Here is a 72,089-nt window from a genome sequence, read left to right on the forward strand (position 1 = left end):
TCTGGAGCTCTTGTTGGAGCCCTTTTTTGTTAAATGTCTACAACAGTCAAGAGGATGTGCAAGCGACAGTACAAATAAACATACGTATAGATCAACTGTGAAGAACCATTTATTCTAGTTGCCCATAGTAAAATTATAAAATTTGATGAACCATTTGTTCTAGTTGTCTATACCCTAAAACCAGGGAAAGAAATCGGAATATTTGAGAATAATCAATGCATCTCCCATCTCTTGGTTGATGTGCAGCTGCCTTTAAAATCTTCTTAGACCATGATGCATCATAGGGGCGAGGTCATCTACCTGAACAGAAAGTGATGGATTCGGGTTCAGGACCCTTCCAGGAGCTTGTTACCTACCTTTACCTTCACGTAGGGCATGCATAGTGGGGCTAGTGTGACATATATCACACTATGTGTGCTCAACAACTTTTGCTTTTCTGTAGCTCGTGATAATGCTCCCACACTATTCCCTCGTTATCATGTTTCTGTGCTGCAAAATCCTCTCTTCCAGATGTGCTTCTGCCTATAACTAATTTTTTAACCTCCCTTTAAACTCCAACAACTTTTGCTGCAATAACCTGAGTGCAGTCCACTCGTGTTTCCAGGGATGATTTCTATTGCCATTATTTGCCTGCTATACACGACCGTGAGAATATATTCTGTAACAACTTCATGGATGGAAAGATGATTAACTGGTAATCCATTGGAGTCCTAAGGGACCTTCTGACCACTCTCAATTTTTTTTAACTGGACTGTTATGCCTTAATCAACTTCTCCAAATTCAATATACCACCCAATTGTAAAATGAGAGATTGTGCCCTCGAGCCCTTGCCCCTTTGTGCGCTGTGAAGGCACCTGCACATACCCTTTGTGTGTACAGACTTGTATGTCTGTTTCAAAAGTACAGGTAATATCAGCTTCCACACAGCAAGGTACCAGCCTCCAGCTGACGGAGAGACGAGGCGACACAACAGAGGCAATCACTTACAGAGGCAACATTCTACTTACAATTCTTCCATTGTAAAGTATTCCTAAACAGAGACCCTGCACAAAAATGATGCATGATGAGCACACCTGATAAAACAGTAGTTTGGATAAACATGCAACAAAGTATCCTTAGCATTCTGCATCTAATGTATGCTGATCTATAGTGGTGGTGCTTGGCTCACTGAAACATACCCAGCCACCCAAATCAATGATACAGCCAAACTAAAAAACCCATACCGGTTTCCATCATGGTCTATCCTCGCACATTAGATAATATAACCTCACTTTAGTTATGCACTTCCTCACAGGGTCTTCCATGGATAAATGTGTCAGGTACTGTTTTTTCACCCAAACAGCCGTTTCCTAATCAGAATCCTTCAACCTCTTCTTTTAGCTGTTGTATACCTTTTGTATTCCCAGCTCAACCTTATTTCCTTCTCTTTCAAAATGACCAAGTGCTTGCCTTACTTTTTGACCCCATACATTATCCCTTGGGGCTTGTACCTGCACAATGACTCCTGTGAGTGTATTACTGTACTGTGCACCATTCCAAGTGGGTCTCAGTCACTGCATGTCTGCAGTCCAAACTACAGACCTTGCCTACTACACAGTCCTCTTAAGAATACACAAATGCTTTGCCACTAATTCATTAGCTTTCATGATACAAAGAGTAGTGCATTAAAGTTTTATAGCAAATAATCAAAGACACCATTCGCCTATAGAGACAACATGCACCGCAATGTCAGTTAGGATTTCCCTGGGTATCCTTCTCAAAATAAAGGTTTTCAAAAATCATAGTGCAGTCCTCCTATGTACAGACCTATTAAATGCACACTGAGTACATGTACTAAATTCGTCTGTGACCCCCAATTGCATAGACAGATCCATGTCTAAGATTCTCAACCTGGGCTATACATTTCGAATCAATCTTCTCTCTTGCTTTTTTGGCATCTCTGCCAGTTGTAAACACAGTACATTAGTTTTGCATACCTTGTCACTGACCAATCATATTTGTATACCTAAATAATAGTATGAATTGTCACATGCATTTGGTTGCTTGTACCACTCTTTCTCACTCTGTGTTCCTTTAAGATTCTTCTGAAATAATCTCGATGTGATATACTTGTTGTTCTACCACTGAGTTTCAATTGAGGATTGAATTTTTCAATCACAAATTCTCTGTCAATGTTATTAAACTTCACTAGTCTAAACTTTGAAACAAATGGTTTTCGGATACCTTAAGGAATCATCAGTTGGCTCTTAAACAGCAAAGGCCTGATTCACAAAGACAAAAGTACACTTTATGTAAATTTACGACTTTTCGCAACTCACAAGCAAATTTTATGACTAGTAAATTTACCATTGTGGAAGCTCTGCACTTGCGGCAGATACTCCACACATTAACAGAAAGGCAGTTGTCAAGATACTACTTACATATGTAAATGTCAAAACATTGTAAACTTACACAAAAGTGTAACTTTACCTTTTTGAATTAAGCCCCAAGAGTATAAGCTGAGAAATTTGCATGATGAGGTAGATCTCACTGCTTACAAGTAAAAGCTAAGATTGCATAAAAAAGTATGTATAGCTTAGTCCGAATTTCTATGTAATAAAATTCTTCAGTCCAACCATACTACTAAGTGGAGATGTGAGACATTACATTAATTTTGCAACCCATCTTGTGATGTCATCTCCAGTATTTGGTGAAGAACTTGCCCAGTTTTTGCACTACAAAAATCTAAAATATTTATTCAACTATTAAAAACTCGCAAACTGAGACAACCATTAGTTACGCCACTCTTTCTTCCATTGCTATATGCTTCTCCTGGGATAATTTTGTTCCCACAAATCTGGAGGAAATTACAACACTGCTCAATTTATTCAAAACCAGCTCTCTTCATAGATTTCCAGTTTCCTTTTTCCAGTCCTGTGTATAGGAACTAGCCCCCTTGATTACTTCAATTACTAATCTTTTGTTTTCATCAGGAGTGGTTCCTGCTGAATTTAAGGCTCCTTTACTAAGCAACTTGGAAAGGATAAGAACAAATCTATAGGTCTATCATGCTGCTGCTGTTTTGGAAAACTTACAGAGTACATTGTAGTAAAACAAATTTGAATATAATAACTAGTTTCACTCTTGGCAGGTAGCATTTTGTCTGGCTTGTCATACTGGAACAGCACTTGATCTTGATGAACTAAAGTGCATTTTCAGCCAGGGTGAGTCGGATGCCCTTTGTCAGCTCAATCTACCAGCATCATTGATATGGTTGATCATTCAATACTAGTAAATATATTAAATAGACTATCGGATATTGGTATCAACGGCTCAGTGACTGCATGGTTTTCTTCTTCCCTTACTGATGATACTCAATCTGTGATTCTTCATCCATTGTCTTCTAACACTTATCCCATCAGATGGGTATCTCAATGATCTTCACTCTTTCCAGGCTCTTTAACATTTACACCTACTCTTTGATCCATTTTATTTGTTTTATGGCAATATCCTATGCTGATTGTACTGTATTGCTTAGACCATTCTGCTCCCTACTAAGCAGCCAGTCTCACAACTTTCTTACAAAATGTCCTTGCTTGGATTTCTAACAATTGTTTGAAGCTTTAGATTAACAAAATTGACACGCTACCCTGTCAAATAGACCACTGGCACAATTGCTTGTGGACTCAATAATAGAATCTCCCTCCTCTACTGCAAAAACGAAATTTGTAGGAATGTTACTTGATCATAATTGTCCTCTTTCAGTCCAGATTAATGCTGTGTCATCATTTCAATTTTATTTATTAAAACTGCCAAGAAAGGGCCTTTATTTTGACCTACAACTTACATGTCATAATGGTTTCTGCCTGTATTCTTTCCAGACTGGGTTATAGTAACTGTAGAAAAGTGTTTAATTAGTAGTTGTAGATAGGTACCTACCACTAGTAACGAGGCCACAATCACAAAATAAGGTCCAGTCAAGGTCTCAATAAATTATTTCCTTGCACAGCCCTTGTTAGCTGAATGTGAGCAGGCAGGCCTAACTTTGTAGACTGGTGTGCAAAGCATTTCAAACACCAATACATTAAATAAGTAAGACACAACAATACAAATCCAACACAAATTTATAAAAATAGGAAATATGTTTATGATTAAAATTATACCAAAACAACAAGATTTCTAGTGTTTAAAAGCCAACAGCGCCAACCTGGAACATCTGATCGTGCTTAACCGAGACAAGGTCAAATTTTCTAGCCAACCGCGATTGAGCGTGGATCAGACACAGTGAGTGGTAGGGCCCGGTCAAGTTTTTACCTTCTGACTTAATTACTGTTTTTGGAGCTTTTTCTTTTGACATCGAGGGTGTCTCCTCGCCAAGCTGGGTTTGCCTTCAACAACGGTGGCTTGCTTCAGCGGGATGCCTCAGTCGATTCCTGCAAGTCTCATCAATGACGAAGAGCTCTGGTGCTTCAGCGGGGGCAAATCTGAATTTCACGACGGGTCGCTGTTTGATATCATCGGCTTGACTCTTGACGACATGGTCAATTTATGGTGCTGTTTGGTCAAAGTGCTCCAAATGCTCTCAAACTTCTGGAGATGCCTCCAGAAGGTCTGTTTTAGTTCATGATGGCACCACACCACCATCCAAGGTTTAGCCAAGGTTTCAAAAGCTCTGAGTTGTTCCTTGGAGGGTTAGGACTACATTTACCATAATGCACCTGGCTGAATCCTTTAAAGTCCAGCTGAAGGTGGTCAGCTGGTTTCTTCTTGATGGAGATGATGCAGGTGCAGCTCTTTTAACCTGTTGTTTTCAGGGAATCCCGTCCATAAATGTTTAGTGCAAGGCAAAGTCCTTCTTTTGCTATAGTTCCAAAGTGTGAAGTAGGTGCAGTCATTCAGAGCGCAGTCATCTTGGTGCAGGCCAAGGGCTCCAGCAGGACAGTCCTTCTTCCTGTTTCTTCAGGCAGGGAATCTGAGTTGCTGGGTAGATCTCCCATATTTTCCAGGCTTCTAGGCTGACAAGCAGGGGGCACCCCTGACCAATGGGCTGCTGGGTGCCACCCTCATTGAAGACCAATTTTCCTGAATTGTGGCAAATTCTATTCCCAGAAAGCACTGTTCTTTAAAAGCAAAATGGAGAAAATCTCTCCTTGAACTTAAGGTCTGGATAACCCAAACTACAGGTGTGGCTAACCTTCCCTTACACTCCCCTTCCAGACCCTCTGTTAATTTAATTATAGGGGTTCCCATCTGGCTGTGGTTGCGGTAAGTGGGAGTGGGCCTGGGTCCTGTCCTAAGTGTCTTTCCCTCTTTGAAGACCAGTTTGGCTACACAGTCACCTTCCTGCCTCTTGCTCAGCAGCTTGCAGATCTCCTCCAACCAGATGTCTCTGATTCCTTTCAGGCCACTAGACACCTCATCAGAGCAGCTTGGCTCAGCCTGTCAAAGGCTGACCAATCAGAAGAGGCTAGTCCAAAGCTGGATTTAGACACATCAGACAAACAATACTATAGCTTCTTTTCTGTCATAGTTATAAGAAATCTAACCTTGGTAAGTTGTTGCATTTATTCTATTTATTATTTAGACACTTTGAAAAACTATTTTAGCTTGCTCCTGTGAGCAGTTAGATTTTATTAAAGTTTAACAACGCCTCCCATGTTAGCCTACGGAGCTAATGCACTAAGATGAAGAACATTGTAATTGGCAGTTTTTCCCTCACCAGGGCAAATCAAAAACATCTTTTATATTTTGCCTGAGTATAGTTACAAGGCACCTTATCGCCCGGTCACCTAGGGGAGACCTTAGCGGTGACGTACATGTAAAAATAAGGTGGTTTAAGACTTTGAAAGTACCTTTAATTCCAAAATCGAATTTGGACATAGTTTTATTTTTAAAGCAGATTGAAAAGCAGGGCTGGCTATTAAAATGACAACAGTCATAGCAATGCACACCTTAGCCCATTAAATCTACAGGGCCTCAAAACCTACATGCACTCCCATATGCTAGGGGCTTACATGTAGGTTGTCATACCAATTGCAATTACATATACATTTTGAACAGAGCACCGGCCCTGAGTCTGGATAGCAGAGCCCAGGACATAATAAGAGTCAGTAACTGTTAGAACCGTCATCATTAGGGTGGCCTTCCTCCAACATTTTGCCTGCTTCCCTCCACTTTTTGCTATATCTTTTTGTTGGCCATAGGACTCTGAGCACTTTCCCATTGCTGACAGGTGCTAAAGTGCATCTGCTTCTCCCCTAAACATGTTGAAATTAGTATATACTTGATTGGCATATTTAGTTTACCTGTAAAGCCCTTGTAAAGTGGCAAACCATGTACCTAGGGCCTGCAATCAAAATGTTACTAGTGGACCTGCAGCACTGGTTGTGCCACCCACACAAGTAGCCTTTCAAACCTGTCCTGACCTGTCCAAACTTCAACTCGGCATTTAAAACCACATGCCTAGTCTTGAACTCCCCTTTGATACAAATTAGTCACTCTTAAGGTAGGCCCTTAGTAACTCTAAGGACTGGGTGCTGAGTAACTAAAAGGCAGGACATGTATTTTTAGGTTTTACATATCCTGGCAGTGACAAACCACTAAATTAGTTTTTCACTACTTGGAGGCCTACTCCTTCCGTAGGCTAACACTGGGAATTCCTGAAAACACTCTTAAGCTATAATTCCCGATTGGAAAGGAGTACCTACTAAGGGTGGGCAAAGAATTCCGCTATACTGGCGGAGTTCGCAGAATTTTTTCTCTTGCGCGGCTCACTACTGCAAAGATGGCTAGCCCGAGCGATAAAAAATTGCACGCTGGACCTCTTCCTGATGAGAGTTCTCAATGAGGGCTGTCGCGGCAGGTCGTGACTGCTCACGTTTAGAAATCTGTTGTTTGCATTGAGGAAGCTGCAGCTTGAGTAAAATATCTTCGAGCAGCAGACAGCAGCTGGGCCCTCTGGAGCGACAAGTAGTGCAGTTAGCAGTGACTTTAGAGCGCCAACCAAAATCCTGGTGCTTAACATTAGTGCAAGCAGAGAGACTTACTACACTCTGCTGCTCACGGAAATCTGCGGAACATGGCAGAGGTTTCTTGTCACTTTGCGGAGTTACACGGAGCAGAACACCACCCATACCACCCAGGCCTAGTAGCTACTTCATGTTTAATATCTTTGGAATGGTGGGGATAAATCCTCTTTAATGGTAAAGTTGGATTTGAGATGACCATTTTAGAAATGCCACTTTTAGAAAGTGGACATTTCTCTGCTCTTAACTTTGCTCTGAGTGCCTGGGCTGGGTGACAGCTACACTTTGTGCATTCCTTCTAGACAGCCACAAACAAAGGAAGGACTGGGAGTGACAGAGGACTCATGTGCATTCTGATAGCCTTCCTGAGCAGGAAGGGAAAGAGGTGGTTTACACTTACATCTGAATAGGTTGTGTCCTGACCTCATACAAGGCTGATTACCTCCTGTCATGTATTCCTATAGGTTCTGAATCGATCCCCCTATTCCTGACCCTATTCTAGTTAAACTAACTATCAAGTTAACTAACAGTCAGCCCATGAGGCAAGAAAAGCCCCCATGATGCAGATACCGTTATCTGACGCAGTCACACTACGGCACAGGAACGTGTTATCTGATTAGGTCATAACGCTTGAGATCTAATTAGACAAGCTACATTCCTCCAGCCCCTGATAAGGCATACGACGTTCTCATAACAAATCAAACCTATGACAACCTGGAAAATCCGTGCGGCCATTGTTTTGATTTCACAGAGAACTTCAGTAAAAGAATGTGCTAACGAGCAAGTCGTATGACATCTTTATTGACGTATCTATGTCCATCCTTACGTCAATCTCGGCACCTTAAAGGTATAAATATTGCCGATCTTGCCCTATGCAAACACACGCGTGGTGACGAGACGGAGCAGCCATACTTGCCGAAGCCCAGAAGCAGAGCAGCCCCCGCTGGCAGCAGCCCCGCCTTCCTGACGCGCTGAGAGACGCGCTGCTATCTCCTGCCGAGAGACCCAGCACCGGCGCTTTCGGGCAGCCCTCGCAGGCAGCCTGGAATATCGAGAGCAGAGAAAGAGATACCATTCCTCATTCATCCTAACTTCCAGGTACAGAACTGAATAACCCCTCACAGAGAATTCTTTAGTTATTCACTTGGCAAAAACAAACTTAACTTAAACTGTAACTTTCTATTCCCGCCCACGCATTAGACTTAGGTCAGGTACACGGGGTAGGAGTATTTAGAAACACCAGTTGAGTACGTTAGTCAAATGTATATGTGTATGTAAATATATTTTAATCATTTTAAACATCATATGGCTCAGAAACCATATCAATGTTTTTACAGTATTATTTTATACTATTGCTTTCAATGTATGCACTTTACTTAACTATAAGTATTGCAATAATATCGATCCATTTCTCTTGTACGAGAAAAGAGACTGATCAATAAATAACACCTTTTTATTGAACACGCCCGTCTCTTCCTTTTCTCTACAATCTGATGAGACTAAGAATGCACGTACTGACTGAGTAAAATAATTGCCTGTGCTCACACGACTCTGGAGATACACTCTTGATTAGGGGAGAGCAAAGTTGTCATGTTCTATGGTTGTCAGAAACTAAATCCCTTCTTGTCTAATCAGGGAAGTTAATTCTTTCCTGAACATTCGAGAAAGTTTCTAGCGAACTCTGAGCTACGCTGGCAAACCCAAAACTTAAGTCTAGTATCGACAGTAGTAGACCTAGTTAACGTCTGGCCTAGGCCTTTACTGCTGTAGGTATTATTCCAATGCGCAGAGCCTATTGGGAAGATAGGAACTACACTACATGGCGCCCAACGTGTTTGGAAAGGGCGATAAAACTAACGTAAGACATTTAGAGTAACTCACTCGTGCTTTCTCACTCAGACCCCTTTTCCCAAATACTCCAAAGACGTCTGGAGTGGGTGAAAGGTAATATCCTCCAAAACCTCGCAGGAGGGAACTCCTATGTAAGGTTCTTGGTTTAGTCAACGTTGAAGGATACACTGTTCCAAAATATTGTGCATCTAATCTTTGTTCCATAAGAAACCTGATCTGCAAACAAACAAAATAACCTTATTGACAGTAAAATGTCTGACAATGAGGATGAAAGAGAGGCAGTTAGATTAGCAGCTGAAATAGCAGCAGCTGATACTGCAGCACTAGATGCGGACGGGGATATAATACTCATCCCGGTCGCCAAAAGGAAATCTATAACCTTAAAACTTATAGAAAATGGACTGACACCTAGAGGTGGCACAGTCATATTCGTAATTGAGGCACACGAATATCGGCAGACAGAGGTATACTATACATGGATACATTTTCCAGCAGCAAATGCTGTAACAAAGTACTTCCACTATTACAAAATAGAGGTTCCACCCGACATTTACACTCCTTTCGAGGAGGTGGAAGTACCACTCAAATTCCAAGAGCATTTGCTCTTATTTGATGGCGCCCTAATACATAATAATCACATCACCAGGCTCGGTCCTTTAGGTAGACCAGGAGCAACGTGGCCGGTCTTAGCCGGATACACACCACACCCAGACATCGAAGGAATGTCTACAGGAGAGCTGTTAATACAGCTAAAACAATTACTAAAAATTCATAGACAATTAGTCCAATATGTAATGCGGACTTCAACAATTCAGCCAGCGATTAAACTTCCACAGCTGACCCCTCACCAGGGGAACACAAATAAAATCACACCACAGAACATCCAATCCTGCCTAGGTAAAGTTCCGGCTAAACGGGAACAAATACCATTCTGGTTGGCACAGAAAATCACCCAAATAGAGGCGGTGTTTCCTGACACCACCCCGCTAGAAAAACACAGGATTCTGACTATATGTCTCCCAATGGGAATCGCACCACACATAGAGGACTGTGACACTTGGGGTACAGTCTTTGCTTCAATCTACACAAAAACGCACGGTGTTCCATCCATTTCGGTAATACCAGATGTGCTAAAACAAATTCAAGATGAATACGGTCCAGAACCAGCTTTAACTCTTGGTATGAAATTACTGAAAGACATCAAGCAGGTCTCGGCTATATTATTAGCCAATATAAAAGGTGAAGCAGCAAACATGGCGATCCGCCAGAGGTTAAAAGAGACAGATATAGCAGACCAACCAGCTGAAATTGCCAGAATCATAGAAAAATCCTATGAAGAACTAGGTAGAGATAGTTTAGGTGGAATACCAGTAAAACCGCAACTGACTGAAAGTCCAGAAAAAATATTTTTTAATAATAATTCACCAAAAAAGAACTGGGATGGAAACAAACAATCCAATCCAAAAGAAAAGAAATTCCAGTCCCGAGGAAGGTCTCCTAGGCGAAGGGAGAAATCTCCGAACCAGAGACACAGGTCACCCCAGAGTGACCCCTCTGGGAAAAGATATAACCTTAGAAATAGGGATAATATTAAAAAACCTGATAGATATCAAGACATTGATACACGTCCCTCTCAATCTTTTCAGACTTCCTCGCAGAAATCGGAAAGAAGAGGACGATCAGAACAAAGAGAAGAGCACGCCAAGTCCAAAGACAAGGAACCTGCTCAACAAAAAAAGAAATTACAATTTCCAAAAAAGAAGGTAGCCAGTATCAAGGTAGTTAACAATGCCGAGAATACTGAGGACACAACTGAAAAACGGAGAGTGGGCTCAGACAATGCTAGACAGCGCAGCAGAAGTGAGCATAGCTCGCAAAGTCCTTATGAATCATCTGGAGACAGTGGACACGAATGAATATCTTCAAGTGGAAACTGCAGACACCAGAGTTAGCAAACCCCACAAGATATACGAGATAACATTACGTATAGAGGGAGATAAGACTAGGAAAATAAGGGGACTATTTTGGGATAACCTCTCCAAGGGTTATGACATCCTTCTAGCTGAAAAAGACTGGCCACCAGAGTTTGTCAGGGAGTGCCCTCATGGCGAAGAAGTAATTATGCCTGCCTTCTCGAATCAAATCCCGATTCATAAAAAATACACACTTGCTAGAAAGTGGGCAGTGGCCTTAGCACCTGCTTTATATAAAAATCATGTAGGATGGGATGAGGATTCTCCTCCTCACAAAATCCAGTTAAAATCACAACCTACTGCACAAAGGCAGTACCCAATTAAGCAAGAAGCTAAAAAACAGGTAAATGAAATACTAGATCAGCTAGAATACCAGGGGGTGATCGAAACTTGCACCTCACAAATGAACAATCCTTTGTTTCCGGTCTCCAAACCAGACAATTCATATCGTCTAGTTTTGGATTACCGACACCTTAACACATGTTGCAAAACCTTTGCAGTGCAAAACTCACACAGTGCTGCACTAATGAATAACATAGTGCGCAAAAAATACAAAACTACCTTGGACATCTCCAATGGATTCTTTTGTCAAAACATAGCACCAGAGAGCAGATATTTAACTGCATTCTCAGTAAATGGCACTCAAAAACAATTCTGTCGGTTAGCCCAGGGGTACAAGAACAGCCCGGGGGTATTCTCAGCGAGAGTAACAGAATTACTACATCTATATGATGATGAAGCATTATCTTATGTCGATGACATTTACTTAACAGATGATGACTTGGATACTCACTTGAAAAGAGTGAACACCATAATACTTGGGTTCGCAGCAGAGGGTTACAAATTCAACTTTAAAAAATCCAGAATTGCCCATCTAACGGTCCTATTCTTAGGATATGAGTAATCAAGTGAAGGTAAAAGCCTGGCAGACAATTTCCTAGAGAAATGTGCCGTAATCCAAGCTCCTAAAACACTAAAAAACCTACAGTCAATTCTAGGCTTCCTAAATTTCGGAAGAACATACATTGCAAATTACGCAGAAAGGGTCAAACCCCTTTATGATCTAATTAAACCAGACTTTAAAAGATCCAATTGGACTCAAACACACACAGAAATTTTGAGATCCTTACAAACAGACATGCTAATTAAAACAAAATTAGAAACACGTGATAACACACGCAATCTTGTGATTCGAGTCATCCCAGGGAGATGCGGATTCACACACCTGACCTCTAATGAGGGAGAAAAGGTACCAATTGCATTCAAATCACACTTGTACACAGAAGCTGAACATAAATTCAGTAATACAGAAAAAATCATTCGTGCAGTTCAAACCGCAATAGCTAGAGAAAAAGACATAGCTGACGGTAGACATATCACAGTCAGAACAGCAGAATCAGCCTTTGAGGCACTAACAACACCGTGTAATTTACCAACAACAACATTGAATCCAGAATGGTTACAATGGGTAAATTCAATAACAACGGACAAAGTATACTACTTCTTTGATCCAGAACTAGAAGAATTAAAAAATCTAAAGTATGAAAAGACGTATCCTCTGCCAATCGACATTCTGCCTCTACGACATTACGCCTGTGTAATCTATACAGACGGACATGCTCAACCCTCCGTTTGGGGAGAACAAGCATACAACCCCACATGTGAGATTACAAAAGAAGTGTGGCGCGGAGGTAAACTAAGACCTCTATTAACAAAAACACACTCAGTTGAAACTAATTCAGAACAACAAACTGAAATAATAGCATTGAAAATGGCGCTAGATAATGCGGATCGCGAATTCCCGACACTTATAGTGTCAGATTCATATTACTGCGTCAAATCATACAACAAGGATTTGCAGACATGGATTCAAAACGGTTACAAAGATGACACAGATGCACCAATAAAGCAGAAACTGCTCTGGGACCAAATAGCTCTTTTGCAAAAAGAACTACCAAAGACTCACGTGACTCACTCACTGAGTCATCAGCGTGATGGCGTTCACGTTGTAGGGAATTCATTGGCTGAAACAGCCGCAGCGGCAGCCACTAAATCGGCTCCCGTAGTTCGAAAAAAGCGTACATTAAAATACATTGACGGTGAAACAGTGCTGGCGGTGAAAACGTCATCAAAAGGCGACTGCTCAGCGTTACCGATCAACTATCCACTCAATTATACATACATAATCGATGCAAACTCCGTCCCTTTTGCTCGAATCCCTGGAGTGGGGGATAGAGTGATTCCAAACATGGACAGGAGAAACTTGTTAATCGCAGACGCACACATGGGCGAGGGTCTCAGACACCTTAAACTGAAAGATTCTCTGGAAGAATTACAATCACGGTACTGGTGGCCAGGCATGAGCCTGCATCACACCATGTTTGTAAAAAACTGCCCAAACTGCAACAGAGATCGCAGTGGGGAGAGAAACAGTTTAATACCCCGTCGTATCAAGGCAGATAATATCACCAGTAAAAAGCAGGGCTTGCGATTAACATATACAGGCTAGTTTCCACTTATAATGTAGATCCTCAGCACTCGGCTGACGTCCGGACTGGTATACAAAGATTTGCGAGTCTAAATGGCATATACGCTAAGAGCATGCTACGTTCGACCATTGTTTTCACTCAAGCCCACCAGCCTGGGGGGAAACATGGCCGAATGAGCACAGTCCAGCGGGAATCTTCTCACTTCCTTCCTGAGGGTACGGGATGGTGTAAAGAAAAAACCAAGGCATAAAGCAATCTATAGCGGAAAGGAAATTAGGTTCGGGAGCTGGGTGGGTCAAACATCTAATAAGTGTCCAACGTAGTCTAAATAACTTGCCAAGAAATTCTCTGAAGGGATTCAGTCCGTACGAATTATTATTTGGAACTAGAATGATTATCTCTGACCTCGACAGTCAGACTTCAGTGGTTAAAGAAAAAAGCTTTGATGTCAAAGACCGTTTGGCTATTTTGCAGGACTTAAACAAAACAAGAAAAGACCTGAGCAACATACAGTTGAAACAACAGCCAACAACCACTGAAGAATCACCACCTGTCCCAGCAAGACCTGTCTGGATTCCAAGAGTCGGGGATCTAGTCAGGGAGAAGATCGCGGTAAAGAAGGAATTTGGGCCTTCTTACAGAAAAGCAGTTCCTGTCTTGTCTGTCAACGGGACAAGATCAGTTGTACTACCGCCACTTGCTGGTAAAAAGGAGAACCGAGTTGTATCCATCGACCTGGTAAAACCACAACATGTGGCCGATAACAAACAGTAGGCCAAGTGGACTCCCAATAAGTAGCAGAACACCAAGGTTTGCTACCAGTACAGAGGTCCTAACGAAGAGGCTCATCACATTTGAAACGCCTACAGAAGAACAACAAGGACTATGCAACAATGCAATAGAACTCAGACCTCTGAAAACCCAAATAAAAACATTTAGCAGAGACACACCAATCTATAATGAAGTACCAAGTGACAATTCAAGAAACAAAAATCCTGAAGCAATTGGAACAATTGACAGAACTGCATCCGGCTACTTCATCAACTTCGATGATTCCTCTGAAAGCCTCAGTGAATCAAAGACACAGCCATCATCAAAATCCTTTAAAGACAAAGCTAAGGAACTTTTGAACCAACTGAAAGAAACATATCTGATTTCTCCATGGATTGAATTTTGGGTGGGTTTTGGTGCATTTATCCTCATACTTTGGCTCATCATGGTATTAACTTTGGGACGCTTCATTGAGGGAAAATATGCTAAAATGGACACAGCAAGTCAGAACATCAACTTGATCCTCAAACCACACACATCTTCACACGTCGAGAAAAGAGAACTTTCTTCAGCCAACTTCACAGCCAATCCGATACCTGGTGGGGTAGCATGGGACAACACTGACTATGAAATTTATGGTCCGGTCGAGATCCTGAAATATCCACACCAAATCAAGATCTCCTTGAGTGACTTTGCAAAACCAAACTCTTTTGCTGATGATTGGGACTTCGAAAGCATTAATAACATGATGTCTGATTTAGTAATGTCTGCTAAATTTACAAAACATGACTATTTGCAAGGTTCTACAAATTATGATAGTATGTATTGCTATAACCACTATGGTATCCATTTTTTACATAAATCTGCACAACCTAGAAATGTTTTAAATTATAATCAATGGGAACATTGTGCAACACCTCCAAAAGGGAGCTCAAGAACCGTTTACGACAAATATTCATATTTTTCAGGTTTTAACACAAGTAATGCTGAAACATTTTATTTTAAATTGTCGAACAAGACAGGGATGAAAACCATGATAACCAACACAAAATTGATATATTCAGATTCATTCTTCGAAGAAATGAATACTTTTGGATTTGATTATTGGGACAAAAATGTTGATTTGAAAAGTGTTTGGGGTACAAAAGAATGGCAAGTACAAGGTTTAGAAGCTTTGTTTAGAGCTTGCATGATCCCAGAACAAATGATATTTTTAAATGACACTGTTCAACAAACCACCTGTCTTGGCTTAGCCAAAATCAAAGATTTAAATAAACCGTCTATTCCAAAGCCAATAATGTTTAGCAATAGCTCTGATACAGATGAAGAGATAGACGTAAACCATATATTAAACCAAAATAGAACACATCCTGATTGGAAACAATGGTTGATCTGGCCCACAGATACAAATAACTGTCAAGACAGATTCCTGAATAAAACACAGGGGTTCAAAATGACCAGGCCAGACCCTAGATATCCCCAAAGACATCACCCAGGGATAATAACAACCTACAGTGTGGGCAAATTATGCCTTCAGTGGCTACAAACTTCCACACTGCCTGAAATTAAGCAACACCTAACTTTACTTACTGATGGTGCTGACTTGCGTGATTTCATAATGGGACCACGCAAACAGCGTCAAAAGCGTTTCATAGCAGCCTCTGTATATGCAGCATACAATGAGGCCTGGAAGGTTAATCAAATTGAAACAGCAGAGAGAATACGGGAAATTGACCGTATTAATTTGGAAAAATCACTTTCTGTAGTGGACAATGGGTTAATGACTCTGTCCTCCAGAATTTTTTCATTGGACAGCATTGTGTCTTCAGCAATCGATATATTATCGCAAGACTTACTGTTATTACAACATGGTCAGTCACAATTGCGTTCTATTGTACAGCTTGGCTGGACGTTACAAAATCTGCGTTCAGGCTATGTGCCTTGGCGTTTAATCAACACAACGTCACTATTCCAAATCTTTAACCTTACTGATAGACAAATCGGTATGGCGCAAAAGGGTGCTGATTATACAATCTTGAGCATTGAAAAACTAGAAAGATTACCAATGACAATGTCAGAACGACCTGTCAGTGAATGGATAATCCACGGAATCATAAATATTCCAATCTCAACCTTCAGGTTTCAATACTGCCAAAAATATATACAGGCTGGCATGTACGAGAAATTGGGGAAGGGGTACCTTAAAACAACTTGGAACCTGCCCTATTCACATGCATGTGTCAGTAATAAAGGACAGAAAGTGTTTCTTAGTGGCAACAATTGTGCTATGTCACTAAGCGGCACGCTTCTGTGTAACAGAATTAGTTTGCATGAAGCCTGTGAAGGGAATTCATACAACCTTTCATGTCACCAGCAAGGCGCACCTGCAACTGAAATAGAACCATTCTTTCAAAGACTCTATAATGGGAGTTACATTCTTATTGTAGACCGCAGATGTTGTAGTCTTTCGCCCGGGACTCCTTATCTAGTCACTACGACTGCGACGGTCAAGTGCTGTGGACGTTCTTTGTTCCCCAGCTCCTTTCCAGACAGGGAGGCAAGGGCATGGCCCAATTTGAAAATTACTTCTATTCGAATAGATACTTTAAGCAGAATGAAAACAGTGCTTCTTCAGACGCCTACAAGGCTCACGTCATCAAAAGAAACGTATGATCTACAAGTCGCAAGGACGACTGCAGAGATACATACATTATTATCAACTAATTCATCCGTACATTTCGCGGAAATCCTGAGCGAAATCTTAAATATTTCTGATACCACTGGGGTCTCAAAGGTATTTAAGACAGTATTTTCGATGGCATTAACACCATTCAAAGCCATACTGTTTTTTTTTCCAGATTTCGTCCATTCGATTTTTGGCGGACTTCCCCTGATCCTGGGACTAATTGCAGGAATCCTATTCTTAGTCCTTATTTTTCGTTATGGCAACCCATGTCACAGATCAAACTCTCGCGACAATGGAAGATACAATCCTAGCCATTGGATACCGGGACCGGATATCAAAAATCCTGGGACTCTCCCGGCTTAGAGACCTGAACATGACTTGGTTTCTATCATTTCGACCAAGGTGGCAAAGGTGTGTTTTACCTGTATTAAGGTGTCTGCTATGCGGAGAAGAATGCGTGTTAGACACCTGTCTGACGCTACAATCCGATGCGCCAGTGGATGCAGATACATTGTTGGTTCCTACCAAGGTTCACGCTTTGTGCTGCCCTCAAAGGCTGCCAATCCTGATGACGGCATTCGTGGAATCTTCACCACTACGATCGAAGAGTAGTGAAGTTCAAGATGAAAGCAGCATCGATCAGGTACGACCTTCTGTCAGCAATGCGAATCAGAATGTCAATGGAGACAATCATGCGCACGAATGCATGGTTACACCTATTTCCGACTTAGTGGAACTTTCCCATGAAGCTGTTGACAGTTTTTTCGAAAGCCTTAATGATATGATGTTCTCTCCAGAACAGAAATAGAGACTTTTGAGCAAGCTCGCACACGGCGTTCCCTGAATTCGGCCTTCAACTTTAAAAATAAAGTCACATGAACAATTTTTCCCACCAGTTCACGGACAGCAATTTTTTAGCAGCCCCAAATTATTTTTTACAAAATTTTCGGGACACTTATCTTCTGCTTAAAGTAAGAAACTATTCCTAGAGAACTAAGATTTCTATTTTTAGATACTTTATAAACTTTAGTTGCCCGCTGGTATGTTCACAAATATTTCATTATGTGATGAAATGGTCTCGAACTTTCTTTCTGTATAGCCATATTAAGAGCCATTTCATGTGTATTTCTCATATACCAAATAAGCAATAATGTATACAAATGCGTGTTTACTTTAGCGTTTAATTCATAGCTTAAGTGCATACAATATATATGACTGCAAATTTTTCAGTATATTTGAAAATTTCAAAATGCATTTATGTATTTTGGGGTGGTGAGGTATACACTATACTCTATAGTATGTTGTACTATGTTATACTATGCATAGATTAGTAAATATGACCATAGTTAGCGTGGAGTGGGTGTCATGTATTCCTATAGGTTCTGAATCGATCCCCCTATTCCTGACCCTATTCTAGTTAAACTAACTATCAAGTTAACTAACAGTCAGCCCATGAGGCAAGAAAAGCCCCCATGATGCAGATACCGTTATCTGACGCAGTCACACTACGGCACAGGAACGTGTTATCTGATTAGGTCATAACGCTTGAGATCTAATTAGACAAGCGACATTCCTCCAGCCCCTGATAAGGCATACGACGTTCTCATAACAAATCAAACCTATGACAACCTGGAAAATCCGTGCGGCCATTGTTTTGATTTCACAGAGAACTTCAGTAAAAGAATGTGCTAACGAGCAAGTCGTATGACATCTTTATTGACGTATCTATGTCCATCCTTACGTCAATCTCGGCACCTTAAAGGTATAAATATTGCCGATCTTGCCCTATGCAAACACACGCGTGGTGACGAGACGGAGCAGCCATACTTGCCGAAGCCCAGAAGCAGAGCAGACCCCGCTGGCAGCAGCCCCGCCTTCCTGACGCGCTGAGAGACGCGCTGCTATCTCCTGCCGAGAGACCCAGCACCGGCGCTTTCGGGCAGCCCTCGCAGGCAGCCTGGAATATCGAGAGCAGCGAAAGAGATACCAGTCCTCATTCATCCTAACTTCCAGGTACAGAACTGAATAACCCCTCACAGAGAATTCTTTAGTTATTCACTTGGCAAAAACAAACTTAACTTAAACTGTAACTTTCTATTCCCGCCCACGCATTAGACTTAGGTCAGGTACACGGGGTAGGCGTATTTAGAAACACCAGTTGAGTACGTTAGTCAAATGTATATGTGTATGTAAATATATTTTAATCATTTTAAACATCATATGGCTCAGAAACCATATCAATGTTTCTACAGTATTATTTTATACTATTGCTTTTAATGTATGCACTTTACTTAACTATAAGTATTGCAATAATATCGATCCATTTCTCTTGTTCGAGAAAAGAGACTGATCAATAAATAACACCTTTTTATTGAACACGCCCGTCTCTTCCTTTTCTCTACAATCTGATGAGACTAAGAATGCACGTACTGACTGAGTAAAATAATTGCCTTGTGCTCACACGACTCTGGAGATACACTCTTGATTAGGGGAGAGCAAAGTTGTCATGTTCTATGGTTGTCAGAAACTAAATCCCTTCTTGTCTAATCAGGGAAGTTAATTCTTTCCTGAACATTCGAGAAAGTTTCTAGCGAACTCTGAGCTACGCTGGCAAACCCAAAACTTAAGTCTAGTATCGACAGTAGTAGACCTAGTTAACGTCTGGCCTAGGCCTTTACTGCTGTAGGTATTATTCCAATGCGCAGAGCCTATTGGGAAGATAGGAACTACACTACACTCCCACAGATAGCCTGCAAGACAGAACTAGGTTGAAAGGGATCTTTTTGCAATTCAGAGCGTTCCTTTGAAGTCACCCTCTACGTCAAAGTGGTACAAAAGGGGGTGGTGATGGACGGAGCATTTGAACCAATCAAACACTCACACCCAGTCTACAGATCTGGGTTTAATACATAACCGTTCTTTAGCCCACTCTGCCACCCCAGTTCAAACATGGCCATATGCAAATCAGTCTGACCCTGTGCCTCATGGGAACAGTCTAGCCTGAACTGCCAAGCCATGCCTTCCCTGGACCGGAAACAAGCTTCCTAGGACCGGTTTCTGGCATTTCAGCCGTCTTCAGCCAGGCTTGCTTGAATCCAGTGGCAAAGTGAGCAAGGGACTCAGATCTGAGCATACCCTGCCAACTTATGGCGAACAAAGCGGTACAAAAGGGGGTGGTGATGGACGGAGCATCTGAACCAATCGAACACTCACACCCAGTCAACAGATCTGGGTTTAATCCATCACCGTTCTTTGGACCACTCTGCAGCCCCAGTTCAGACATGGCCATATGCAAATCAGTCTGACCCTGTGCCTCATGGGAACAGTCCAGCCCAAACTGCCAAGCCATGCCTTCCCTGGACCAGAAACAAGCTTCCTAGGACCGGTTTCTGGCATTTCAGCCATCTTCAGGCAGGCTTGCTTGAATCCAGTGGCTAAGTGAGCAAGGGACTCACGTCTGAGCATACCCTGCCAACTTATGGCAAACAAAGCAGTACAAAAGGGGGTGGTGATGGACGAAGCATCTGAACCAATCAAACACTCACACCCAGTCAACAGATCTGGGTTTAATCCATCACCTTTCTTTAGCCCACTCTGCCACCCCAGTTCAGACATGGCCATATGCAAATCAGTCTGACCCTGTGCCTCATGGGAACAGTCCAGCCCGAACTGCCAAGCCATGCATTCCCTGCACTGGAAACAAGCTTCCTAGGACCGGTTTCTGGCATTTCAGCCGTCTTCAGCCAGGCTTGCTTGAATCCAGTGGCAAAGTGTACCGCTTTGTTCGCCATAAGTTAGCAGGGTATGCTCAGATGTGAGTCCCTTGCTCACCACCCTCTACGTCAAAGGAACTTTTGGGCATAAGTACCAAGGCTCTGAGCCTACCAAATCAGTACACCACTGGACCTGGGAAGAACTCTGCTGGGGTAAAGACTGCTGCGCTGGAAGAATTGCCACTTTGCTGTGACTGACTGTTCTGAGGAGCTGCTTCTCTGCTTTGCTGAGTTGTCCTGTTTTCTGAAGACTCAGGGACAAAAATACTTCCTACAATCCTGCTGGTGCTGCTGGACTCTACCATCTGTGAGTCCTATCCTTGCCTGAGGTGCCACTTCCAATACTGGGCCGCAGAAGGGGGTTCTGCAGCTCATGTCTGTAAAAACCGCTGCATTGCCTTGACTGCGTGAGAATTTCCACTGCATCGACCTTCGACGCCGATGCAGAGGCTGTTCAACAACAAATAATCTAGTGCCTGCACAGCTCGATGGCGACGCAGAGGCTGCTCAATATTGAAGCCTTGCTTTGACTTCAACGGAGCTCGACAGCGGCCCAGGTCCCTTTTTGTGCTGCAAGACGATGACACAGTAGACTCTCCCCGTTGCCCAAAGCTCCATCCAAGGTATTTCTTCAGCGGGACCTATCTGGGTCTTGTAGCCGGCCTGCAATTGATCTCATTCCGCCTGAACTCTGGCTTTGCATTGATCCCTTGAGACCTCAAGTATCCTTTTACCCACTAGTGACTTCTAAGCACTGTTTTCCCATTTAATCTTCAAAAATCCATACCTCGACTTCTCCTCATTGGATGTTTGTTGTTTCACTCTTGTTGTATACAGATAAATATTCTCTATGTTCCTAAAGCTCCATGGAGTCTTTTTGTGGTGTTTTCATTAAGGTCTGTAATTTAAGTGTTACACAAATGCTTTACACATTGCCTCTTAAGTTAAGCAATTCTGGCTGGTGTAAGGCGACCAGAGTGTGAGCACAGGTCAATTTAGGGTGTATATCTGACACCCAGAATAGAATGGTGATCCCACGTTGGATAGTGTGCAAACCTCTGCCAATTGGAGACCCCAATTGTAACAGTAACCACTGGTATCAGTCAAAAAATAGGGGTGATTACGGCCAAAAGAATGACTTTCTCACAGTAACATACTTTAATTGGGCCTACCTGACTCCTCTGGGGCCGTCTTCAACGGATCTTAAATTTGGTGGTGTGTATAGCTTGCAAATTGAGAAAACGTGATCATGTTAGGTAAGCTCAAATTAGGCTCAATTGTCTTCCAATAAAAATATATTTTTAAACCCCTTTGCTTTATTTATATAATTTATTTTATCAATCAGAAAAACTCAGTAATGTTTTGGGCATTACTTTCCTGCTAAGACTTAGCAATCCAAGTCACGATCATCATTTACTCTACCTCATGTGAAATACTTTCGCTTGGGTTAAAAATAACTTACCTTTAAGTAGTTTTTCCTACCTTTCTACTTCAAGTTCAATCCTAAACGGTCTTCAAAATGTAATGGAAAAATAAACAGATATTCATCACATTTTAAAATGCGCAATAATGCCTTTACACTTATTGAAATGGCTCAGCAGAGACACATCTTCAACTTTTCTATGACTCACGCTCAATCCTATTTATTATTAAATTCTAATTAAATGTTATTTAATTTAGAGGGGATTGACAGGGATGCTGCAAAACCCGAATGTGCCCTGGGCATAGTCCACTGTTAGAAAAAAACGTCCAAGCGTAGGAAGAACATGCTGGAATAAAAACTGCTACATTCAATTGTAATACCTATGGTAAATTAATTTGCAAAATTATTAGAAGGGTTTTCCAACTCATAGTACATTTTTTGTATTCAAATTTGTAAGTGAATTCTGAAAACTGCAAGTCGTCTTAGAGAAGAAAAAGTCCTTGCTGCTACAATTACACCTTGAGAATGTCCGTAAACTTAGAGCATCATTTATGGGAATTGGTTAAGGCAGCACTGCAAGTCTTCTTGCTGTGCTGACAAACTTCAATGTGAAAGGGCAGGAATGCACCGTATTTATGAAATACAGTGCATTCCTGTCATTTACCCCTGCACTGGCGCCAAATTTGCTGCTTGTGCCAAGGTAGGAACGCTTGCAAAATCGAGCAAGGGTGCCTCCGTTGCATACAGGATTTTGTTTGTGCTGGAAGGGGCATAGTCCTGCACAAAAACAATCCAGAGAGGCACTTTCCTCTTTATATTTGTGCAGCGCACATAGAAAGAGGAAACAACAAGGAGAAATACAGATATTTCTAATCTTTATGCCTGCTGTTTGGAGGTGTTATTTTTTGGTGCAGCTCCAGGTTTACGTGATCAAGTAAGGTGAAGGGCAGCATCAAAATTCATGTGGGTTGCCTGAGAACAACGATTGCAATGCCCATAGAACACCTCCTTGACGCAGAGTGAGGCAACGCAACAGAGTGCTTGAAACTCCTATGCACTATGCATGTAGTAGTCTAACCACCTTCACACTTGTGTTTCAGGCCTACAATTCCCCAGTTCGTATCCATAAACTCAAACAAACACCCTGTGAGTGCTCTTGCAATCCCATACTGACTCTTTCAGTAGCATGTAGTAATCCTTTCAGTAAAATGCAAGGGATACTGTTATTTGTCTAGATCACACTGTGAGTCAGTGTGCATTTGGGAAAATTGAGAGAGAATCATTTGGTTGCTTGATGCGTTTTCAGACACATGAGTAGATGTACTCATGTAGAGAGCCAGGCTTTAGGGCACACAGTGCTTCAAACTCCTATGTACCATGCATGTAGTGGTCTAACCACCTTCACACTTGTGTTTCAGGCATACAATTCCCCAGTCACGATCCATGCACTCCAGCAAACACCCTGTGACTGCTGTTGCAATCCCTTAGTGACTCATCCAGTACCATGCACTAATCCATTCACTAAAGTAAAACTCGCCCAATTATGAATTCACCCAATGATTCTTCTTATAGTACTGTAATCATTCAGTCAGTATGTATACAGTTATGCAGTGTGCGAGGCTTTAGGCTATGGAATGCTTTAAACTCCTATGCAATATGCATGTAGTGCTCTAACCACATTCACACTTGTATTTAAAATCTACAATTTCTTAGTCACTATTTATATAAAATGTGTTTGTATAGTAATAGAAAAGTATAATTTATTAAGTTATTAATATACATTTATTTATGAATATTTTTTACAGATACTGTTTATCATCATGAAAATAAACTTATCATGCCGGACCAAGTAAGAAAAAGAAAAGGATAGAAAAAGTACAGTTACTTGAAGACAAACATTTCTGGTAAGACCACAAAGGAGTTTATTAAAAATATTACTAGAGTCAGAAAGAATATTGAAAATGTTGAAAGCACTGAACATATTCCAAGCACGAAAAAAAGTAAAATAAGGAAAAAAAGGCACTGTACATTCCAAGGATACAATTTATGGCAAAAGAAGAGAAAATCAATATAAAGAAATAGGTAAAAAAAAAAAAATCATAATAGAGTAGTACATAATTTACTGAAAGATATGACGAAATATAAAAAGAGGGCACTATTTTATAAAAAGAAGAAGCATATTAAATCTATTGTTGAAAAGGCTTTTGAAGTAAAGAGGAAATTATTTATTTTAGTTTTAAACAGAATTTGATCACTAGATACACCAATCCATTTCATGAAGGTCAAAAATAAGAGGAAAAGAGGAATTAATAGAACTAATTTTTGTGATTTTTTGTGGGGAATGGAAACACAGTTCAAGTACAGAGCCTTTCTTTAATGAAGAGAGTTATTTTCAGACCAATGATTTGTTGGATGCAGTTGACACCAGTGGTGGAGCTTATGAGGTTAGAAATGGTTCTCCAATTGAGAAAGAGTAAATGGTTCCCAGAAATGCAGAAGAAGTGATAGCTGATGAAGTTCTAGGCAGACGTCCTACAGCCCCTGTGTACTCTTGGGATTGCAGTAGTATTTGTAGTGTACGACAAGAATCTATTGATTTTTTATGCAATTTCCCACGAGAATATACTGAAAAAAGTGTTAGACAAAAGATTAAGATGTTGCAAGGACTAGACCCCTGCAGAGTAAGAAAAAATACTGGTTTGCAAGGTCCTTCTCTGGCTTGTCTTTCTAGGAAAGTATGTCAAAGTGTTTTTCACCATTTCAGGATGTTGGTAGTACATCATACTCAAATGCGGAAGTTAGTCAGAAGATTATATTATGCAAAAAGTCCAGCACTAAAGTTAAATTAATTGAACAGTGCTCTTTTGCGTGGGTCAGTATCAGATGTGAAGAAGGTTTGTGATGAAATTGAGTTTTGTTACTTTGGTCCTGAACAAGAGAGTGCAGAAACTGAGACATTAATAGTAGAAAATGTTGAAGAGAATGTTGAACATCATTGTACAAAAAATGTTGAAGATGAAATTACAACATTTAAGGTGATTTCAGGTGAAAGGCCAAGCTATTCTTGTATTTGTTGCCGGCGAACTCACTATATAAATCAGACTAGGAGTGTTGATCTGTATTTAAAAAGTGAAAAAGAAAATAATGATAAGTGAGAGGAATTTGCAACTTATTTGTTGATAGAAAATTGTTTTGGTTTGGGTTCTGATCAGCGTATTTGTAAATATTGTTATAACAAATTAGATGAGAACAAAATGCCCGCTAGAGCTGTGCATACATATTTAGAATTAGTTGCTATTCCTCCAGAACTGATAGATTTAAATACCTATGAGCCTATTCTCATTTAATGTGTGCACCCGTTTCGGGCTATTGTTCGTATGGAGCCTAAAACAGGTAAATTGCCTCCTTCAGATTTACAAAAAGGATTAAAAGGAAACGCTGTGTATTTACCGTTAGATTTAAAGAAAAATATTGAAACTATTGGTGTAGACAGTGTAGAAAGTGAACCACTTGTTCTTCTTGTTAATGGTGTGCCGACTAAGAATAAGAAAATCTGGCAGGAGTTAGTGGATGTTTGGAAAGTACAGAAGGCCCACTTTGTTCCTTTCTATCTCAGGGCAGAGTGCATTGTTATAGAATAAAAAGAGAGTTGCTGTAAAAAAAAAAAGACTGGTACAGGATCTGAAACCTGTTGCCATAGCAACTGTGCAATGGTACAGTGTGATACGCTCGGGACCGTATGGACCTAGGGGGCTGGGGTGCTGTGTCAGGTGGGCAGTCTGGGCAGCCTGGCCCAGTGACCCCGTCCGCTTCCCTCAGGAGGGGGACTGGGGTAGTGTGGTGGGAGCGTGGCGTCTCCTGCTGAAGGGCTGCCAGGCGTCCGGCTCAAGCCCCGGCTGGGACTGTGTAAAAGGCAGCAGCTGCTGAGGGGGAGCCGAGTGCTGTAGAGGCGGCTAGTGAGAGGAACAGGTAAGGAGAGAATCGAGCAGAGGGAGGCATAGAGGGAGTGGGGAGAGCATAGAGGAGGGGAGACACGGGGCAAGGAGAGGCTTGTAACAAAGGGAGTCTAGTCCAGGAGGAGGCGTGGTGCAAAGGGAGCACAGAGGAGGTAAGGCATGGTGCTAAGGGGCAAGCACGGAAATGGCATCTTTGGATTAGCGGTTTCTTTTTGCACCCCCTGCAGAGCAGATGGGTCCGCTCAACTCCGCAAGTGTGCTGTGCATTGAAGCCTAAATCACATGTGTGGGACACCTTGGAGGCTCTGTACTCAAGTCCAACACCACTCTGCATGTGTACCGAGCACTCAGGCCTAAGTCACGCAGGCACATGGGAAACCAAGCACAACCCTGTACACGTGCCAGGCACTCAGGCCTAACTCACGTATGCCACTTTGTCGGACAACTAAGGTGCTATGCACTTAGGACGAGCACACCTCAGCATGTGTTGCGGACTCGGACCTTACCTTTCCACCTGTGCGGAACACCGTGAATGCTGCGCACTCGGCCTAACCTGGGTTATGCACTCAGAGCTAGCAAACACATGTGCCATGCACGCATGCCTGGTGATCTGTATAAAAGGGGGTGGTGATGGACAGAGCATCCGAACCAATCAAACACTCACACCCAGTCAAAAGATCTGGGTTTGATCCATCACCAGTCTTTAGCCACCCCAGTTCAGACATGGCTATATGCAAATCAGTCTGACCCTGTGCCTCATGGGAACAGTCCAGCCCGAACTGCCAAGCCATACCTTCCCTGGACCGGAAACAAGCTTCCGAGGACCGGTTTCTGGCATTCCAGCCGTCGTCAGCCCGGCTTGCTTGAATCCAGTGGCAAAGTGAGCAAGGGACTCACGTCTGAGCATACCCTGCCACACTTATGGTGGCCAAAAGCGGTACAAAAGGGGGTGGTGATGGACAGAGCATCTGAACCAATCAAACACTCACACCCAGTCAAAAGATCTGGGTTTGATCCATCACCGTTCTTTAGCCCACTCTGCCACGCCAGTTCAGACATGGCTATATGCAAATCAGTCTGACCCTGTGCCTCATGGGAACAGTCCAGCCCGAACTGCCAAGCCATGCCTTCCCTGGACCGGAAACAAGCTTCCGAGGACCGGTTTCTGGCATTCCCGCCGTCGTCAGCCCGGTTTGCTTGAATCCAGTGGCAAAGTGAGCAAGGGACTCACGTCTGAGCATACCCTGCCACACTTATGGTGGCCAAAAGCGGTACAAAAGGGGGTGGTGATGGACAGAGCATCTGAACCAATCAAACACTTACACCCAGTCAGCCTGGCTGATGAGGATTATGAATCCGAAACCGGTCCCAGGATGCTTGTTTCCGGTCCAGGGAAGACATGGCTTGGCAGTTCGGGCTGGACTGTTCCCATAAGGCACAGGGTCAGACTGATTTGCATATAGCCATGTCTGAATTGGGGTGGCTGAGTGAACTAAAGAATGGTGATGGATTAAACCCAGATCAGTTGACTGGGGGTGAGTGTTTGATTTGTTCAAACGCTCCGTCCATCATCCCCTTTTGTATTGCTTTGTTCGCCCTAAGTGTGGCAGGGTATGCTCAGACGTGAGTCCCTTGTTCACTTGGCCACTGGATTCAAGATAGCCTGGCTGATGAGGATTATGAATCCGAAACCAGTCCCAGGATGCTTGTTTCCGGTCCAGGGAAGACATGGCTTGGCAGTTCGGGCTGGACTGTTCCCATAAGGCACAGGGTCAGACTGATTTGCATATAGCCATGTCTGAACTGGGGTGGCTGAGTGAACTAAAGAATGGTGATGGATTAAACCCAGATCAGTTGACTGGGGGTGAGTGTTTGATTTGATCAAACGCTCCGTCCATCATTCCCTTTTGTATCGCTTTGTTCGCCCTAAGTGTGGCAGGGTATGCTCAGACGTGAGTCCCTTGTTCACTTGGCCACTGGATTCAAGATTGCCTGGCTGATGAGGATTATGAATCCGAAACCGGTCCCAGGATGCTTGTTTCCGGTCCAGGGAAGACATGGCTTAGCAGTTCGGGCTGGACTGTTCCCATAAGGCACAGGGTCAGACTGATTTGCATATAACCATGTCTGAACTGGGGTGGCTGAGTGAACTAAAGAATGGTGATGGATTAAACCCAGATCAGTTGACTGGGGGTGAGTGTTTGATTTGTTCAAACGCTCCGTCCATCATCCCCTTTTGTATCGGTTTGTTCGCCCTAAGTGTGGCAGGGTATACTCAGACGTGAGTCCCTTGTTCACTTGGCCACTGGATTCAAGATAGCCTGGCTGATGAGGATTATGAATCCGAAACCGGTCCCAGGATGCTTGTTTCCGGTCCAGGGAAGACATGGCTTGGCAGTTCGGGCTGGACTGTTCCCATAAGGCACAGGGTCAGACTGATTTGCATATAGCCATGTCTGAACTGGGGTGGCTGAGTGAACTAAAGAATGGTGATGGATTAAAACCAGATCAGTTGACTGGGGGTGAGTGTTTGATTTGTTCAAACGCTCCGTCCATCATCCCCTTTTGTATCGCTAGGTGATCTGTATGGTAAAACCCAGAAGCGGTTTCTTCATTAGGGTAGAGTGTCACACCCTCACCCACTGCGAGACACGATTAGCAAATGAGAAAAATAAAATGGCAATGAAACGATTTCACTGGTATTTTATTTTTTAGCCATATGCAGCTGCTGCTTGCCCGAGCAGTGTGAAGCGGGGCAACCCTCTGCAGCTGATAGGCAACATGGAGGACTCAGAGCGGTAGCCAGACACTCCAAATTTCTCGTGCCGCAAATAAATCTGACATTAATTCACATTTCCAGCTGTTATCAGTAAGCAGAGCATGTTATGTCGACTTTAATTACAGGATTTTACACAAATAAATATCAACAAAGTGCCTTACCCACAATAGCAGTGGGGGCCCCACCGGGTAGGGAAGCCAAAAGAGAGGAAAGATTATGGCGAGGGATTTGGTTCGCAACTGAATGGATAAACACAATACGAATCTCCGACCCCCCTCCCCATCCCCCTTTAAACAAGCCTGCTCCCTTTTGGTGCCTGTCTTGGATTTCTGCACTCGCCTCTCTAATTCACAATTTCACCCCCACCCTCGATGTCACCTCTGTTTATCTGAGCCTGTCCCCGGTCCCCCATGCAGCCATAACCCTTCCCATTGGCATGTTCCAAGCTCTGCCGGGTGCGGTTTGTGGGGGGATACCCCCATAGAGCGGGCATGGTTCGAGATCAGCACTGAAACAGATCCATCTGATTCTGCGGTCCCAGACAGCATCTAGACGCGATCCAATTCTAAATAAAAGTCATCCTTTGTTCGTGCATTCATTGTTTCTTGGCTACAAATGGATTTTGTTACCAAAAAAAGCACAGCTGAAACACACTGAGATGACTTTGCACCACAGAAAATGAGGGGTTCTGCCGCAGAAAGGGTCCCTTGCAAAGGGCTGGTTCTTTTCCCCACAGAGCACCGGGGCTTGGCGCCAGAGCGGAGCCGCTATGAGGTGTGAGCCGGACGAGGGCTTGGCCCCATCGGGAGGAGATGAAGCATTATATCCCGCCAAGCCAAGGATGGAAGTCTGAGTGCGGTCCCTGCCAGTGAGCCCCTGGCACGGCTCTCGGGTTAGACGGGGAGGATGGTGACTTCTGATGCAACGCAGTCTGACGGGCCAGCAGCAATGTGAACTCTGACAACATCCAGGATGTCCGGCGGCAGGTACGGTCCTCTGTCATGTCGACGCTGTGTGTTTCTGTGAGGGGCGGGGCAGCCGCAGGTGAGGACATCTGTGCGGGAGAGAGGTGGGGGTGAGATATGAAGGGGCTGGGAAAAAGGAAACAAGCAGCACTGAAAGCGATCTTTTTTGCGCTCGCTATTGTGTAAAAAAAAAAAATCCCGCGTGTGGTGCAGCGTGTGCGCCACTGCAGGCATATTTCTTCAATTATGGCGGCGTGTCTGGCCGCGATAATTGAGACACATGGGCTTTGGTGCGTGTAACAGACATCAATAGGCATTAGGCGGAGCTACACGACCGCCTTTGGCCTATTGCGAGTTCTGTTAAAAAACAGCATGCACCCAAAGCCCAATCAAAATGGACCTAGGAAATCACACACATGAACTGTGTGGAATTTCCAGGTCCATTTTCGATACCCTAGTAAAAGGGCTTTTTCGCTACGCTTCTCTTGCGAGCCCTAAAAAGGACACTGTTGAAGAGATTGTTGGTTATCAGTTGGAAAATAGTTCAGGTGTCAACTACTATGCTAGTGGTCAATGTTGTTTTCTTTCTTGAAGGTTTGCAACAGCAAATTATGGAGAATCTGGAAAAAAGATTTTGTTCCTTGTTGCATTCCATTTATGAAAAATTGAGAACTGATACAAGTGAAATACAAAGTGTTTGTGATGTTCGTAATCTTTTGGATGTATGCTCTGGTTCTACACAATTTACTTAAAATATCCAACAAGAAGCTCAGGAATTTCTAATGTGTATTCTTACCATATTGGAAAATGAAGGTGTAGAAATAGAAAATATTTTTGGCCTTTGTTATAAATGGGAACATCATTGTGAAAATTGTATGTATACATGTAGCACTAATGTAGACACTGAAAGATTTCTATGTTTGACATTACCGGACTGTAAATCAGTGTCTTTCAATAAATTAGTTAAAGCTGCAAATCAAAACATGGAGTGTAGCCAATGCAAATCAGCAATGTTATCAACATTATTTATACAATGATATGGACAATATATAATTTTAATGATGCAACGTTGTACAACTGATGGGAGTAAAGTGGACACTTTAATAAAACATTTTGCAGCAACTCAGCTATCAATATCAGGAGGGACTTTTGTAGCAGTAGCAATAATTTTCCATGATGGTCCTTCCACATCTGGACATTACACTGCCTATCTAAAATATGACAAAGGCTATACACTTTGTAATGATGCTCAGTTGGTTTTCAAACAACGTTTGCCTAGCGAATTACCAAATTCCTACCTAATATTTTTAAAGCCAAAGTTTTAGGAAGATAATTCAGCCTCTGAGGAATTTATTATTATGATTTTATAGGATTACCATTTGACGATTTACATAAAATGTAGTGCAAAAATACCATTTGGCCTCATGGAAAGGTATATGTTTGAATTATGGACTTTTTCTTGCACATTGTCTCGGTGTATACTTTTAAGCGACAACATTTACAGTGTTTATAAATTTAAGTTATAAAATTTTCTTAGCAGTAAGCATTTTATATATGTGTGATTTGTATTATACAGTATTTTATTGAGGATGGATTCTTGTTTTTTTTTAAACAGTCTTATTGATTGTTTTTTTTTGCCCGCTGTTATGTGACGAGTACGATTGAAATCACTGTTTCTAGTGAAATTGAATATATTCTGAGAACAGCAAAAAAGGCAACCAAATTACTTTGTAAAATGTTAAAATTATGCTGTGTGGTTAAAAATATATTATTACAAGTTACTAGCAGCCCGTCCCGACGTTGTCTGGGAGCAATCAGGCTTCTGGGCCCCCGCCCGCCCCGACGTTGTCTCAGGCTTCAGGGCCCCCGCCCGCCCCGACGTTGTCCGTGGGTCCCCCGGAGCGCACCCGCCACTTTCAAGGCCCCCAATGAGCCGCACACGGGCCTCTTCACCTACCTCAGCTGCCGCTCCTCCCTGCCTGTCCACCGCTCCTCCCCGCTCTCATGTCCGCCGCTCCTCCCCGCGCTCATGTACGCCGCTCCTCCCCGCGCTCCTGATGTCAGCACGCACGTCGCGGCCGGCGCTACTACCAAGGGACTACTTTTTTTTTAATCGTAAATATTTTAAAGAACGTATATTTTATTTTTTTATATAGCCTATGTCCATCTGCAGACCCTGACAATTACAACGATGTATCGGGTGTTTGGATTGGTGCTGTGGTTCCTGAGTTTACCCGCCTCAAAGGTTCAAAGTTCTCTCTTTATAATAGTAGTATAGATATATGTCCGTTCGTTGTTTCTGGCACCTCAGGACTGTGGATTCCTATATATATATATATTCACTGAAAAAACGATAGGTTATAGACCATATATAGTTAGGAATTAGCATTTAAAAAACCTTATTTTACTCACACAAAACCATTGAAATTCCATATATAGTTAGTTGCACTAACTATATATCGCGCACCCGCAATCCACTGCTGATGATGTCACATATTACATCATTCATGACATGGTCAGTGACATCACTGATGACATCACTGATGACATCTCAAATGACATCACTGATGACATCACTGATGACATCTCATTTGACATCATTCTTGTGCTAATACGATAAACCTCTTCAGACTCTAATATAACCTTAGATACACTCAGTGCATACAGACACTCACACACTGACATCTCAAATGACATCACTGATGACATCACTGATGACATCACTGATGACATCTCAAATGACATCACTGATAACATCTCAAATGACATCACTGATGACATCTCAAATGACATCACTGATGACATCATCCAGTGACTGTGTGTTTCTGTAAAGTTTAAATATGTTTGATTTATTGAAGAATGAGTGGATGTATAAGTGTCTGGATGAAGGATTTAGTAGGTGCGTGACTGACTGTATGAGTGAGTGAATAAATGTGTCGTACTAAATGCATGGGTTAGTGACTAAACTGTCTGAATATGTGCATCAGTATGTCTGTTGTGATGTAAACTGCTGCATGTGTTGATCATTAGCTATACGAGAGGTTATATGTGTTATTGATTGGTTGCCCAAGTATTTGTATGGGAGATTGAGTTTGTGTGGGGGTGGCTGGGAGGTGTGTGACTCTGTGCATAGATGTGTGAGCAGTTGATTCACTAGGTGTATGAGTTCAAGAGTGCATGTGGAAACAGCTACATGGGCGGTTGACTGTGTGCATGAGTGTATTGATGAGTGAATGGATATCTCAATGCTACATGTCATAGTAAGTACATATGTAAAACACAGTACATGTGAGAGTTGGCATATATAAATAACTGTGCATGAGAGCCACTGAATGTGTGAGTGGCTGTATGGATCATTGTGAACTTGTATCAGGGATTGTATAAGAGAGTAAATATGTGTTAGTATATGTTTGAATAAGTAAGGTGTGTATAACTGTATAGTTGAGGAAATGGAGGTGAGATTGTTTCTTTGCATGACTGACTAGGTGTGTGAGTAACTCCATGGATGAGTGACAGTGTGTGAGTGTCTGTATACACTGAGTGTATCTAAGGTTATATTAGAGTCTGAAGAGGTTTATCGTATTAGCACAAGAATGATGTCAAATGAGATGTCATCAGTGATGTCATCAGTGATGTCATTTGAGATGTCATCAGTGATGTCATCAGTGATGTCACTGACCATGTCATGAATGATGTAATATGTGACATCATCAGCAGTGGATTGCGGGTGCGCGATATATAGTTAGTGCAACTAACTATATATGGAATTTCAATGGTTTTGTGTGAGTAAAATAAGGTTTTTTAAATGCTAATTCCTAACTATATATGGTCTATAACCTATGGTTTTTTCAGTGAATTTTCAAGGTTTTTTAAATGCTAATTCCTAACTATATATGGTCTCTAACCTATGGTTTTTTCAGTGAATTTCAATGGTTTTTTAATAGCAAATATCATAAGCTGTCGAATGTCAAGTACATGGTAAGTAAAAACATTTTCGTGTTTATGCACACTGATCTGCTTTGAATGCTGCCCCCCCCCCTCCCCCTCATTTCTATTAGGAGTACTCTCTCTTTGCAGATAGTGAAGGGTAGTTAACGCAGGCCTTTGCCCCCGTTGTAATCCGTCGTGCCTGCTTCTCTCTCCATTTGATTGATTGTTATCCAAGCATTTACTGTTTTAGAATTGGTTCTCTTTGGTTCATTCTCTATTTACAAACAAGCACAGAGTCGCAATACTCTGTTTAGTCTTTGCAGATAGTGAAAAATCGTGTAAAAAAACAAAAGGAATCAAGCAAAATCAGTAGGCCACTAATGGGATCTCTTTTTGACCTCGCTAAAATAGAAACATTAGGAACAACCCCTCATGAGAAATACGAAACTAGTGAGATGAACTGAGCTCCACACCATGATGGCTGCAAGACAGCTCGGCTCCGCCACCCACCCCGCCCAAAATAACGATAAACTCTATGCAAATATTACAAATATATACAACACACCAGCAAAGTAACAGGGTAAAACATTTTATTAAATAACTATTTACATAACTATTTTATACTTTTTGTTGCCCGATCTGGCTAGCTCAATCGATCGAGCATGAAACTCATGCACTCTGATAGTTCAAAGTTTTGAGGAGTGCTTGTAACACTGTCTGAAGCTTATTTGCACTTGCTACAGCTTCACTATTCTCAATGTAAGTGGGGGCTGTTTGAGGACGTGACTGCATTTGAAAACAATGTGATGCGGTGCCACCCTGAACCGCTTGACGGAGGCCCCCGAGGGACGGTGTGATGGCACGGACTCGGAGGGGGCGCTTGGCTCCGGCCCCCTCCCCAAGTCGTGTTGCCCTGGTGTGGCCTGAGATCGCCCCCGACATAGGTGGCCGGCTCCCGGGGTCAAGCGGAACTTTTTGCCTTTTGGTGACTCTTCCATTCTTGACCTTGTCCCACAATCCGTTTCACCTAAAGACACGCTGTAGTGGGGCGCCCCTTTACCGTTTCAGTTGCCATTCCGCCCGCTTTTGCTACATTGTGCCTCTTCTGCTATTCAGCTGTTTACCGCCCGCTCTTTCGACTACAGCGTCTCGCTCACCATGTAGTTGAGTTGCTCCCGCTCTTGCGGTGCAGCGATAGGCGGCTGCCACAGGACTCTCAAAATGGCGGCCGGCTCTTCAGATTTGGGCGTGGTCCACTAAAATGGCCCTGCGACACCTTGGAACTCAGACGCTTGTCTGCTAGAGCTTGGGCTCCATTCTCGAAAGCGTCCCCTCAGCCTTGAAGATTCTACAAAAGTCTTGGGGGCCCCCGACTCCCGCAGGCTTCTGGTGGGGAGCGGCTGCCATGATTGCTCGTGGAATGGCCACGACGGAGCTACGAGATGGTGGTGCTCTCATGCTGACGCCAGCTTCAGTCTGAAACATCCAGAAACACTGTAGACTACCAATTCGATCAGTTCCGGTAGCGCCCCAACGTGACCCGGTAGAGAAGAACTTGCCCTCCCCTCTTTGACTGATGGTTCTTGTTGCCTGTCCCTTCTGTTGTCATTTAACAGAACTATTTAGCCTGCTGAAAGGGGTTGTGTTCCGACCGCTGGTTGGTGGAGACATTTTGACTATATTCTGGACCTGCGTTGTCGCGTAATGCGTCATATGACGCGCCGCGTTAGCACATCCGGAAGTGCTCCGGTGCGCGAAGCGCAGCTTCCCGGAAGCGATCCGGGGCGCGGCGCGCAGCGCGTAACGTAAGCATAACAGGTCATGTGACTTGTTAATAAAACTTTTCACTGGTTCATTTTACTTTTCTTATTCTAATGATGAAAGGCTTGGTCATATGACCTAAAAAATTACGCTTTTTATTACTTTCGAACATTATTTTTTCTTGAACATATGTTATAATGTTCCAGGCTAATGTACTTTCCCGGAAAATTTACAACTGTCCTGCAAGTAAAATATATTCCTTTTTCGAGAAAAAGGGCGTTTCTTCGTCCCATGACGGAGCCGTTGAGCAAAAGAGGCTCGGCCTGCTGTCTTAGTCGCCGATACGCCTGAATATCAGATTCTTATCGATCACTTTATGTTGCAGGAGTAGAAAACACAACAGCCCTTGACCATTTATCTTTACTTCGTTCCTGCGTATTATACCTTTTACCCTTCATGTAATTGGACTGCTTTATTTCACTTGCCTTTTACTGATTCTAAAACAGTGACTATTATTAAAAACTTTACCAATGTAAATACTACTACCATGTTTTTTTTAAAAACCTTTATTGTGAAAATGTCAGTATACAAATACGGGCCTATAACCACGTGGGCCGGCCACGGAGCAAACTGTAATCGTATATGATGAGTAGACATTTACACTGTAGAGGAACGTAACGGGCGGGCCATTAGGTTGCAAGAACTAAGGTGTCTAACAGTTGCGGAATCGGTGGACGTACATTTTATAATTAAAATACGACAGGGCCAGTTACAATAAAATTATCTAGATATACATTTGCGGGCAAGTACCATGGGTGACGTTAATTCGAACTTTCAATAGTACAGTAATCAATAACACATCAGAACTTAATATCAATAGGGATGTCGAAATATTCAATCAATTCTCGTCCCCGCCCGCCATGTGCTTCAAAACTGCATACGTATCTCGTGATATCAAGGTTGTGCAACCAGTACACAACAAGGAGTTACGAGTCCCATTTATTCCGGCGCCATTTTGGGCGAGGACGGGCAGGTCCAGGATATAGTCAAAATGTCTCCACCAACCATCGACTATGATGATGTTCATATGCTGTATTTATTAGAGTAACACTCATCTGTCCACATGAAATTAATTTGCCACAATCTAAACATGTTATTTTAATCTTTCCAAAGTTCTTCTACATATTTGGGACCGTTTCCCTTGCCTCTGATGCTGTCAGTGCCACTTCTTTGGTGAATGTACTGGCAAGTCGGGGGTTCTCCTCCAAATCTCTCTTTTGTGCAGCACTATAATTAATCGGTGCCACCTCTCCATATGACGATGCATGGTATAGTTACCATAACTATATTTTTTTTCGGTTCCTCTGGAGAGTACATCGTGGCAGATGAGGCAGGTAACGTCCCGGGCATTTACCTTTTTTGCATGTAGAGGAAAGGAAAAAAAAATTCGAGCGTCCGAGTTCTAAGGTGTCCCAGGGCCATTTTAGTGGACCAGGCCCAAATCCAAAGAACAGGCCGCCATTTTGAGAGTCCTGTTGCAGCCGCCTGTCGCTGTAGCATCAAGAGCGGCCGAAACTCAGCTGAATGGCAACTGAAACGGTAAAGGGGCGCCCCACTACAGCAGACGAGCCTCCACCTGGGGGGGCCCGTTCACGCCGCCTCCCCCCCCTTCGGCCACCCCACGCCGTTATTCGGAGCAGCATTGTAGGATGGCCACACCAGTGCGGCAACTTGCTAGACACCACCTCGGTGCCAACCGAATCTCAGCGCCTTGTGGTGTCTTCCATTCCGAAAATATTGTTGTGCTGCCTTCGGCCTATTCGCCGCAAGTGCGCACGCAACTCAGCTGCATAGCGAGTGAAACACCAAGGGGCGCCCCACTGCAGCCGAGGAACCTTCATCTTGGGGGCGACGCACAGCATCACATTGCTTTCCAATGCAGTCAGATCCTCAAACAACCCCCACTGACTGACGCGAACCCACAGGCCAACGGAGCGCCCCACGCCGACTTTCGGCGCAGCATTGTAGGATGGCCACACCAGTGCGGCAACTTGCTGGACCCCACCTCGGTGCCATCTGGATCTTGGCGCGTTGCGCTGCCTTTGGCCCTATTCGCACATCGGTCCGCTACTGACGCCACCTCACAGGCCAACGGGGCGCCCCACGCCGACTTTCGGCGCAGCATTGTAGGATGGCCACACCAGTGCAGCAACTTGCTGGACACCACCTCGGTGCCATCCGGATCTTGGCGCGTTGTGCTGCCTTCGGCCTATTCGCACATCGGTCCGCTACTGACGCCGCCTCACAGGCCAACGGGGCACCCCACGCCGACTTTCAGCGCAGCATTGTAGGATGGCCACACCAGTGCGGCAACTTGCTGGACCCCACCTCGGTGCCATCCGGATCTTGGCGCGTTGTGCTGCCTTCGGCCTATTCGCACATCGGTCCGCTACTGACGCGAACTCACAGGCCAACGGGGCGCCCCACGCCGACTTCCGGCGCAGCATTGTAGGATGGCCACACCAGTGCGGCAACTTGCTGGACCCCACCTCGGTGCCATCCGGATCTTGGCGCGTTGTGCTGCCTTCGGCCTATTCGCACATCGGTCCGCTACTGACGCCGCCTCACAGGCCAACGGGGCGCCCCACGCCGACTTTCGGCGCAGCATTGTAGGATGGCCACACCAGTGCGGCAACTTGCTGGACCCCACCTCGGTGCCATCCGGATCTTGGCGCGTTGTGCTGCCTTCAGCCTATTCGCACATCGGTCCGCTACTGACGCCACCTCACGTGCCAACGGATTTTCTACGCTTTTTATACCCTATGCCGCATAACAGGTCATGTGACTTGTTTATAAAACTTTTCATTGGTTCATTTTACTTTTGGTTTCCTAATGATGGAAGGCTTGATCATATGACCTAAAAATAACACTTTTCATTGGATGAAAACTTTTTTTTTACCCAAACGATGAAAGCCCCACCTTGTTTCTGGATGTTTCAGACTGAAGCTGGCGTCAGCATGAAAGCACCACCATCTCCTGGCTCCGTCGTGGTCATTCCGCGAGCAATCATGGCAGCCGCTCCCCACCGGAAGCCTGCAGGAGTCGGGGGCCCCCAAGACTTTTGTAGAATCTTTAAGGCTGAGGGGACGCTTTCGAGAATGGGGTCCTAGACCTAGCAGACAATCGTCCGATTTCCAAGGTGTCCCAGGGCCATTTCAGTGGACCAGGCCCAAAAAGGAAAGAGCCTGCCGCCATTTTGAGAGTCCTGTGGCAGCCGCCTATCGCTGCACCGCAAGAGTGGGCGCAACTCAGCTGAATGGCGGATTTTGGCACAGTGTACCAAAAGCGAGCGGAATGGCAACTGAAATGGTAAAGGGGCGCCCCACTACAGCAGACGAGCCTCCACCTGGGGAGGCCCGTTCACGCCGCCTCACCCCCCCCCCGGGCGCCCCACGCCGTTATTCGGAGCAGCATTGTAGGATACCAAAACCAGTGCGGCAACTTACTTGACATCACCTGGGTGCCATCCACATCCCAGCGCGTTCTGCTGCCTTGGGACTATTCTCACAACAGACCGCTACTGACGAGGCCACCCCCCGGGACGCCCCACGCCGTTTTTCGGAGCTGCATTGTAGGATACCCAAAACCAGTGCGGCACCCAGGCAACATCACCTGGGTGCCGTCCAGAACTCAGCACGTTGTGCTGCCTTGGGACTATTCGCACAAAACACAGCTACTGACCATAGTTGCTTCTTTTTTCCTAAAAATGTTTAAATGTTTTTACTGTTTTTGTTGCGTTGTATATATTTATAAGTTATTAAAGTTTTATAATCCTACTACTTTGTTGGAGTGCTATATATTTTTAATGTGACACATAATTGTAAAAACTTTAATGTACAAAGAGGCATCCCTGGAATCTTCCGCTTCAGGCTCGGTCCCCTCCCCAATCACAATACAGGATGGTTTTCAGATAGTAGGAACGCGTGTGGTGTGACGGATCTCATCAGGTGGGGGCCTTGATCTACTGTAACTCCTTTGAAGAGGGGTGATTCTTTACAGCTGGGGCCATAAACTACATCTGCAGGGCTAGCTGATAGCCTGGGACCGGCCTGGACAATCGGACACAGAGGAAGAGGAGTGTCAGAGGGTGCGGTAGTGAATAGGGCGAAAGGGAGGTGTCGGGCGGGCACAGGGTGTGATTCTCAGGGAAGAGCAGCGCAGATGGGGGGAGGTTTATTGCCCATGCATAAGACAGAGAGCAAGGGTGACCAGTGCCTGGGGGAGATGCTTGCGAGGGTGGGGAGCCATGCTAAGGATCGACAGCGTGCAGAGAGTGGGTCTGGTCAAGGCATCTAAAATGGCGGCCGTACACGACAAAAGTGTGGCATTTGAAAAAAGGCAAGATGGCGCAGACAATGTTTATCAACACTTCCTGATTTCCTTCGAATCGAACGTTAACAGACGTTATCTCTCCCACACTACCGGTCCCCCTGGGCTTAATCGCCGAGATGGTAGGGACTGCATCCCGTGGAGATAGGCCGAGACGTCACTCAGCAGAAAAAAAAGAAAAAAAAAAGTCTATAAACATACAATAAGTTAAAAGTCAATCATTCTTGTTTCCTTGTAGTTCGCTCCCCAGTCCGCTTCCCGTTACGCGAACCGGGCGCACCCCACCAAAAAAAATGATTTTTTTTAAAAAAAATGTTGCCCCGCGGAGCCCTTTTAAAGCCTCCACATCAAACCTAGGGCGTCAGGGAGGATCTACTATGCCCCCTTATGGTCATTTGCCCCTTCGCTTTGGCCTCCTCTTGTCTCTCGATCCTACCGAGAGACAAGATGGCAGCCGCTCCGTACTGTTTGGAATGTTTACAGACACCGGAGAGCCAATCAGCTTCGCTTCGCAAAGCTCCGTAACGCGAAAAGTACGCGAAACGGAGCGCTACCCGGGACGCTGTCACAGATATATATCTTTTTTTGAACGTTAATGTCTCAAAATCCACTGGAGCACATATATTGAGACCCAGCAAAGGCACATCGGGCTACCGGTCCCTACAATTTTGCCAAGTTTCATGCAAATCCATTCAGCCGTTCGATTGTTTTTTTTTTTTTGCCCCGCGGGGCCCTTTTAAAACCTCCACATCAAACCTAGGGGGTCAGGGAGGATCTACTATGCCCCCTTATGGTCATTTGCCCCTTCGCTTTGGCCTCCTCTTGTCTCTCGATCCTACCGAGAGACAAGATGGCGGCCGCTACGGACTGTTTGGAATGTTTACAGACGCCGGAGAACCAATCAGCTTCGCTTCGCAAAGCTCCGTAACGCGAAAAGTACGCGAAGCGGAGCGCTGCCGGAGCGCTGTTACAGATATATATCTTTTTTTGAACGTTAATTTCTCAAAATCCACTGGAGCACATATATTGAGACCTAGCAAAGGCACATCGGGCTACCAGTCCCTACAATTTTGCCAAGTTTCGTGCAAATCCATTCAGCCGTTCGGGCTAAAAGTGAGGCCAACCGCCCTATGGAAATTAACATGGGAAAAACGCGTTTTGGGACCCCCCTTTTTTCTCGGACCCCCCTTGACGAACCCCCCCCCAAATTTTCAGGGGCTGCTCAGAAACAAAATGTTCCATTTTCCTGAAAATTTCAGCCAATTCCGTCCACAAACGCCAAAGTTATTAGACATAGAATTTTCAAAAATCCCATGGAGAAAAAATCCTAACTATATATACCTACTGGCGACCGCCAGTAGGTAATATATACATATATATATATATCTCACAAGATGCCCCAGAACATAAGGACGCCACTCCGAGGGAGAAGATTAGAAAATCCTTTATTGAAGGGCCACAAAATACGCCCCGACTGGTACAAATCCCGACGCGTTTCGGTGCCACTGCACCTTAATCATGGGAAGGGTTAGGCAAGATCCGGAACTGGAACCTCAATTTATTATCCCACAGGGGCATCCACTCTCCAGTGAGCGGCATGCCGGGATTTGAAGTCCCCAATCTGCCCTTCCGATAGGGTCCGTAATCTTTTGCCAAAATCATTTATCGTCCCAATATGTCTTTAGTATTCTAAGCCCTCCAGTGGGCTTCAGGGCTGTATTCCACTGGAGGGCTTAGAATACTAAAGACATATTGGGACGATAAATGATTTTGGCAAAAGATTACGGACCCTCGGGATTTGTACCAGTCGGGGCGTATTTTGTGGCCCTTCAATAAAGGATTTTCTAATCTTCTCCCTCGGAGTGGCGTCCTTATGTTCTGGGGCATCTTGTGAGATGGAATACACGTGGCAGGCTCCAAGCCGCGGAGGATGCACCGCCGGCAAATCAATGCGGGTCTGCGAGGCTGTGGACTGTTTCAGCCTGCCAGCGAGAGAGAACGAAATTGGAGCCAAAAATACAGCCCTGAAGCCCACTGGAGGGCTTAGAATACTAAAGACATATTGGGACGATAAATGATTTTGGCAAAAGATTACGGACCCTATCGGAAGGGCAGATTGGGGACTTCAAATCCCGGCATGCCGCTCACTGGAGAGTGGATGCCCCTGTGGGATAATAAATTGAGGTTCCAGTTCCGGATCTTGCCTAACCCCTCCCTTCCCATGATTAAGGTGCAGTGGCACCGAAACGCGTCGGGATTTGTACCAGTCGGGGCGTATTTTGTGGCCCTTCAATAAAGGATTTTCTAATCTTCTCCCTCGGAGTGGCGTCCTTATGTTCTGGGGCATCTTGTGAGATGGAATACACGTGGCAGGCTCCAAGCCGCGGAGGATGCACCGCCGGCAAATCAATGCGGGTCTGCGAGTCTGTGGACTGTTTCAGCCTGCCAGCGAGAGAGAACGAAATTGGAGCCAAAAATACAGCCCTGAAGCCCACTGGAGGGCTTAGAATACTAAAGACATATTGGGACGATAAATGATTTTGGCAAAAGATTACGGACCCTATCGGAAGGGCAGATTGGGGACTTCAAATCCCGGCATGCCGCTCACTGGAGAGTGGATGCCCCTGTGGGATAATAAATTAAGGTTCCAGTTCCGGATCTTGCCTAACCCCTCCCTTCCCATGATTAAGGTGCAGTGGCACCGAAACGCGTCGGGATTTGTACCAGTCGGGGCGTATTTTGTGGCCCTTCAATAAAGGATTTTCTAATCTTCTCCCTCGGAGTGGCGTCCTTATGTTCTGGGGCATCTTGTGAGATGGAATACACGTGGCAGGCTCCAAGCCGCGGAGGATGCACCGCCGGCAAATCAATGCGGGTCTGCGAGGCTGTGGACTGTTTCAGCCTGCCAGCGAGAGAGAACGAAATTGGAGCCAAAAATACAGCCCTGAAGCCCACTGGAGGGCTTAGAATACTAAAGACATATTGGGACGATAAATGATGTTGGCAAAAGATTACGGACCCTATCGGAAGGGCAGATTGGGGACTTCAAATCCCGGCATGCCGCTCACTGGAGAGTGGATGCCCCTGTGGGATAATAAATTGAGGTTCCAGTTCCGGATCTTGCCTAACCCCTCCCTTCCCATGATTAAGGTGCAGTGGCACCGAAACGCGTCGGGATTTGTACCAGTCGGGGCGTATTTTGTGGCCCTTCAATAAAGGATTTTCTAATCTTCTCCCTCGGAGTGGCGTCCTTATGTTCTGGGGCATCTTGTGAGATGGAATACACGTGGCAGGCTCCAAGCCGCGGAGGATGCACCGCCGGCAAATCAATGCGGGTCTGCGAGGCTGTGGACTGTTTCAGCCTGCCAGCGAGAGAGAACGAAATTGGAGCCAAAAATACAGCCCTGAAGCCCACTGGAGGGCTTAGAATACTAAAGACATATTGGGACGATAAATGATTTTGGCAAAAGATTACGGACCCTATCGGAAGGGCAGATTGGGGACTTCAAATCCCGGCATGCCGCTCACTGGAGAGTGGATGCCCCTGTGGGATAATAAATTGAGGTTCCAGTTCCGGATCTTGCCTAACCCCTCCCTTCCCATGATTAAGGTGCAGTGGCACCGAAACGCGTCGGGATTTGTACCAGTCGGGGCGTATTTTGTGGCCCTTCAATAAAGGATTTTCTAATCTTCTCCCTCGGAGTGGCGTCCTTATGTTCTGGGGCATCTTGTGAGATATATATATATATATATATATATAAAGTCTAAACAGGAAGCCCCAAATTAAAGAAAAGTCACACGAAGTTCAGATCAGCACGTTTATTTGCATCCATTTCACTGCTCGCTCCTTGACAGCTTTCAGAGCAATCTTTGAACATGTAAAGCCTGACGCGTTTCAGGAAATAATCCTTTCTTCAGAGGCATTGTTCACGAAAGGCTGGAAGAGCAGTTTTTGGCCGCGTCTGCTCATATAATCACTGGCACCTGCCACAGTGGGTGTGGCTAAATCGCAAAGCCTTCTGTGCCTTGTAGTACGCTGGCCCTCTTCCCACAGTGGGGCCACTCAACAGTCCTTGCAATTTGAACCAAGTATTCACCAAGTGGAGTAAAGTAAAGCGCTGTAAGCCCTCAGATTGCGCTTTGCAGCAGTGAATTCGTGCTCAAGGTAGCACCACCTGCATTGGAGCTGCTCTTGTCTTCGTTCTGTCTTTGCAAGCCCCTTCTCAGAGCCTGCACGAACCCTTCGTAAGGTGGGCCTCGCTTCTCGACTGGGCAAACAGCCGATATCCATAATGTCTAAACAGGAAGCCCCAAATTAAAGCAAAGCCACACGAAGTTCAGATCAGCACGTTTATTTGCATCCATTTCACTGCTCGCTCCTTGACAGCTTTCAGAGCAATCTTTGAACATGTAAAGCCTGACGCGTTTCAGGAAATAATCCTTTCTTCAGAGGCATTGTTCACGAAGGGCTGGAAGAGCAGTTTTTGGCCGCGTCTGCTCATATAATCACTGGCACCTGCCACAGTGGGCGTAGCTAAATCGCAAAGCCTTCTGTGCCTTGTAGTACGCTGGCCCTCTTCCCACAGTGGGGCCGCTCAACAGTCCTTGCAATTTGAACCAAGTATTCACCAAGTGGAGTAAAGTAAAGTGCTGTAAGCCCTCAGATTGCGCTTTGCAGCAGTGAATTCGTGCTCAAGGCAGCACCACCTGCATTGGAGCTGCTCTTGTCTTCGTTCCGTCTTTGCAAGCCCCTCCGCAGAGCCTGCACAAACCCTTCGTAAGGTGGGCCTCGCTTCTCGACTGGGCAAACAGCCGATATCCATATAGTCTAAACAGGAAGCCCCAAATTAAAGCAAAGCCACACGAAGTTCAGATCAGCACGTTTATTTGCATCCATTTCACTGCTCGCTCCTTGACAGCTTTCAGAGCAATCTGCGGCCGGCGCTACTTCCAAGGGACTATTTTTTTTAAATCGTAAATATTTTAAAGAACGTATATTTTATTTTTTTATATAACCTATGTCCATCTGCAGACCCTGACAATTACAACGATGTATCGGGTGTTTGGATTGGTGCTGTGGTTCCTGAGTTTACCTGCCTCAAAGGTTCAAAGTTCTCTCTTTATAATAGTAGTGTAGATAACTATTTTTTCTTTTCTTTCACAGATCTTAATTCTAAAATAAGCAATTTACCACAATTTACATTATAAAAAACAACTGAATAAAATGTGCAGCGTTTTTTATATGTATTACTTCCGAGGTAGGTTTAGGTAAGTCTTAAAATGCACAATGGCGTGTGTTTGCACACAGTTGAAAATAGGGAAGATGGATGGAGTAGACTTCAGAGATGCTTCAGAGCACCTGTCTGCAAGACACATGGTATGGTATACACTAGAGAGATATGGTGGTCTTGTAGGGCCTGGTAATTTCGGAATTAAAAGAAATAAAACTCTTTAACTTAAAACACATCACTGAGTGATACGCATATGACGTCACGCGGAACAGCGCGACCGTCGCGTAATACGTAAATGTCGCGTATGCGCTACAAGTCGCGCACCAGTCGCATAGCGTCTGCGTTGGGAAAGTCGTACTCATCGCACACCGTACGCGGATCCTACACAACAATCCTAAAATGGCAGACACGTTCCGTGCAGTGAACGAGAAGGGTGCGCTTTGGGTGTGCGACTCCAGAAAAAAAATATATAATAATATAAGTATATTTAAAAGAATATAAAATAATGTAAAAATGTTTTTTTTTAAAATATGTGTAGTGTAATTTTAAAAATAATATATCTAAAAATAAGTAGATTAAAAAATGTAGATAAAGAATATATAAAAAATAGAACAATACATATATTTAAAAATTACCATTTAAAAAACCTTTGAAATTCACTGAAAAAAACACAGGTTTGAGGCCTGTTATAGTTAGGAATTATCATTTAAAAAACCTTTGAAATTAACTGAAAAAAACATAGTTTTCAGACATGTTATAGTTAGGAATTAGCATTTTAAAAAACTTAGAAATTCACTGAAAAAACCATAGGTTTCATGGGTGTTATAGTTAGCTGGACATTTCACTCGCTCAAAACCATTGAAACTCCTCTGTTATAATTAGTTGTACTAACTATAACTCGCGCGCCCGTAATCCACTGCTGATGATGTCACATATTACATCATACATTACATGGTCAGTGACATCACTGATGACATCACTGATGACATCTTAAATGACAATACTGATGACATCACTGATGACATCATCCAAGTGACAATCTGACACACCTCATCATACACTAGCATAATCTTTCAACACTCATTAAAAAATATGGAGTACCATATCCGAATGCATTGACACACCAATATAAGTTTCTAAAAACCCACTCAGTGATTCCTACATCTACACACACATCTAAACACTTACATATAGATTCACTCATACATGCTAACAAAGATCAATAGAATACTATTAAATATACTTTTACACCTACATCAAACATTACACACCAGCACACATCCTATTCACTTATGCAGTCATCCTACTTACTTATACAAACATTTGACCATACTTACATTTACTCAGCTACACACTTACACAAATACCACTTCATTTATTCATATAGATAGTAACTCATACTTAGTGTGTTATAAAATCACTATTACAAGTATACAATTATCCATACAGTCACTCATTCAATCACTGAGTCATATGTATACTTATTTATATGCAACAACTGTCACATACACTGCCTTTTATATTTCTACTTTGTTGGACATTTGTTAGACCTGACATCATTGGCGTGAGTCTCCCTTCCATTTTTGACGGATTGCCTCCTCTGTTTTGACATTTTTTGCTGGTTGTATGTTTTGGGCCCTGTGCCACTGCTAATCAGTGCCACAGTGCAAGTGCTCCCTATGTTAAATTGATATACTGATTGGATCCCATGATGGCTTATTTGATCTACTGTCAGCCCCTAGTACAGTGCACCATGTGTGCCCAGGGCTTGTAGAGCAAATGCTGCTGGTGGGCTGGCAGCACTGGTTGTGCCACCCACAGAAGCAGCTTGTAAAGTGTGTCTCAGGCCTGCCATTGCAAGGCCTAGGTGTGGTGTGTGACTACCATGTCGACTTGGCCAAGTGCACCTACTTGCCAGTCCCTAAACCTTCCCTTTGCTTCCTATTAGACACCCCTATGGTAGGCCCAAGGGCAGGGTGCATTGTAAGTATAAGGTAGGACATGCTCTGATGTGGGTAGCATGTTCTAGTAGTGAATGACAGCCATTTTCGTTTTTCACTATTGAAGGCTACCTGTTCTCATAGACTAGAATGGCAGTGAAGATTGTTACATCCCTACAATCCTAACTGACTCAGGGAACATGGTAGAAATTCGAGTTTAGTATGCCTGAACTCAGAATAATAAAATACATCTTTTAGTAAAGATTATTTTAATATTCTGTGTTTGCAAATACCACTTTTAAAAAGTAGGTATTTGCTTGCCTAACCATTTGAGCCCGCCTCTGCTGACTTGTGTATTCCTTGTCTGGGTTTGTGTGTGACAGGGCTGGGGAAATTCCAGGAGACAGTCTGGGACAGCCCAGTGGTGATTAGGAGATTTACATCCAGATGAGAGGGGGAGAGTGCACCTGGGCCCTGAATAGGGCTGGGCCTTCCCTCCACAATGCTGGCTCCACCCCCTGTGGCTTGTCTGATGTCTCTGCCCTGCACAGTGAAAGGAGAAGGGGAATCTTGTCAACAGAGCACTCCAGAGCTGCATCTTCCCTCCCCTGTGCTGGCTCCACCTCCTGTGGGGCGTCTGATGTTTCTACCCTGCACAGTGAAAGGAAGAGAAGAGTCATGTAAACACACTGCCTCTGAGATAAGCCTGTCTGCTCGTGCCAAGCTGCCAAGGGGGTGAGCAGGGGTCACTAAAGAGAGTAATCCCCTTATCCTGAATTACAAGTAAGGGTCCCTATTTGGACAAAGGAGATAACCATTGCCAACTAGAGACCCCCAGATCTAACATCATTTATTCATATAGATAGTAACTCATGCTTAGTGTGTTATAAAATCACTATTACAAGTATACAGTTATCCATACAGTCACTCATTCAATCACTGAGTCATATGTATACTTATTTATATGCAACAACTGTCACATACACTGCCTTTTATATTTCTACTTTGTTGGACATGTATCATTGAGAAATATATTTACTCATCACTACACACTTAAAAACATTATCTTACCCAAACAACTGTTTACACATGCAGTCTTAACCTTATATACCTACTAAATCAACTATTTACACATCTTTGGACAGTCACACACCTTCCACCCAAACACACACACATGTACTCTCCCATACAAATACTCACCTAACTAACCAATAACTAATATAGACTTTCACATAGCTACTAACCAACTTATGCAGTAGTTTACACAACAAGAGACAGAGTGATGCAGATATTCACACAGCTTAATCACTATCCCATATATTTAGTGACACACTTTTAATTAGTCACTTAAATGGTCAATCACACCGCTAGTAAATCCTTCATCCAGACAATTATACTTTCACTCATTCGTCAATGCATATTGCTATATATATAATATATATTTAAATATCAAACCAAACCATACTCACTGGACGACATTATCAGTGATGTCATTTGAGATGTCATCAGTGATGTCACTGACCATGTCATGAATGATGTAATATGTGACATCATCAACAGTGGATTGCAGGCACGCAAATTATAGTTAGTACAACTAACTATAACGGAGACATTTCAATGGTTTTGTATGAGTGAAATATCCAGCTAACTATAACACCCCTGAAACCTATGGTTTTTTCAGTGAATATATATATATATACACACACATACACACACACACACACACACGCACACACACACACACACACACACAGATATATATATATATATATAGTAAATATATATATATATATTAAATATATATATATATATATTAAACACAAAGAGTTGCCTCCAAATGACGAAGCCTGCTCACAGTGTGCAAAACCATTTATTCCAAGGATTTCCATCAGCCTGGCTCGGCACACAATTAGAATGCCAGACGCATTTCGGGTGGAGCACGCCCTTGGTCACTGGCGCAAAGACTCGAACAGCAAGAGCAGACCACCTGTGCACTGAAATACCCCGCCTCAGTGGGCATGTGCTCGAAAGTATTCTGGTCTATGTAGTCCGCTCACAATAAAACCACAGTGGGCGCCATTCAGTCCTGCAAAATGTTAGTATTACCCCAGTGGGTGTGTGCAACACAGTCAGGTTTAGGGCATTATTAATCCTCGGAATGGACACGCTGTTTTTGTAGTGCCTCTTGGTCTTCCGCACTACAAACCCGCATGATGTGCAGTGGGGCTCCGTCGCGCCAGGGCATGCCGCTACACATTAAACACAAAGAGTTGCCTCCAAATTACGAAGCCTGCTCACAGCGTGCAAAACCATTTATTCCAAGGATTTCCATCAGCCTGGCTCGGCACACAATTAGAATGCCAGACGCGTTTCGGGCGGAGCACGCCCTTGGTCACTGGCGCAAAGACTCGAACAGCAAGAGCAGACCACCTGTGCACTGAAATACCCCGCCTCAGTGGGCGTGTGCTCGAAAGTATTCTGGCATTCTAATTGTGTGCCGAGCCAGGCTGATGGAAATCCTTGGAATAAATGGTTTTGCACGCTGTGAGCAGGCTTCGTCATTTAGAGGCAACTCTTTGTGTTTAATGTGTAGCGGCATGCCCTGCCGCGACGGAGCCCCACTGCACATCATGCGGGTTTGTAGTGCGGAAGACCAAGAGGCACTACAAAAACAACGTGTCCATTCCGAGGATTAATAATGCCCTAAACCTGACTGTGTTGCACACACCCACTGGGGTAATACTAACATTTTGCAGGACTGAATGGCGCCCACTGTATATATGTATATATATATATATATATATATATATATATTACCTACTGGCGGTCGCCAGTAGGTATATATAGTTAGGATTTTTTCTCTATGGGATTTTTGAAAATTCTATGTCTAATAACTTTGGCGTTTGTGGACGGAATTGGCTGAAATTTTCAGGAAAATGGCACATTTTGTTTCTGAGCAGCCCCTGAAAATTGGGGGGGGGGGGTTCGTCCAGGGGGGGTCGAGAAAAAAGGGGGGTCCCAAAACGTGTTTTTAACATTGAGTTTTCCATAGGGCGGTTGGCCTCACTTTTAGCCCGAACGGCTGAATGGATTTGCACAAAACTTGGCAAAATTGTAGGGACTGGTAGCCCGATGTGCCTTTTGTAGGTCTCAATATATGTGCTACAGTGGATTTTGAGAAATTAACGTTTAAAAAAAGATATATATCTGTAACAGCGGACCGGGCAGCGCTCCAGTACGCGTACTTTTCGCGCAACGGAGCTTTGTGAAGCGAAGCTGATTGGTTCTCCGGCGTCTGTAAACATTCCAAACAGTCCGTAGCGGCCGCCATCTTGTCTCTCGGTAGGATCGAGAGACAAGAGGAGGCCAAAGCGAAGGGGCAAATGACCATAAGGGGGCATAGTAGATCCTCGCTGACCCCCTAGGTTTGATGTGGAGGTTTTAAAAGGGCCCCGCGGGGCAAAAAAAAAAAATAATAATAATAATCGAACGGCTGAATGGATTTGCACGAAACTTGGTAAAATATTAGGGACTGGTAGCCCGATGTGCCTTTGCTAGGTCTCAATATATGTGCTCCAGTGGATTTTGAGAAATTAACGTTCAAAAAAAGATATATATCTGTAACAGCGCTCCGCTTCGCGTAACGGAGGTTTGCGAAGCTGATTGGTCATTCTGTCACTGGGCTATAGTTGGGCTACATCTGGCTGATATTTGGGCTACATTTGTTTTTTTTGTCTCTGGCGGCCATCTTTGGGCTACATTGGGCTACATTGGGCTTCATTGGGCTTCATTGGGCTACATTGGGCTACATTTGGGCTCCAACATATATATAGGCCAATGTAGCCCAATATATATTTTTCAAAGTTAATTTTCGTAAAAACCACTGGAGCATATATCTTGAGACATAGCAAAGGCACATCGGGCTACCAGTCCCTACAATTTTGCCAAGTTTCGTGGAAATCCATTCAGCCGTTCGAGCTAAAAGTGAGTCCAACCGCCCTATGGAAATGAAGGAAATGAATGGGTAATTTGTAATTATCAAATAGCTCATCGCAAACTAGGAATGGTAAAGAATCGCTATTTATTCCTTAAAGTTCGCTATTTAGGAAATGCAAAAAACTTTGATGATACATATGGCGGTTCATCTCTAACAAGATAAGAAGCATAGGGATAGATTTATGATGACTGGCGCATCACCAGGGATGTGTTAGTCATTCTGTGCCGCTGTTCCGTCACCTATGGTGTGCTGCATTTACAATGCGGCGCATCATGGGGCAAAAACAGCACAGATGCGTGATGTATCTGTGCTGTAAAGGTGGCGCATTGCTGGAGTTGTATCGCAAGTGTGATGAAGCTCCAGCAAGGGTCGGGGTGCCCCTGTCGCAGGGTTTCTGTTCTCACACAGAACTGTGGACAGAGGATTGGAACCTCGGCGAATTAGGGTGTCCCAAAACTCACCTTAGTAATCAAAAACCCCTTAGCAAGCTAGGTACAGTGTCACATTGGATATAACAAACTCTCAATGTTTAGACAATCCAGAATATGAACTTATAGTACCTCAGGATACGTGGAACTCATGAACAGTCGGTCGTTATATATTTCTTAGAAACCAGAACATGGAGTTAAGAAGAACACATGTGTATTTGAAATGTTTATTTACTAATGCCGTCTTCTCAGGCGTAGTATCTTAGATAATACAAGTACACATATTATCAGTAGCAAAATTACCAGCATAGTTACTAGTACATAAAATGCGAATGGTGACAGTATGTTAACATGCTGTAAATGAATAAGAGTTAGCAACACTTATAAGCAGCCACGGGCCGTGGAGGGAGTTACGGTGGGGCAGGGAGGCGGGGAGGGGGAGGGGCAGGGTGGAGAGGGCTCCACCCTGCCCCTCCCCCTCCCCGCCTCCCTGCCCCACCGTAACTCCCTCCACGGCCCGCGGCTGCTTATATCTCACCCTCCCTAATACACATATTATATTATTTGCTAAGAAGGTCTGTTTGTGTTGGTTTAGGGCGTGCCCATACTTTAGTGTCTTAGATTTGAAGGAATCACATCAGCATACACCAGCTCTCTCTTCATGTGAACCGCATCAACTGTTGTGTATGTGTGTTCGGCAAAGCAATATAAAACCCGCCTCATGCCCAGAATTGGCAGAAGCTGCACTTATGTTATGGGTATGAAGTCGTGGAGATCAGACCTCATAACAATTCTGTATCGTGTTGTTCTTGAAACTTCAGCACTCGCTGTACAGATATAGTTTAACAAGCAAAGCAGATAGTAGAGCAATAACATATTATTCTCATGTAAACCACGATGAACTACTAGGTTGAAAGCTAAAGCAACAACTAAGTGTCCTGTGCAGAAGTTGCAAAAAAGGAAAAATGGCGTTTAAACCGGTAATGAGCCCATGCTAATGTCGTATATAAAAATGATATATAGTCATGTAGGTTTCTTGATGATCCTTTATTCATATAAGTTGGTAACAAGATGTAATGAAGATAACCCCACCAGGAACAGGATGGTCACTGCTCAGCCCACTCTCTTCAACTGTCATTCCACATACACACCAGGCACACTAACATTCTACTCACTCTGTCATCCAGCATTCAACATTCTAGACAGACATCACATTCATACTGGCTGAGCAGCTACAAGGAGATAATCCAATGTACAACATATCCCCTTTTCTTCAATAACAATAAACACAATATTATGTTACATAGCTATTTAAATTGAAAAGAGAAAACTTGTAATATATCACATAGTTCATAATATCGGAAAAGAAAGAAGAGACTAAGTGGTAAAGAAAGAAGAGACTAAGTGGTAAAGAATATGTAGCTGAAAGTGAAGGCACACATCTCCTTCCCTTGTAAAAAAAATTTTTTTTAAAAACTTAAGTAAGAAATGTTGTTTAGTAAAAGTGAAATAGTATAGGACTGAGAGAGAAGATAAACTTTGCATATGTGTCCCAAAACTATGTATACTACTTAACGCATTGCCTAAGGCATAACGGCTCAAAGACATAATATTGCATAAAGGCACAATGTACAGTTTAAATAAATATAAGTGCATAGCCTATTGTATACTGGCATAAATGTATAGGTACATGACCCATGTATTTTATAAACTGAAGTGTGAACTCAACATAGTAATCTGTAGTGTAGAAACAATGAAAAAGGTGTGCGCACCACCCTCATTGAAGAATAGAATATATGTAGGGAGGCCTGCTCCTATACATAACTACACTACCCAACATCAATACTAGAGTTCTACAACAGTTAATATCATTCAGATAAACAAATTCTACTTCTTTAAATTCTAATTATAGAATCATGTAAAATACTGTGCATATAGCATATAATCATAAATAATGAAAATATAAGAAACTTCAACTACGTCTTAACATCAGTGCGCAGGAAGCGTTTCGTGACTTATAATATGTGTGTTCAAACTTAGGGCTGTACATATATCAAGATCAGCCAAATATAACACATAATAAAGAAAACTCTGAATATGACAATATGTCTTAATATCAGCGCGCATGAAGCATCTTGCGACTTATAATATGTGTGACTAAATCTTGAGCTATGCTAACTTCAAGATTCATATTATGTATGTGAGTCACGTAACATGTATTAATACTAGTGCATTCAGGAAGTATATCGCGACTTATTATATGCGCGTGTTGATTAAATTGCCATATAATGTGTCTTAATATCAGTGTGCAGGAAACCTACCTCTTTATACATAACTATTGTTATATATATCACAGGCAATTATAAATTTAGTACTAGTTAATATAAGCTTAATAAATTGGAATCACAATCACAAATAAGAATGCATATAATGTAATTTAAACAGTGCTAACTCAATAAAATTTGGGTAGAGTTCACGTTGACATAAACATTGTAGATAATCAATGTTTAGAATAATGGCACTGCAGATTATAGTTCCAACAACTGTTTGTAGCGAAATCACCACTTGTCTTGAAATCTCTTGTTCTTAATATTAGAAATAAAAACAGGTTACCAGTTGAGTGCAGGCAGTTTCACTCGAATGTTACAGGTTCATTAAGTTTTGTCAAACGAACTTCACTATCTGCAATTTGTGGCAGATCTCAGAGTCTTGTCAAACGAACTTCGCCATAGGCAATTTGTGGCAGTTCTCAGAGATAAATCTAAGATGGCGGCACGTTATTTGACGTTGATCCGGGTGGTTCACGGTGCTCTAGTGCATACTGACGTCTAACAGCAGTTCCGATCGTCATGTAAATAGTTTTGCCTCACGAGGAGATGCAGGTGAGCTCGAGTGCATGGCTCGTGTTTAAATCAAACTGACAACTGTTGTACTGCTTTCGGGTGCTTCATGTAATGTACTTAGAAAACATAAAGAAATAAATAAAATCTGCATACATACGAACTGCTCACTCGGGTGTTCGATCACAGCGAAGGAAATTATTTAGACATCTTCTTTGAAACATTTTAGAGCAGATGTACAGTACTCGTACTCGGGATCTAATTCTAATGAAAAATAAATTCCTTTTAAATCCAGTAGATGGCAGTAGCACAAAACAAAATGCATGGAGATCGTTTTCTAGCTTGTCTGTCCGTTTTGACAGTTGAGCATTCCTTCTCCTCAAATACCTTTCGTATCGCTCTTGGACTGGTGTGAGAGACGACTCATTACTTAGGAAATTAGCAGGAATAAGTTCAGTATAATTACGGAGCCAAAAGCAGTAAGTAGTCAACTGTATTAATATTCGTTTGAAGAGCCCAGAGTCCTGACACTCTTTAGTGTGTTTCTCCTGCTGGTCATACGTATTACGAGAGGTTACATATCTTATTAAATGACACAGCTCTCTGCTATTAAGGTCATTAACTTTGAACATATAAATTTAACATGGCACTGGTTTAGAGTTTAGGGCGACCGATTTCGGGGTCACTGGTGGGGTTTAGTAGTGCCAGTTTGTTTAAATGTATATTTTAAATTGAGAAAAAAAAACTTTACCTTGATCCAATTCAAGTTTCTGTTTCTTAAGGTTTTATTCCTTGTAGATACCTTAGTTTGTTTGTACGTAGTTTCTTGCACGCTTTAAGTTCTCCAAACGTCGCCAAAATGTCGTATATAAAAATGATATATAGTCATGTAGGTTTCTTGATGTTCCTTTATTCATATAAGTTGGTAACAAGATGTAATGAAGATAACCCCACCAGGAACAGGATGGTCACTGCTCAGCCCACTCTCTTCAACTGTCATTCCACATACACACCAGGCACACTAACATTCTACTCACTCTGTCATCCAGCATTCAACATTCTAGACAGACATCACATTCATACTGGCTGAGCAGCTACAAGGAGATAATCCAATGTACAACAGCTAACTTAACACGGTGTAAAGATATCCAGGACCTAGATGACACCTCCCCATGATCCGGAAACGAACTGAATAAGATAATAGAAGTGCCATCTCATGAGAGCAGATTGCAACTTTATATGTGGACGGTCCGCAAGGTAAAACATTAAAAACTAGGAAAATTTAATGCTAAAGAAAAATAAAACAGCCAAGTACTTTATCGAGTCTTAAGCCAATAGGCAAGCTAAATAATAAAAACTTGACAAATAAGTCAATGAATTGTCAATGAAATGCTAGTACTCAGCATATGAAACATGAAAAAGGTCTATGACATAACTGTGTATGCAAAATAAGCTGCAACAGCCTCCAATAGGAAGTCACCGTCTTCATCCGAAAAGAGTTCAGCCATCCAATTTAAAAGCGGAAAAGAACATACGTGCTCTCCCAGAACCGGATCCTCTATCACCATCAGAGGACAGCTCGGTAGGTTTTCAAGAAAGCTCTGTTCCAAGAAAGACTGTGTTGCCGCCAGTAAATTCCAGGGACCAATTAGTCCATGCATCAATGCCACAGCCATAATCCTTTCGCCAGGACAAACCAACTCGTGAGTAATGATAGGAGTCATCAGCTGATTAAAGTCAACGTCAGGAGAAACCGGTCCGCAGAGACACAAATCAATGGCCCAATCGAAATCACAGGTCAGGCAGTGAAATACAGGCTGGACACAGGTGAAGTAGGAGAATCGAAAAGATAATCCATATGCCGTGCTTAATATCGACAACGGCATTGTGCCATAATATTCTAGCATGCGATTGCGGAACAGTGTCAGCAGCTGCAGGGCGGGAGCTTGCACAGGAGGGACATCCATATTTAAAAATGTAAAAAAGCACAAGAGCGTCCGCTGGTAATGCAAGTAAAAATGGGAATCCACGAAGCAGAGTGGAAAAAATAGAATGAAAGAAAGCAGGGATGACTCCAAAGATTTTCTCAAATGAAGTCACGAGACCACTGGCAACAACTTTAAAAAAGTGCGCCAGGGCCTTTGTGGAGGACGCGTCAAAGATAGTCCGAACCATGTCGCTGAAATGCAAAGGCGAATCAGTATTTAAAAGGGTCTGCACCTCTGTACGGGTGTTCGCTATGTGAAGCACGAAAGTTTCACGGGCCGAACTCAAGGCCACCTCTCTCTGAGACAAAAGAGCTCTTATTCTTGCCATGCCGTTGAAATGTGCTCCCAAGGTTGGTATTTGTGGCCAGATTGAAAACTCCCTATGTTCATGTGTGGGAGAAAATAGAACATTTCTGCAGCAAATAACCCGTTCACTTACTGTTACGATAAAAGGAATACTTTTAATTAACCCAGAACAATCTTCATTATTGAGCATCAAATAACTACCATTTTCCAACAACTTGAACGTGGGGATGATAGCAGGAACTGGCGTGCCTTGCAACACGCAAGCCATATTTGGTCGGTGTTTGTTGCATGAACCGTGTAACTGTATGTGCCTACACATTAGTGAATGATCTGGCGTCTCAGTGCATTCCTCTCCATTCAGATAAACTTCTTGATCATCTTTGAAACATCTGTATGTGTATGGAAGCGAGCAGACCTCATGAAGAAAAGCACTACCTAAAGGTTCATAACGACCTATTGGTATATATTTCATACAATTTGAAAACTTATATAAAGCAAAAGGCAGCGTTATTAAACCGTGGATAAGGCACGTTGCCAAAAAATCTGCAATCCTCTGCTGATGATGTCACTGAGCATGTCATGAATGATGTAATATGTGACATCATCAGCAGTGGATTACGGGTAATAGTATCTCTAGTTTACTCCCCTATAGCTGTCTTTCTTTTAACATAAGTGTCTGTTTCCTTCCCTTATACTTACTGTATTTTTTTTTTTTGTTTTTTTTTTGGTTCACTTCCGGTTCGCGTACCGGCGAGCGAACTGGGAAGCGAACTACGAGAAATAGAGGTTGGCACAGTTCCAAATATTGTACCAATTTTTTAATAACGGGGAGGTAGTTCTGAAAAGAACTTTTTTTTTATTGTTTTTGTTGTTTTATATTTTTTTTATTATTTTTCTGAACATTTTTTTACTTTTTTTGAATTTTTCTGAACAGTTTTATATTTTTTTGGGTTTTTCTTGCAGGGGGCAATGAAAACGATTCATTGTAAAGGGCTCAACAGGAGCAACAAAACAAAAAAAAAGTATTTATTATTTGGGGCGTTTCGTACAAACTTGCATATGATAGTCAATAGCTATGTTGATCAGAGTGATGCTTCTTTCTCCGTAGCAAATGAATCCATTGCAATGTACGCAGACGTGTTTTACTTCATGAAATCTCGTTTGAATATTTGGCACCATCTCCCTGCCCTCTGGTCCCGTTACTTCCGGTACAACAGATCTTCTGGCCATAATAGGGAGATTATCTAGGTCGTTACGAAACTGTGCAGCACTGTAGTTGTTAGGATGCCACCTAGTCATATGGCGATGCATTGTGTAGTTTCCGAAACTGTATTTTTTGTCGGTCCCTCTGGACAGTCTATCTTGACATATAAGGCAAGTTACGTATCTTGCATTTACTTTTTTCTGACCTTTGGGAATTTTAAAAAATTGCCAAATGAAGTTTTCTTTCCGGTGAGACGTCCTGGGCTCCTCAGGCAAAAAGTGCCTCTCTTCGTGCTCGTCGTCCTGTTCTTCTTCTTCCTCTTCTTGCTGAATTATAACTTGAGCAGGTGGTCCACTCTTCCTTGGATGTGGTGGAGGTGGTGGGGAAGCACCAGCTGAAGCTACTAAAGAAGCCATTGCTCACTGGTAACAAAGGGTCTTTCTCTCACAAAGATGAAAGTCAGAGTGAGGAAAGAAGGAGGGGTTTTCATCATTTGGGAAAAACAATAGTTCTCAACCAATGAAAAGTGTTCATTTTAGATTATATGACCTAGTCTTACATCATTAGGAAACCAAAAGCGAAATGAACCAATGAAAAGTGTTATTACCAAGTCACATGACCTGCTGTGTTTACGTTAAGCGCTTTGCAGGGCCTCCAGGTTTGCTTCCAGAAACCTGTGCTTTGCGACTCGGTAAGCGTACCAGTTCGCTAACGTAGCACGTCATATGACGTATCACGCGACAACGCGAAACGTCATGCGGACGGGAGGCGTCACGATGTTGTTTTCTAACGCGGCAGTTGCGGTAAAGAAACGTTTACCGGCTCGCGGTCTATTTCGCGGCATCAAGGTCAGCTAACGGGAAGCTTCCCGATTCGCGAAGCGGGAACGAAGAAAAAAAAATATTTAAAAAAAAATTTATTAATAAACATATAAAATATATTTTTGGATTTAAAGAAGAATACATTTTACATCTACAGATATTAGCTGTTAAAAAACCAATGAAATTCACTGAAAAAACCATAGGTTATAGACCATATATAGTTAGGAATTAGCATTTACAAAACCTTGAAAATTCACTGAAAAAACCATAGGTTATAGACCATATATAGTTAGGAATTAGCATTTAAAAAACCTTATTTTACTCACACAAAACCATTGAAATTCCATATATAGTTAGTTGCACCAACTATATATCGCGCACCCGCAATCCACTGCTGATGATGTCACATATTACATCATTTATGACATGGTCAGTGACATCACTGATGACATCACTGATGACATCTCAAATGACATCACTGATGATATCTCATTTGACATCAATGGTCACATCAATGATGATATCATTAATGTGACAATACAATGCATCTCCTCACACTTTAATATAACCTCTGTTACACCCAGTGTTAAATACAGAGTATAATTTTTGAAACCATTGACACACCAATACTAGTTACTACATACGCACTCACTGATTCCTACGTCTACACACACATTCACTCATTCACCCATACAATCATTCATACATACAATCACTCATCTTTACAACACTATCATATGCACTCATACACCTATACAGACACTCACACTCTGCCACTCAACCATGGAGTTACTCACACACCTAGTCAGTCCTGTAAAGAATCAATCACACTTCCATTTTCTAATCTACACAGTTAAACATAGAGTACCTTACATTTTCAAACATATACTAACACATACTTACTCTCTTATAGAATCACTGATACAAGTACACATTGATCTGCACAGACTCACACACCTCCCAGCCAGCCATACACACACTCAGTCTCCCATACAAATACTTGTGCAACCAATCAATAACCCATATAGCTACTTATATAGCTACTGATCAACACATGCAGCAGCTTGCACAACAACAGACATACTGATGCACACTTTCAGACAGTTTAGTCACTAACCCGTGCATTTAGTAAGACGCATTTAATCACTCACTCATACAGTCAATCACGCACCTACTGAAACCTTCATTCAGACACTTATACATCCACTCATTCTTCAATATGTAAAACATATTTAAACTTTACAGAAACACATAATCACTGGATGTTGTCATCAGTGATGTCATCAGTGATGTCACTGACCATGTCATGAATGATGTAATATGTGACATCATCAGCAGTGGATTGCGGGTGCGCGATATATAGTTAGTGCAACTAACTATATATGGAATTTCAATGGTTTTGTGTGAGTAAAATAAGGTTTTTTAAATGCTAATTCCTAACTATATATGGTCTATAACCTATGGTTTTTTCAGTGAATATATATATATATATATATATATATATATATATATATATATGAAGAAGAAATCCCAACCCGTCAATGGACGACAGGCTACGGCAGGGTGCAAACCTCAGAACGCCACATCAAACGGCCAGAAAAAGCTCACAAACGATCCAACTCAAGTGAGTATGCAGGAAAAACGTTTATTACACAATGACGCGTTTCGCTCCGCAGGGGAGCTTGTTCACATACAAACACTCAGAAAAAAATGAAGGTATTTATACACAACACAGGGAGGGGCTTAATTGGGGGAACACGCCCAAACAAGAAAATAGAAGAATGGTGCAAAAAATACTATTTTTAAAATTGCAACGGCATGACAATGAAATATGAACATGAAAGATGAAAGTGGCAAAATAAACATTTGATAACAATATGTAAATAGGTATAAATACAAAAAACTGACACGTAGTAGTAAATAAACACATCGAAATAAATGACATTGGCAAAAATAGCTCAAAATAGACTTGTAAATAATCAAATGCTGGAATAAAAGCACCACAACAAGCAACAAGCAAATATAATGGCATAGTGCCAGATTCTGTGTTGAGTGCCAAAAAAAGACCAGAAGGAGCAAATATGAGCCAACAACATTGAATGAACCACACGTGTCAGAAACATCAAGACATAGTGCCTGAATGAAAATAACCACATTACTGTTAAGAAATAGAGGACTGCCACATCAGCTAGAAGAAACAACAATAATATGAGTCATGTGATGCAAAAGAGGTGCTAAACATAAGATACATGTATAAAAATAATCCTGAAGTGGATATGGAAAAATAGAAATGAAAACAAAGGGCCCAACCGAAAAATATGTTAAGTGATAAAAAGAAGTCCAGAGAAAAACAAGGGAAATTTACTACGAGGCAAAAGGATAGGTACTGAAAGGAGCAAGGGTTAAACTAACACCGATGCTGAGTAAGAAAATTCCATAGATCCGATGCAAAAAGCATCAGAGCAGATAAACACAAATAGACCAAGACCACTAGATGCCGCAGTTTCTTGAACAGGAATAAATGAAAAAAACAATGTAATCACAGTCTAGGAAAGGGGCAGATAAGAACCAAGACCAGAACCAAATACAGAACAAAATTAGAGGAAACTTTTCAAATCTTCCGTCAGATTTAAACCGTTTGGGGCCTTAGTGTCGAGTGACATGATAAGCTGGGATTCACGTTGTCTCAGTAGTTTTTCGCGGTCACCGCCGCGGCTCGGTTGGGGTACCGAACATAGAACAGTATATTGTAGGTCTTTCAATTTTTTCTCATGAATTGCCTCAAAATGTCTGGCCACAGGGTAATTACTGTCACTGTTTACAATGGCTCTAATATGTTGGAGTATTCTTAGATGAACAGGCAGCTTAGTGCTACCTATGTACTCCAAGTTGCATGTACATTTGAGCTTGTAAACAACAAACTCAGATCTGCAAGTTAGATATTCGTTAATCAGGATGGGTACATCGCTGAACGCAGTGACATAATGAGTGGTGTTAGTGGCAAAATTGCAGGCACAACAAGATGTGCATTTGAAAAAGCCCATTTTGTCAATTTTACTGATTTTAGGTGGATTTTCAGGTGCTGCTCTATCCAGAGCATCACGCATGGAAGGCGCACGTCTGAATGTAATTGTAGGTGTTTGTTTTATATATATATATACACTGCTGTAAGATTCACGTGGGTAGCTGTACAGTGGAAGTATTCCGATTGGACAGCCTGCAATGCCTGGGATCTGCCTTCACTGAAGCAGCGTTTGCTGAATGACGGAACTTTCATTTGTTGTCTACCATGGAACTTTGCAGTAGCTTGGTGACACTAATGTTTATTTAAGCTGTGCAATAAGCCCATACTGCTACAATATTTGGAAACACTTAGGTTTTTTATTTTCCGTATCTTTGGACATCTGGCATAGAGTGCCACACTATGGCATTATGGGATAGGTAGTCTCAAGTTAATCCTTTCAGTAGATACAGCACTGTTGATACGCAAGTGTGGTGTTAAGCGTTATTTGGAAAATTTATATCATTGCACTTAGACTAAATTGGTGTTCTTTATCCATTTAAGTGGTTTCTGCATTACATAATTTTGACTTCATTTAGCAGTCACTGTGTAAGACAAAAGCACGTGATCATATTATTCGGAAGAAATGAAGCTGTTTAATTAACTTGGCATTTCAGGTCGACAGTATGACCCATATGCACTTAACACTCAGTGTACTTAAATTAATGAGAGGTGGTTGACGCCATGTGATATTTATTAGTAATGGATGTATTGTATTAAGAGCTGCTTTTTGAATTTAAGTCTCATTTATTTTCAGGATTTGTACAATTGCACAGTTTGCAAGTTATTCTTTTTTTTTTTGTTTAAAATATTTTATTGAACAAAAGCAGAGGTAGTGTTTAGCAGACAGTCATGAATTACAAGCTTGACATAGAATACGTACATTACAGCAGTGTATCACAAGTACGATTACGAGGGGGGACCAGGTCTAGCCATTGCCATATCCGATGAAGGGGCAGTACACAGTTCACCTCTATAAATATTCCATTGCCCCCATTTCTTATCCCAAACACCAGGACACCCCCTGACCTTGTAGACTGTTTTTTCTGACAACATACACACATCCATAGCAGCAATCCACCTGATCAAAAGCGGTTTAGAGGGTGAACCCCATTGCATTGCTATTTCACGTTTCAGTAAGAGGAAGCCCAGAGCCGCCCACTGCTGTTCCATTGCAGTTAGATCTGTGGGGTCCCACACATTGAGGAGTTCGCATTTGGGAGTCAGAGGGACGGGCTTTCCTAGAGCATCAGTCATTTTGTGAGCGGCGTGCTCCCACAGGTCTTGAATCACCGGGCATTCCCAGAGAATGTGGTAGAAGGTGCCAATCTGACCGCAGTTACGGAGACAGAGGTCAGATGTGTGTCTACCAATCCTTGTTAGAAGGGAAGCGGACATGTATGTTTTTTTAATGTAATATCTTTAATTGTATAAGTCTAAATCTGTGGTTAATAGCTGATTCTCGCGGGGACATCAATGCCGCCTGCCATTCAGCCTCCTCCAAGACTCCGATGTCGTTCTGCCATTTGTCTCGTAGAAGTTGGAAGGTGTTGGGCATGTTGTTACATAATTTACGGTAGGTGTAGGATATCGCTTTGGCCTGCAGGGGTTCTGACAAGAGTCTAACCTCGAGGGGCGAGGATTGTGGAAGAGAAGAGAGATCAGGGACGTTGGCGAGTATGGCATGTTTGATTTGGAGATAGTGGACGGCCTCAGATTGGGCTAAGTCATGCGTCTTCTGGAGCTCATCGAATGTCAGTAATTTGCCCTTGTGAAGCATGTCACCCAAGGTAGAGATGCCAATTGTGTCCCACTTGTCAAAGCCCTGATGTGACTTTGTGCTTGCTGGGACTCTGCTTCACTACTCACCACCGCAAGTGTAACACCGGGCCAGTGCCGTAGTCCTCCCGCCGCCGCTCCTGACACCTGCGGCTGCCGAGCTGAGGACTACGTTTCCCTTGGGCCATTGCGGCAGGAGCCACCACCGCCAGACACCGCCCCCAGAGACGCTACTAAAGCGCGCGTTACCGGCGGAGCGGGTGTCTTCCTTTTGTGCTTGCTGGGACTCTGCTTCACTACTCACCACCGCAAGTGTAACACCGGGTCAGTGCCGTAGTCCTCCCGCTGCCGCTCCTGACACCTGCGGCCGCCGAGCGGAGGACTACTTTTCCCTTGGGCCATTGCGGCAGGAGCCGCCACCGCCAGACACCGCCCCCGGAGACGCTACTAAAGCGCGCGTTACCGGCGGAGCGGGTGTCTTCCTTTTGTGTTTGCTGGGACTCTGCTTCACTACTCACCACCGCAAGTGTAACACCAGGCCAGTGCCGTAGTCCTCCCGCCGCCGCTCCTGACAACTGAGGCCGCTGAGCGGAGGACTACGTTTCCCTTGGGCCATTGCGGCAGGAGCCGCCACCGCCAGACACCGTCCCCGGAGACGCTACTAAAGCGTGCGTTACCCGCATCGCGGGACGCCGGGCGAAGCCCGGGCAAAGGGCGGGCCGTTTTGTGGCCGTTCGGGGGCCGAAGGAGGCTGGGCTGGGCCACCCCCCATGATCCCCGATTTATGCTGATTCCATCGTAGGATTCCTCCGTACTACATAGTAAGACCTGTATATATTAGTTTTCTGTTTCTTTGTGCTTATTCAGCCCCTTTTTGTACCACTATTATGCCCTCTTTAAAACCGGCTAAACTTGTAAAGTCCAACACGCACTCTTTGACAGCAATTGACCGTATGCTTCAAAGGACTATTGGAGTAGTGACTACGGCAATCGAGCAATCTGAGCGGCGTTTCTCGTTACCCGTGGGGTCATTGCCCCCGCTCTCTATGATCAATCTATCGGGAACAACCAATAATTCCCAGAATTCGTATCTATTACCATCATTTGTATCCCTCCCACGTATGCCCCCTGTAACACATGCACAGCATTTCCTAAAAGATGCTAGTATTACGGAACTATCTTCTTTGCACTCTATGCCAGTTTCCCCACCACTGACTAAAGATAATAGTGCCTCACTAGGGGTAGCTAACAAGGTTAGCTCTCCCCTACATCAACTACACGGCCAAGACAAGGAAGGTGAAATTAGCATCTCCCTTCAAATACGAGAAGAGATTCTATTACTCGATCCGATAATAGACCTACCAGAAAATGAAACTCCGTTAGTGATCTTAGCGGAAGGTACTTCACTGACATCATCTCAACCACTTACCCTTTCACCCATAACTTATAAAAACCAGTTTACACGCAGAAAGAGGAAACGAGGGGTAGATATAATTCAAGGTAGAAGCGCTAAGACTAGGAAAAAAACGGATACCAAAGAAGGGAATGTTAAAAATATAGAAAAAGAACGTCCATCAAATGAGACAAAGGGGCAAGGTAACGACATAGTACAATCCTCTTTAATTAAAGAACTAGTTGGGCATTTTGAGCACTCAATTACATCATTAATATTACCCATAGTACACAGGTTAAAAATCATCACAGAAAAGCTAGGAGAATTGGAAAGTACAACCCAAACCAATTTAGAACTTACTAGGGAACTTACCAAACAGACAACTAAGAATACATCATGTAGGAAAGTTACCATTCCATCAACTTACCAGGAAAAACATAATAGATCTGATATTAAAACAACTAAAGACCAAAAAAACCCTAAACTTACTTCTGAAAATATAAATGCGGTACAATCCCCGCAGCCTGAGTCAGTGCTTAAAAATCCTTTATCTTTGTCTCAAAGTCAACCAGTCCTAAAAAATACTGGGGTTAAAACCACGATGAAAGCTTCAGTAAACAGCGATCTTAATGGTGGAAATAAAACTAGAATAGATGGCAACATAGTTAAAAACAAGGATATCCCTATACCTGATAATAACAATCCAATTACCCAAAATAGGGCAGTAAATAGAACTCGCGTGAGATTCAAATTACGCTTCCGCCAGAATCAGTGCCCTATGTTGCTGTGCTGACAGGGGTTCCTGAACTACTTCCAGGCCAACACGAGGACTATAGGAGCCTCAAAAACAAAACCATATATTGGTTAAAAAGGAACAGACCCCTTCCTCCTAATATCAATGGAGAAATACTCCACGTGAGAAGGATTAATTGGTTGGGTGTGAGACCAAAGGACGTCAGTGGAGACACAATAATAATCAACTTTAGAGACTTTAGAGTCTTGAACTACCTAAATGATTGGCATCAGGAAAATGAGAATCTGGAGATACAGCTTCGGCAATTAAATTACTTCTACCCTAGGACACTGATATTACCCAAATATCAACGGGAATCTCAACATCTAAGAAAGCAAGAGGTTTACCAATATTCACCCTCATTAACACAAAGATATCATGCTCTGCTAGGCTGAGACGATATAGACTGACGTACTCAGGGAATCCCCTGGGAGATAAACTCTCAATCCGAATTACATCCTCCAGGAGAACAACTACTAGTTCACCCTGAATCTAGAGCTAAAATGAGAGTTATAACCGATCCTTTACAACAAACTAGTATAACTGATCTGACCCCAGCACTCTGAAATGATCCACTATCTCCTCCAACCAGGGAAATTCCAGGCTCGATTATTACCTGGAATGTGGCGGGTCTTGCAGGAAAAATCAATGATAGCAATTGGCAGACTACAGTAATGACCCACTCCATCATTGCTGCCCAGGAAACATGGGTAACTGAAGAACTTCATCTATTGGGCTATAAAACTTATTTTACTCCAGCTATACCTAGTAGACAAGGTAGACCTAAGGGAGGTTTATCCCTGTTTCTATCAATCACCACTGGTCCAACTGTCCTTAAAAGCTACATGGATAATAACTACTACCAAATTTTAATTACTACTTGGGGTGCTCAAAAAAATGTAGTTATAATACATTTTTATAATAATATCCCGATCCTTGAATTAGAGAAGGTCATTAAAAAATGTACAGCTACCCTTAATATCATTGAAGAATCTCTAATAGGTGATATGGCTATTATTTGGGTAGGTGATTTTAATTGTACCATATGCCCAACGAGTTTAAAGGGGGTGTGCGGTTTGGAGGATGAAAATCAAGGGGTGATATCACATCATTTCTGCCATACAAAGTGTGGGGATTTACTGAACAACATAATGGGACTCCATTCTTTAGCCTTTACTAACGAGCTTTGTACCCCACCTAAAATATTTAGTTCCACCTTTAATGGTAGAGGGGCAAAATCAATTATAGATTTTGCACTTTTTTCATCCAGATATGCTGCGCTTGTAACCAACCGGGAGACCGTTATTATTGGTATGAGTGACCACTATCCTATCTCGGTTACTATAATTTCGACATTAGTAACTGGGCCCAAACTGACCTCACTCATTATGACTTGAACCCTATTCTTGGGCAACAAAATGTGTTTTGTATTAAGTGGGAGAAGGTAATCCCAGAACATTTTACAAAAAGCCTGATAACTAGTACCCTTAAGGAAATTAATTCATGTCTCTCCTCGGAAGAAGATCCTACTTCTGTTCTTAGATCTTTCAATAAAATCTGCTCTCGCATTAAAGAGCTCTTGGTGAGAATTCCTCGTAACACAGTTAAGGGCTCCCCCGGATGGTTTGATGCAAACTGTACAAGGGCACTTTCTGCACTCAAAAAAGTCCTACACTCTAGTTTCTCTACTAGAACGCAGATTCAATGTGCAAGACGTAGATACCGTAGAGCCCTTATTAATAGAAAAAAAGATCTTAAAGCTAAAGCGTGGTCTGCTTTGCATTCGGCGTCCGAACAAAAGGATAATGTTGCCTTTTGAAAGGCTGTAAATGCACCGTTCTATCATGAACGGTTAGGTCCCCGCATAGACCACGCAATATCACCACAGGAATGGGTGAATCATTACCAGGCTCTTTATAGCATTCCAGCTGCCCCAGAGGAGGATTCACATCCTTCACATCCTTCAAGATTTATAGCAGAAAACACAGGTGTTTCCTTCCCTATAGATATTCAGTTTGAAATGGAGGAGGTTCAAAAAGCATTAAAGGAGAGCCCGGCGGCTAAAGCCCCCGGTCCCGATTGTGTTCCGATTGATGTTTTTAAAAACCTCCCTGACCTCTGGGTCCCAATACTTACACAAGTATTAAATAGTTCAAATCAAATTGGTTTCATGAAGACCTGGCAAGAGGCAGTCCTGGTTCCCGTATATAAAAAGGGGGATAGGAATGATCCTGTCTGCTATCGGCCCATTTCACTCCTAGATGGCCTAATGAAAATGGCAGGCAGGAACATTCTTGCTCAGATACAGGAATGGCTTGAGGACCACGATGTTTTATCCTCATTACAATATGGATTTAGGAAGGGGAGAGGGACAATAGAGCAAGGGCTAAATCTCTCCCTCATTATTTCTAAATATACACATGCCAAAAAAAACAACCTATATGTAACATATGTAGACCTTAGCTCTGCATTCGATTGCGTAAGGCATGACATTCTGTGGCAGACTCTAACGGACATTGGGCTGGATAACAAGATACTTATTTTCATTAAAGAACTTTACTTTGGGGCGGGTGCACGAGTAAGATATGGCAAAAAAGGGGAATGCACAGATTTTTTCCCGATCCATAGAGGAGTAAGACAGGGGTGCATTCTTGCACCCCTGCTTTTTAATTTATATATAAATGATGTGGGTTCCTTTCTTACACAACATTATTACGATTATCCAGTAATTAAGGGAAAACCCATTCCCATACTCCTTTACGCTGATGATGCGGCGATTTTATCACGGACAAAGAGGGGACTGCAAAAGGCAGTGGAAACATTTTCCAACTATATGAGTGACAGGGGGCTACACATAAATGTTTCTAAGACATTTACAATGTCATGTGGTTTGAACAAAGCAAGAGCACCTTGTACGATATTCCTAGAAGAAAGGCGCGTTGAGTTAGCGGACATATTCTGTTATTTAGGAGTGCTATTTGATAGACAAAGTACCTGGAAGCCCGCTGTAAATGCGAGGGCTCTAGCTTTTAACAAAGCAACTGGAGCACTCCTAAACTTTGCCAAAAAGATAGGGTCTAGACCTCCTAGGGAGCTTCTCCAAATTTTTAAAGCTAAATGTGTTTCAATTGGAACCTATGGAGCGGGTTTATGGGGATCGCAGCCCGTGGATGCAATTCAATGTATAGAGAATAAATTCCTACGATATCTACTGGCAGCCCCAAAGAGCACATCTATATATGTGCTCCATGCTGAACTTGCTATACAACACATCTCTGACATTATAAAAATGGCACCGATTCTACTCTGGCACAACATTTGGACTAACCCTGCCACAGTACTGAACAGAACCATCATAGAGGACTGCTTGCTATGTGAAGGGGTAAAAAATATTACATGGTTCACTTACATAAAAAACATAGCCTCCGAAATTGGTCACCCAGAATACTTTTCAAACCCAACTACCATGGACCTTGTATCTCGATCTGTTCTAAAGAAAACCTTGTTGGAACACCTTGAAATGAAAAGATGGAATAAGGAAAGGATCAAGACATCAGTCTCCAATCATGATGAGGTTACATTACATAGAAATACACAGCTGTATCTTGTAGTAGATCAACCTTTTTTCTTTCGCAGGCTTTTAACATATTTTCGTTTTGAAACATTTTATAGACTAATAACCCTGCCAAGGTGTAACGACTGGTCGAGAGAAAAAATAACCTGTCCATGTGATGAGGTGTCAATCCAATCAAACATTCATTGTACTCTATACTGCACCTTTTACTCCCATCCAAGGCAACACATTTTGAGACCTCTCTTGTTATCCTGGGGAGTAAGAGGGTCAAGAGAAGCGTATAATAGATTATGGTCATTGAATGATTACTACACTATAAATACCTTAACCATGTATCTTAGAGCAATATTGAGATTGAGAAGGTCCATTATAATTGAATAGTTATAGCTTGTATTGATGAATTAATTTTTAACAGTTATTTTAACTTAAATGCACCCTCGGAAATTTTTTGTCTGCTTATAAGAACTTTTTCTAATATTGGTTTTTAGCCCAAAGTGTAATTGTTATGAATTTTAAATTGTGATTGTATTGCACATGCTTTTATGAATTGTTTTTACGCTTCGAATAAAGCTTTTGAACTTGAACTTGAACTTGACAGAGGGAGCCCAACTGATGTGAAGTCCAAAGTGGGGTGGATAATGTGAGGGTGTTAGCCCACCCGAGTCGCTTGTTCGCACGGTGCCAAATTGTTATTGTGTGGGACATCGGGCCTATATACCGGGCACGAGAGTGTTTGCCATACAGAGCCGCAAGATAGCCCCCGCGGCCCGTCTGGTATCTCTCTAGGTGAAAAGCAGGGTTCGTGGGTGACCCATAAAGCCAAGCGTACTGAAATAGGAGTCGGCTATAGGAAATGGACAATTTTTCAGGGCATACAAAAATCGAGGGAGTGCGAGCATTTTAAAGAGGGCCGCTCTGCCTGGGAGAGAGAGAGAGAGTGATCTCCAATGTGAGATGTCATTATGGAGTCTTTGAAGTGGGCCTTTTAGGTTGCGGTCGTAAAATATTTTTGGGTCTGGAGTGATAAAGATTTCGAGGTATTTGAATCCCTCCTGGGCTATTTCAATTGAGTAGCCTCGTGGGAGGGGAGGGGGTAGGCTGTGTAGTACGTATAGTATTGATTTGGACCAATTGATGGAAAAGCCCGAGTATTTGCCAAAGTTAGTGATGATGTGTAGCAGACTGTTAAGAGAGGATTTGGGGGAGGAGACGTAGACGAGGATGTCGTCCGCGTAGTGCGAGATCTTGTCAATCGTGTCGTCATTCCATTGGAGGCCGCGGATGGAGTTGTCAGTTCTGACCCAATGAGCCAGAGGTTCGAGGGTAAGTGCGAACAACAAAGGGGACAGAGGGTACCCCTGTCTTGTACCTCTGTGCAGGGGAAATCGCCTGGATGTATGTCCTTTAACATAGACTTGACCCCAGAGATAAGTGTATAGCAGTCGGATCCATTGGATACATTTGGGACCAAAACCATAGCGGAGTAGGACCTCGAAAAGGTATGACCATTCTATAGAATCAAAGGCAAGGGTAGCGTCAAGGGAGAGGATAACTGCGTCCTCTTGAAGATGTGGTATCCTGCTCATCACGTTGTGAACCCGTCGGAGGTTAAGTGCTGTATTACGGCCTGGCAAGAAGCCCAACTGATCCTCATGGATCAAGGCAGGGAGGACTGTCATAAGTCTGGTAGCGAGGAGTTTCGCTAGGACTTTCACCTCAGAGTTGATAAGGGAAATTGGTCGGTAGGAGCCGCAATCATTAGCCGGTTTGTTAGGTTTACGAATGACCACTATTGATGCCAACCGTTGGTCTAGTGGCAGGCATCCGGCATCTCGGCTCTCCTCAAACATTGCTTTGAGGTGCGGGAGGATCTCGCCTGCCATGCCCTTTAGGAACTCAATAGGGACACCATTGAGGCCCATAGGTTTACCTGATTGAACGGCAAACAAGGCATTGCCAACCTCTTCTGCTGTGAGGTCTGCCTCCAATTCCTGCATTTCAGATTCAGAAAGAGTGGGAAGTCTCATCTCGGCCAGGAGTAGTTTAGACTCTTCAGCACTATAGTGTGCTCTGGCTGTGTAGACTCCCTCTAGGTGAGCGGCAAAGGCCTCTGCTATTTCACCTGAGTCCGTGACAGTAATTGGTCTGGTTTGGTCAACTCTGGGATCCATCGAAATCCCTGCTCACGTTTTTCGAGCCATGCCAGCAGTTTACCTGCCCTGTCCCCCAGTTCATAAACACGATGGCGAGTCTTCAAGAGCTTGGCCTGCACTTTCTCAAGGGCCAGCGATTTATATTCCAGTTGTTTCGCGCGGAGGCGAGTTGCCGTTTCGTCTGTGGGGTTTGCATTATGGAGTGATTCTAGGGGGGTCAGGTCTGTTTCAACCTGAATTAGGTGTTCACTCTGTTTGTGAATGTAGCCAGTTTTGAGAGCTAGTGCCTTACCCTTAAGTACTGCCTTGTATGCCTCCCATATAGTTACAGCTGATTTCACAGAGCCTACATTTTAAGGCGAAGTAGTATTCTGTGTGCTCTAGCATGCAGTCTTTTATGTCAGGGATTTTTAGGAGCCAGGGCGTTATGATTATGGGGCCACGGGATCCCTGGCGGTGATGTGTGAATTCCACAGTAAGTAGGGAATGATACGAGATTCCCCTGGGGAGCCCTTTAGGGTGGCGAAAAAACTCCAGGTCAGTGGTGGGGGAGAACAGATAATCTATGCGGGAGCTGCTGTTGTAGGCATTGGAATAGTGTGTGAAGTAAGAAGTAGTCGGGTCGAGCGCCATAGGTCCTCAAGCCCCATTGTCTGAGTGAAATCAAATAGATCAGAGCGCGGCCTGTGTGACGTGCGCTGGGGGTGCCGATCTTGGGTATCATTCATTGTCATGTTGAAATCACCCCCAATAAGTAGGGGGTCCTTGTGGGAGATCTAACATTATCTGCTGTAGGGTCTTCAAAGCAGCTGTGCCTAAGGTTGGAGGGAT

This window comes from Lissotriton helveticus, chromosome 10 (genome assembly GCF_964261635.1).
Source record: "Lissotriton helveticus chromosome 10, aLisHel1.1, whole genome shotgun sequence".
Lineage (NCBI taxonomy): Eukaryota > Metazoa > Chordata > Amphibia > Caudata > Salamandridae > Lissotriton > Lissotriton helveticus.